We start from the raw sequence: 63,789 nt of genomic DNA on the forward strand, positions 1-63,789 counted from the left end.
GATATCGTTTAGCGTATTTTCGTTTAGCGTAATATCGTTTTGCGTGCGTCTGCGTATTTCGTTTCGTTTTGCGTGCGTATAACGTGCGTTCGTATAGCGTGTAACGTGCGTTCGTATAGCGTGTAACGTGCGTTTTGCGTGTAAACTGACACGTTCACCCTACTGTATTTATATTGACGAACAATTTACTTTCTGATTGATTAAAAATATAATTGAATAATTAGGTCTATCACTTATTGGTTATGATTTTATTTTTTATTAGTCACAATTAATTAACAAACTACGTATTCCTTACCTCAATGAAATCAATTAGGGAGTATACCCCTTATGCTCTGTCTCCGCTTTGAAGAGTATTCAAATATGCTAAAATTACTGTCAATTGCATTGGAACTAAAGACATACGTTCAAACATCTGAACTGGCAATTTTTCTTTCTTTTTTTCTTCTTCTTCTTCTTTTAAACATTATATATGTGTCTCTCAGATCCCTTATTGAAAGAAAAAAGTGTTTGATTTTTAATAATATAATTATATATGGTACCAGATAATTAAACCGACTCTGCAGTTTTCCTGTAATTTTGTTGTGATTAATGCATCTGAGTGATCACACATACAAATTCGGCAAATGTTTATGTTAATTGCTGTTTAAATACTATTCTTGTATTTTATATTCTTTATCTTTTCTTAAATTGTTCAAGATTCATAGAACCGCATTCAAAAATAAAATCGTGTTATGTTATCATTCACGGCAAGTTACACACTTTGGCATATGGCGTAAACACTCTTCTTTGAAAACTAAAAATATCGCAAGAAAAACAAATATAACAATTTTAATAGACAAAATTCAAATGGAGATGGGATAATGTCGAAACATCTGATAATGTTAATAAAAGTTCTTTTGAAAGATCAATGTCAAAAAGGGACATGCAATACACGATATCATATACAATGTGAAATATGCTGTTTTGTTCTATGTTGTGATATATGATTGATGGATTGTTAGAAAAATTTAATACATTCTTACACAGATTGCAAAACAAAATCAGAATTTTAATTTCCCCTCCAAATATGTTTCCGGCAAAATATTTATAAGAACATCTTTGTACTTTCCTGAAAACAGAACTGAACGTTTTTGTTCTACAAAGAATTACTGTATAATTTCAGTTTGGAATTTACCTGCAAAGGTTTAACAAAATATATCACCATTAAGTTTAAGTATGCTTTGCTAAAGCTGTAAAATCAATTTGTCCAGTGAATCTCCACAAACAACTGAAATCGAATGCACAGAAAATGTTTAAAGTGGAAATTTTGCTCCATGCTTTTCAAACTACATTTGTAATTGAAAAGTGTCCAGAAATGTCGAATCTAAGACTATTTAATGGTTAAAGGTGAGGAGCAGTCGTTGTTTTACGATTTACACAAGCCATAAACTAAGCATAAAGAAAGCGCTGATTGTTTTAAGGAACCAAAATTTAGCGAGAAAGTCTTAAATTGACAAAAAAACGACAACAACAACAACAAATAACCAAAAAAATCCCAGAAATTGAAACAATGAATTATAAATTAAATCTAACTTTGTTGGAAACTGTTAAAATCTTTTCTTATTAAATATTTTCTTTTGGAGATAAAAAATAAGGTACAGTAACAATTTATCTCAAGAAGAAATGAAAATGGCACGACCAGTACAAAGTTATCTTACCCAGTTTATGAGGTGATAGAACTCTTCCATATATATTGGAAGGTTAATGTTCGTCGCAGATGAGAATGTAAACGATAATCAAAGCACACTATAAAAATTGTGAATAAAACACATAAATAACATTAAACTGCTCCTATTAACTCCACATTCTCTTAAACTTGTCTGCTTCATTATGTTAACTAAATAACATGATCGATTACGACATAAAATGTTGTCATTATAAATAATTGAACCCACGAAGGTTGCGGCTAAATCTGCATAAGATATATTATTTGGACTTGTTATGCCTTTGGTTAGTTGTTCAATATTATAGTAATGTTTCTCCTAATTGAAAACTGCCTTTGACTGTCTTTAAAAGTATGAAAATAAAATCATATTATTAATGCAATGTGTCAAGAAAGTATGTTTTGATATATGTTTTATATATACCTGAACGAAATGTGTACTACATGTATATTAAATTTATAAGAGTAAAATTCTTATTTTATTTTAAGAGAAATCCGTATTGCCAACATGACAACCTTTAACTTATGAAACACACCTTAGATAAAATGAGAATCCCCAAGTGTACTGACGTTAAAGCCAAATGGCAAATATTGCATGACTGGTTTGTCGGACTATATTATTAAAGATTATTTATGTGAAACAACATTGTCTAAATTCAATTAGCCAATTTTGTTATTTTACTGATATTCTTGTTATTGGTGTTTTCTTTTTATTTGGAATGCAAAATATAGTGGGTTTTTTCCCCGTTCAAAGATCAATGTATTTATACATTTAAAGGTAAAAAATGAAAAACAAACAACGTCATATATATGTGTGCACGTTGAATTTATTAAAAAAGATCAAAACATCTACAAATACACGTGAACGGTTTTATTATCAAAACTCATAAACAGTCCTTTACTGAATACTGAAATGTATTTTACAATCTGCGTCATAAAGTTATAGAATTATAGACTTGCTAATTTTTTATTATTAAAGACTAAAAAATGGTTGTTTATATATTATCATTTAAACATATGCGCAATTAAAAAAATTCATACAGTTTATTACCACCTCCAACAAAAATAAAGAGCCGACTTTGCCAAATTTAATTGAATGCAATTTTCGAAAATGATTAGATGGTTATTAGATGGTTTGACGATTTTAACATTTAAAGTGTTTATACTGTTACAGATCAATGCTTGACAAGTTTTGATAAGTTTACATTGTAAAATTCACAATATAATGTTAAAACATATGTCGTAAATTAAAAGATGATAAGAACCCAGATCAAAGATTCACATGTTTAGTTGAATATGTCATAAGCGTATTTCGTCTAAAATGATATTTTCTTTGGTTGAGTTTTACGTCACACCGAACAAGGATATATATGATAAACAAGGACTATTGATTGAAATGGTGATCGATAATGTTGCCATTAAACGTTTTTAGTAAGAATCAATATCTTTTACATTATTCCGGAAAGGTAAGCATCATTGAGGTATTAATGATGTCTAGAAAAAACGGATATAGATAGATGATCAAAAGAGTTGCATCGTGTTGTGAGAAGACACACTGTTTATTCATTATTTGTAACTGTTATTCATGCAAACAAATATCTGGCTGCATCATCAATATATGACTGACCGTCTGCTTTATAACACGATAAATTATCTCATTTTAGACAAAATAGTTCGTAGAGGTTAAAAGCACTTCATTCCGGATTTTTAACATGACTGGAAATATTGTCCAAGCCTTGTGTACCGATTGATAAAAGTCTGGTGGACCAATAACTTATGTTCAGATCATTTACTGACCCCATGTTTTAAAAATAATGACTTTGATTGTAAAACATGACCCCCAAATGAAAAGTTTTGCAACCTTTTCACTCGTATCCCGCACAAAAAATCGGTTTCCGATTTATTTCTGAGTATATTTCTATGTAATCCTTTGCAGGGTTTTCCATTTTAAGGTCTTGACTTGATAGTTGTTACGTTTACAAACTGTATTGTTTAGGCCTCTAGACCTCATTGGAGTCCCACTAATTTATGATCAATAACCTGGCTGTGTTCTCAATATGTATTTCTCCTAAACGATGGAATGTACTAATTGTGATAGTTAGCCGTAGGCAAAACTAAAAATCTGACCTTCAAGCTTTGTATAGCTTTACAAAATAGTAAAACACATTTTATATACTTTATTTCGTTAAATGTTTATATAACTTGATCTTATGTCATACACATATTAAATATATGTTTAAGTCTTGTAAGACACCATATACATTGAGTTTCATTTAAATCATACCAGAATAAAGGCAAATACATGTACAGAATTTTAAGGTTTAAAACTTTACTACTAAAGTCACCTATTCTTCTTACTTGTTACACTTAATTTTCATTTTTATTTTTCATATATATTCAGAAATGAGAGCGAAGAAACTTTGAAGGTTACATTTATCAATTATAAGTTACTCAATAATTTGTAATAACAATCGTGATATTTTCTCTTCAATTTTGATAAAGATAGATACAAATATTCCTTATGTCAGACATGCTCTAAGACCTAAATAAATCACCAAAACCTTTTACCAATTAACATAAAACGGCTTCATTGTACTTTTCTATCTGTAGCCTCAGTTATAACAAAAACGTTTCTTAAATATATATATTATCAACGTCTTATTCTATTGAAAATATCGTAGGATCTTCTATTTGGAACAACTAACATAACTGTAATCGTTACGATTGATCTAAAGCCAAACAATATGTGAGCTAATTCAAGTTGTTAACTTATCTCAATTAAATTGAAATGGAAGTAGGTTAATGGCTATAATGATGTGAAACAACTCTTAATGTGATGTGAAACAACTCTTATTGTTCGTTCTATAGTTCGTATTAAATTAGTTGTAGGATGTATTAAAACAATTTTAAATTAATTAATTCACTTCATGCTAACGGCCAGGGTTGAGATTAAATGCTGATCGGAAGAATATATCACAAATATGTGGAAATATCGTCAAAATACGTCGAAAAATATGCTTGATTGCGATTGATTGCGAGAAAAACTTGACAATCGGCGCATATCATATAAAAATGTTATAAAGTTCATGAAATTTACAGAATTATCTTTCAACAGTTACAATGAGAGAGAGTGTGAATGTCTTTTTGCGGCAAAAAAATCAGTAAAGCATCACCAAATACAACTGAAAAGCACAAAATAAATTCTTATAGATTTCTGCTATTGTAACGTAAGATCAAATTTATTTCAATATTGTACAGCAGCTTTAATATTTTTCCTCCTTGCTCCGTAACTGGTGAACCGGTTATATCCATTGTTCACTTTGTGTATTATATTTCGATCTTAGATGCACATGAAAGAAAAATTACTATTGTTTTCGATCCTGTAGCCGGCTTTTCATGTCTCTGCAAGCGACCGACGTTCAGCCAAACATGATTTACGAATCAAAGGTGAGAGATCATTGCACATTTGACTCAATGTCCGAGATCAATTTTCACGGAGAAATATCGCAAAGCCGTAGAAACGAATACACCTGGCTTACTTCTCAAATGTTTTCTTTTTTACACACATTTGCACATTTAGTGTAAAAGTATGAAACATCTTTGAAACATATATCTAACATATTTTCTGATGTGAGAAACGACATTATTGGCAAAAGCTCGGACAATTAAAAAAATATCTGTTTGGTATCGTTAAAAGAATAACTTCTGAAATTAGTTTTCTTTTTTTAATATCCTTCTCAATAGGTGTTCTTGTATGGAAGTCACCCTACCAGTGCTAATATTATCTCGTTTCGTGATAAATACAAAACGTGTTTCACCTTAATAGATGTTGATGTTTGTCGGTCTGATTGGTAAATAAAGAAATTTGCCTACATGATAAAGAATTAAGGAAATCGTAAGGACATAAAAAAATCATATTATGGTGTTATATATAATATATATCATATTTCAAAGTAAACAAAAACAACAACTATCTAATCAGCATCGCAGTATATTTAAAACACATTAATCAATACATTTTTTAATATATTTTGTAGAATTCCATTTTAATATTTCTACAATTTTGTTATTTATATTCTAATAATCACATATATATTACATTATATTCTAAAAACGAAAAATTGCATTATGCAAAATCTAATTTAGTTTGACATTTTAAAAACAGATATCAATTGTTTTTTAGTATTTTGTCATTTTCAAACTTGACAAGCGATTCAAATAATATGCATGTTTACTTACATTTTCTAGATGACAGGACGTTTCCTGCAAATCAGTTTATATCATGCTGTAAAAGACTAATTAATATAATTTATCCGCGATATCTGTTCTTTGTATTCATTTTCCACTGAATTGTTTTAGATTAAACATCTTGAATGTCATATCAATCAAAGGAACACACACGTCGTATGGTGTTTAAATCAAATTGTTGAAACAGGCAAAAACGAGGTTTTATCTTTTAAAGATTAACACAAAAAGACGTAGAGACTGAAATAATTCCTGACATCATGCAATACAAAATGTTAATATAGAGAGAGTCTCAGTGGTTTTATGTTTGGTTTTATTTTCTCTCTTAGGTTTTTAAATATAATTTCGGTTCCAAAATAATTTTTTTTATATTTGAATGGCGAAAAAAAAAATTGTTAACAGCAAAAAATGCTCTCTGTCACTTTTAAAGGAAAATGGGAAAAAAAACCCTTTCAAAAGATTATAGAATGAAAAAAAAAAAAAGATGACTAATTATTTTCCCGAATTTAAAAAATTCATTTTTTAAATTTTTTTTGAAAACCCCTTTTTTTTAAGAGAAAAAGAAAAAAGACAAATAGTAATTCTTTTAAAAATGGGCCCAAGGGTTAATAGAACACCGGGGTTTAAAAAATAAAAAATATCAATTTTAAAATTTTTTTTAAAATTTCTGACAAGGGTGTTCAAAAAATTGGGAATGTACGAAAAACCCCAAAAAATTTACCCTTAATTTTGGGATTAAAATTGGGATCTTAAAAAAGGGAAAAGGGTTTTTTAAAAAAATTTTAATGTAAAAATCAAAAAAATTTAAACTGGTTTTTAAAAACATTTAAAAAAGTTTTAAAAGGTTCGGTTAGAAAGGCTCTCGTGGGCAATCTTGTGTATCGCGTCCATAAATTAAGTAAAGTTTTATTTACATGATTCTATCTCTGATAATGGTTCTGGTATTGTTTGTAAACAATTGTTTGGTAAAGTATCACATTTTAAAACTGCAAAAATACTTCATTCATGCTTAGATCATGTTTCTTATTTCTTCAAATGTAATTTTAAATTTTAGTAATATAACTATAAATTTTAATCGAATATGAATGTAATCAAATCTACAAAAACAAGTGATTTTCTTAACTTTTTGACGTTTTGTCTTCTCCAGAAAAAAGAGAAATTAATTATGTTTAATTCCCTTGTTATTATTCTGACAAAATATGAAAGTAAACTTAGGATTATGTATGAATTTTACAGGAAACGTGATGTTTCAATTGAATTTTAAAGATGAGAAACCTTTCATTACTGCCCAAATCAACTTTTTGCTCATGCTTTATTGTGCTAGATAAAAAAGAACGATGCAAATATTCCTTTAAATGTAATATAATAAGATCGTAAGGGGAATTGTTGAAAAAAAAATTAAATGCTATTAATTCATTTGATCCCAAAACCAAATTCCCCGGGAAAAAAGGGGAAAAAAACTTTTTGGGGAAAACATATCAGTGGATTTTTAAATTTTAAATAACCCACTTTATTTTAAAAAACAAATGGGGTTTTCAATTTTTAACCCAAAACTTTGATTTTAAAAAAATTGCAAAAAGTACTGGGAAAGTTTTGATCACCAAAAAAAACCCAAAAAAACCGCAAAAATTTTCAAGTGCGCGGTTACCGGGAACCCCTAATTTAAAAAATCTTTAAACCCCTTCCCAAAATTTCCCAATTTAAACATATGTTAAATTAAAAAAATTATCAAAAACCCATTTTCCTTTAGGGATCCAAAAAGACGAAACAATTTTTTTCCGTAATAATGCGCTAAGTCTTAATTTTTTCTCCGATCAAAAATTTTTTTTCCCGTTACCTTTTTTTTGTTGTAATCAAAATTTTTTTCCCTTTTCCCCTTTATTTTAAAATGTCCTAATAATGTTTTGTTTTGCATTACAAATCAGACATTTTGAAATTCTAAATTTAAACACTTTTTACATTTTAAATGACGTTATAACAAATTTGCAATGTTCCTAAATATAGTTATTGCATACTTAATTACAAGTAGATTTTAAAACTTTAATTCTACTCACAAGAGTACATACCAGCTAATTTCAATTTATTATTTATTTTAGAATGTATTTTGTGTCTGATTATATAACCATGGACTAAACATCACGTGCATTCAGTAGTTAATATAACACTCTCGGTGTCCTGAAAACACTTATTTTATATTTATAGTAAATATTAAGGCTATAAAACCCAGGCGATTATTTTGCGATATAAACATAATATGTCAGAACGCTTAACCCAGCGGTTGGTAAATAAGATAATGGAAATAAATCAAGCACGAAAACGAAAGTAATAGAAGAATTTGGAAACTTTAGAAACAAAATAAGACGACACGCATCTGGTCTGCAAAAGTTGCATTGGTAAATACATTTACAACCGGCAGACTAAAAGAAAAACAAATATCATAATAGTCTCCAAACTAAATATTTCTTTTTAAATATGTATCAATACATAAGACTTTATAATTCACATTAACAATTAAGTCAAAATGTGTTAAAAATTCACATTTATTTACATGTACGCACAAATAACCATTAACGTCATCATAATAATAACACATGCTTCCCGTGACTTCCATGTATGTTTGAATCGGATTATAAGCGAACAAGGTCAATGAAGACCACTTTTTTTAATTATATCTTTATTTTGCAGCGACAATTAAGGATTTTATTGAGATAATTAAAAAAAAATGAACAGTTCAATTCATGAAATCATGAACGAATTACTATAAAAAGAGAGCTGAACTAGATTATGAATGCACGATGTTTTTTCTAAGTTGTTGATATTTTATACCATATCAAATAGCTTTACTACATACACTTACAAAAGAATATAATCAAAATCACAGCACGTTGATGCATTTTATTTGTGTTTTTATTTTTCCCCTTTTTGCGAATTTGTATTCAAAATCTTATATTATAGTAGTTTTCTTCTAAGTGTGATTAGCCAATTTGAATATGTTAATATGGTCAAGCTAGATGATCATTTTAGTGTGTATATATATATAATTTATAATAATGGCAAAACTTACACAGCTTACTCTTTATCTGTATAGCTGAACATTGAATATTTGAAAACCAAGATCAACAAGAAAGGCTGGCATTCAATGAACATTCACCATAAGACACGACTAAGAAACCAAGTACTATCGACAAGAAGCCTAGAAGGACTCCAAACAAAAACAGGACATTGCACAAGGCAAGTTTCAAAATCAAGGGACTAAAGAATAAAATAACCAAGACATATAAGCATGGACATAAATTCTGTAATATCTCGATGTTGTAGTCTGATAAGACAGTGTAAAGAACTGTGGAAGCCACACTAAATTTGCAAATACTGCTGATGAACAGACACAGCAAAACCTAAATTGTAATAAATTATAGTTTTCCTTATTTAGGTTTCCGTTTTATCTGTTTCCATTTCAACTTAAAATAAACAAAATTTGAATTGAAAGCACAAACAAAACATTCAAAGAAAATATTTACTGCTTTTTCTGGCACATAAAAGAGACTTTTACATTTATTTATTATAAGGAAATACCAGGAGAATACGTGTTTTACCACTTACAATAAACAACATGACACGGAAAAGAAATTGTTTCGGCAATCTGTTCTAAACTTTTCTTTCTGTAATTAGAAATTATGTCAAGCACTTAGTTTTACACAAAGTAAAATTTTATTCAGTTCACGGTAAAAACAAATCATTTAAAATTCTGTTTGAATAATATTGTTTACCTAATTGGAATGAAAACAAAAAACGCCATTGCACTAAACAGTGCAGTACTTGTTATAATCTAATCCAAAAGTGACTGTGACCATTCTTGAAACATCACCTGTGCCTTTTTTCTTGTATTTCTCTCATATGGACAACTTAATAACTACATGCAACTTAACTGTTCTTTCCAGTGAAAACGTTTAAGATTTTGAAAACTGAACTTAGGAGTCAAAGTTTTATTGAGCTGAATTGCTTGTCTTTTCAGGGAAAAGTTGGTCCATACGTAATCCCAATGTTGTAATATTTCACAGATACTTCGGGATCATAGATTCAAATACTTTGAAGGTTGAATACCGCTTATCCCGGTACTAATGGGGAAGCGGCGTAAAAGATATTGCTCATTTAATTATCACAATCACACTTCTGCAATGTAAACTGGTTGCATTTTATTTATTTTTCTCTCTTATTAGGAATTTGTCGTTATGTTATGCTTTCCTGTGATAAAATTCTCCATATAGCCCCTAAATATTTACTGTTTTTATAAAAGCATTATAAGAAGAAAGTTTTTTGGGCTTTTTGTTTGTATTTTTTGGCAATAGTTGAAATAACTTCGCCTATGATTATGATCACTTTTGGACAATTTACATAAAATTGGTCTCAATATAATCACTTTTGCATAATAAAACTGGTCTAATAATCATATATTTGTATCAGTTATGTGGTTCATGATGTTATTAATCGCTATACGACGGAATATGTTCCTTAGAATAAAAGTGAAATTTTTCATGATCATATATTCAAAATAAATGCATTTTTATGTTGCTTGTCTAAATGTGATCGACCAGTGTGAATGTGTTCTAAACATTTAAATTTCCGTTATGTCTGTGGCATTTCGATTTGTAGATGTATTTAAGTAAACATCGTGCTTTACACGATTTTCATGGAAGAAACTGGAGAAATATTTAGGAGCATATTTTTAATGCCTTTCTTAGTGCAAATGGGTATACCAAACAAATAATTGATTTTGATGTTAATGAGGAGCATAAAGTCTCTGTTTCGTCTGTTTTCTTTTCCTAAATGATTAACGAATGACCGCGTTTTGTAATTTGTTGCATTATTTCAGGAATCACAATAACTCATACATTTGACCTATTAAAGTACATTAATAAGATATTATTTTATTATTTAAGAAAGTAAACCAGATATGTCGCAAAGCACGACGACACAAAATACTTCTGTAAGCAGCCTCGTTTTGTTTGACACTATTCAGTGGCGGCATGGTTATGCTTCCTAAAATAATTCCCTAGTATAAATTTTTCTGGCTATGAAACGTACATAAACTACTTTTTAAATATACGCACATGTGTTCTTGACTTTCATTTTTGTACTATACTGTTAAAAGATGCGTATGATATCCAATGGCGTAGAAATTGTATTCCAAGCAATGAAAAGAATGAACAGAGCCACATACAATTCTATTTTGCAATTTTGTTAAAGACAAAAATAAGCTTACACAAGCTTACTGCTACATTATTGCTAATACTAAATATTGTGTTCTGAATTTACATGTGTACGTGAGTTATTTCTAGATTATCTGTCTGTGTATTATGATAAGATGAATAGTAGCTTATTTTGATCACCATCATTAGATATATTATGTGTTTTGTAAAGTCTACTATTAATCATTGTGTTGATACATCTTGTATATGAGCATTAGAGATTTTCGTTATTTTATCCACTTTTATACACTTAAAACAGTAGAAGTAGAAAGAAGAGCAAAAATGGCTTTTCTTAACTCATATAATCTTACTATTTCCGTTAATTGACCTATTTTAAACAATTGATATATAATTATATGTTTTATACACTAAAAAGAAGACGAAAGGACGTTTTATATACTTACACAATTGTTTGCTTTTCTTGTCCATTCTTTAAACAGATAGTACGCTCATCGTTGTATAAAATAGGTTTATTGTAAAGCATATATTGAAATTTCGGACATAGTTTTCTTAAAGTGCTTAATCTGAGACTGCATAAGCTATGTTAAATAAGGTGCATACAATATTGCTGATTAGGTAGATTTTGTCTCTTTCCATTATTCTCTTTTGTTTTCATTCGAAGACATTTCTTCTGAGATCTTCTCTGTGTGTAATCAAAACGTGTTAATTTTACATTTGAAAAGAGACTATGAAAATTGATAATATTTTCAATTTTGAAATTTAAGCATAAAATTTCTTTCTTGCTTCTATTTCAATCTCTGACTTTCATTAAAATGTCTATTATATCCATTATCTTCATCAATGCTTAATTCAGTTACAGCTGTGCTATATACATGTAGCAATTTAATTACGCTTATATATAATTACTTTAAAAAGAACAATAAAAATGCATAGTTTACTATTTAAAACATTCTATTTTACATCTGTAGTTATAATATCATTTTATTATTATACAATTTATAAACGTCTGACATTTTAACTTTAACTTTTGATTTGACGTAAATGAACGAAATGATTGTATAAATACCAGTGAAATAATAACAATTTAGTCAGAACTGAAATTAAGAATTTAGATATTAAAAATGTTGTAAGATTTAATATCTTTGATATATTAACTTATTTTCTTTCAATAATTGTACCACCTTCAGTGTTATGTTATATTTTCAAACTTTTCAAAGTTGTGCTTTACGTAATTGATCTTCGTTAACAACGTATTTCTTGTGCTTATAACAGATTGCTTGTTGTATCTAAATATATATTTTGGTAAATAGCACGATGTATCAATATAAAACATAGAACATAAATGAAGGAAAATAAAAGGAAACTTCAAAAGTAAAATAGATATGAACAAACATGAAAAATGTAGTTCTTGAACATGGATATTTCCAAAGAACAATAGAAACTTAAACTTATTTAAATATCTACATTCTACTTAATTTCATGTCAAGAACCATATTAAACTTTGATGTCTCAAAGATTTTAATTTAAAAATACCCTACAAAATCAGTGTAAATAAATTAAATCCTTTGTACGTTTCTGAAACAACATTTGAAAATATTACAAAAAGCTTTAAAATAACTAATTGACTTTCGTATTAGCATTGCTGGAAAAAATACAATTGGTAAACACGTTCAAACTTATCGAAACTTTGAGAAGTATGATAGGTAGTTGTGCTCAAATTGTTGTGTCACACAACAAAAAATGAAATTCTCTTGGTCCACGTTGTTGAAACACGCTAATATGCAAATTCATAAAAACGTGTTTAGCTTACAATTGCAACTGATAACCAGATTTAAAAGATTTGAAATATCTGCAAATTAATTGTTTTTATATTAGCTAATGACCAATCATCAGCATTGTAAAAATTAACAATTTGTCCCGGAATATGCTGTCATTCAATTGATTGAAAACAAACAGTATATAAAGAATTTACAAAATTAAAGTTGCAGGACCATTGCTCGTCATATTAATTCTAGATTATTTAAAGGAAGTCATGGACCGCCTCCGTGGTCGAGGGGTTAGAGTCGATGACTTCTAATCCAGTTACCTCTCTAACGTGGGTTCGATCCCCTGGAGATGTTTTGGTAGTTTAGCTCGGAGGAAGGAAGTCTAGTACTGGTTTAACTCTCCAGGAACGATAGTTAGGAAAGTACCCACCTATATGAGGGAAAAGGCGTAAAATGAAACAAACAAACAAACAAAGGAAGTCATGAAAAAACAATACATTTGTCGGAAATTAAAAACAAGATTGAAAAAGTTTTATAATATCTGTTCTAATTGGGAAAGGAAAGCTCATTTGATATTTTTATACATTTTTTACTTAACCTTGAACATCTTAGAAACATTTATCAAACAGTGTTCTGTCTCATAATGAGTTTCATGTGTCACAATTATTAGGGACACTTTGCTCAAAGCAAGATTGATCATTACTGATGAAATATCTAAAGAAATATATATTTTCATTCAATACATTTCGTACATGCTACTGTTGTTGTTTTTGGGTCATTTCAAATTGAACACTGTACTAGGTTGAGAGCCTACTTATATATTGTTGTCTCAGAAATGTCGCACGTACGTTTGTTGTGAGCATCTTGTCAACAATATGGTAAAACTTTCAATCACGCTTCTTATGCCTTATTAATGATGTATCTATATTAGGATGTTATTATGTCAAACACGTCATCTTGTCGAATATAGAAAACATTTTGCTAAATGTGTCCTGAAAAAAAGCATAATCTCGCTCTTAGAATTGTAATAAATGAAGATATACAAAACAAATATCTTATTGTATTTTCACATTTTGCCTTCCTATGAGTAAAAACATAAAAACCATTAATTAAACAATTGCAATGAGTTTATTTAAAGTGAACGCCACCTTTCCTTGTTGATCTTGTTTATTATATTTTTTGCCCATCGAAGGGTAAATAAAAGTGAACAGTTAAAAGTTAAAATACTTTGTTTTTTCTGTCATAATTTCTTTTAATTTGATAATCAAATTACTTTGTATTAAAGATAAATAATGTCTGTGGCCCAAGGGATTATTTTATAAGTACAGTATCCATCAGAATTTAACGTTCAGTTTATAAAATGAGTGGGCAGTCATCTTATATATTAAGCAAATTTGTATATTCATCATTAAATTGTCCAATATCAACTGTTTGTCAAATGAATCACATTTTTAACAGCCAATCTTTTGAAATATAAAGTCAATTCATCTCTAAATTACAATAAAAAATAAATTCTTTAAAGAGTTGACGAAAACTAATACGCCGGAATATAAATGTACAAATGTTATAAAAGATTGCAAACAACTTAACATTAAACATTTTCGCAGTAAGTTTTGAAAATGGAACCATTATAAGTGAATACTTTGTGATTAGGGCAATAATTAAGTATTTGTAGTTTGTCATGGCAAATGGAAACTTAGAATGTATTTTTATAAAACAAAAATATGAAAGATATAAGAATGAAACACATTTTTATTTAACTTTAAAAACTAATTAATGATATAAAAGTTTAAGATAATAGTTTTCATCTTTTCAAAGCGCGTTAAAATATTAATTGAATTTGTCAAAACACTGGCATGCCAAAAAGAATCCGGCAGCGATTTAGAGTGAAAATGTATAGTTCGTCATGCTTTCTTTACTTTGTTGTAGAATTGTAGCTGATAGGGAAAAAGGAAATAACACTTTTGTTTGATGCGTTTGATGCTTAAGTCATGTATACTTATGGCCAACAATCAATTTTCACACGGCTCTGTTAGTTCAATAATTTTATGTTCCTTTGACGTACCAAAATCACGAATACTGGTAAGTATTTTATTAAGCAGACACATGTTAACAAAACTTATACTGACACCTGATTTCGAATTAGTGACAAAACTAAAGTAAGAGCAGGTGGTGTTATTTTCTTGTAAAGAATGTATTAATAAAGACAAATAGAAAGGGCTTCCTAAATATAGAATTATTTAACTAGTGAGACTAGACATTCATTCGCAAATATTGCCTGAAGTCGTGTTTAAAGCCTTAACCCAAATGCTTTACATATGAGAAAATATTTTGAAAACGTATATGTTTGTTTGAGCTTTAAAAAATGAATCACAGTATCACCGCCAAGAAGTAACAAAAAATATAAATTGTTTGCTTGCTTCTCATAATTATATATTGTTCGACTAATATTTTTGAAAAAGCCGTTAGTCCATAAAGAAAGCCCAATACGTCAAAATTAAAAATGTTGCAGACTCGGTTTGATTGATCCTGCCAACAGACGGAACTGTCAAATATAAACTACCGGCCACGCCCCCTAACACCGGCTTGAGCAGAATTCAACATTTAAACGTGAAAATGTAAAATAAATTTTGAATTTAAAACACTCGATTATGTGTGTTCATACGGCGGTTATCATGAAACCTTTATTGTGACACAGTAGTTTCATTCCCTGAAAAGCGACGTATAGTCCCCAAGTAATAAAATGCGTGTGCCCTGAACAAGAAAACAATGGGCGTAACTAAACAAAATGGAATATTGAAACGCGTTTCAGTTATGAAGCAAGTATATCACAAAAAGACGTCAAAAGACACATTTAAAAAAGGCAACATATCCTGTGTGGTTATACAGTATTCAAGAAGGAATATTGGAACCACTCGACTAGAAAATGCCAAATAGTTAAAACTTAAAATAACACGAACACGACAATAATATGGTGCTGAACGCTCTTTAAATAAGTGTCGGAAATATAACATCTCTGATTGAATGTCGGGGACGACTTTTTGCAGCCTCAACACGACATAAACAATGCTGTTGTGGGATAAAATAGAGAAAATAAGAATAACCTCGCTTTTTTTACTTTCAAAAAGGATATGCTATCAATTACAACTTTCACAATCTGTCTTTCGTAAATCTATGACATTTTAACAAACAATAATAAAAAAGACAACAAAAACTTTAAGAGCACTTGAATTGTATGTAATGAAATGCTATGCACATAACAAATTCTATAAAGAAGCATAAATATTCTCTTATTTGTGCTCCACATATTGTTTTGGTAGTAAACATAGCTAGATGTTTCATTTGTATGAAATACACAAATATTGACGATGCAGCCATACGTGCATTATGCATTATACATTATACGTTGGCAAGGTAGTTTATTTAGCCATACTTTAAGTATGGAAATTCACAAATATTGACGATGCAGCCGTACATGCCATATACATTGCTATGATAGTTTATTTAGCCAGACCTTTAGTTTATAGAAAATACAAAAATAATGACGATGTAGCCATACGTGCATTATACATTGTTATGGTAGTTTATTATGCTAAACTTTTGTTTGTAGAAAATACACAAATATTGACGATGTAGCCATACGTGTATTACATGTTGTTATAAAAGTATATTTAGCCAGACTTGTGTATGAAGATGAAGCACACTGGTGACGCAGCCATAAGTGTGTTTGCAGTAATATTATTGGCAAATACTTTTCTTGCATATCAGACTGGCGTTTCCGTTAGTTTTACCCATGCCGGAAATTTCATCTGGCATGGGGGGTTCCAGATGAATCGCGTGCTGTACAATGGCACGATAAAGATGACGTCATTTTACCGTTATGAATGATTTTGTAATTCATACGCTGTTGAATGAAAGTAGTTACGGTTGTAATGATATAAATTTTCATTGAAAATAAAGATAAAGAATTTAAAATATAATGGAATATGGTAGAATATGCAAGAAAAAATATCTGACATATGTTTGCGGTTCGGATCGTAATATCCGTCCCTCGGTCACCCGCCCATGGGCGGTAACTCGGCAAGCCTCGTTACCGCCCAATGGGCGGGTCACCTCGGGACGGATATTCCGATCCGAACAGCAAAATATGACAGATATTATTATTAATATACATATCATTTGGCACTACTTTTGCTATATCTAAATGTATAATTTGTTGTTTTTAAATTAACGAATTAGTGTACTTAATACCATCTAGATTCCGTTTTACTGATACTAATCTAACTGCGGCTAATTAAAGGGACTATTGACATCACACCTAAGATCGATACTTTCCATATAGTAATTTTACCGATAAAAGCTTCAACAAACATTCCTAAGCCATAGCTTTTTGCCTTTTTATTGTTTTTACTCAGTTCGATAGGAGAGGTTTTATCTTAAGTTAATTGTTTTTTTTTCAAATATTATATTTGTAAAATATTATAAACAAGGAAAGGCGGCGTTCAATGAACGCAACCCTAGGAGGACAACACACACAAACAGGACACGGCGCAATGCAGAATACGGAAAGGATCATCACGTTAACGATACTTAGAAAAAGAAATAATGGTAATCGATGAGGAAATTAAAGTGACATTATGTCCATCCTAGGGTATTAAGTGAGTAAACGGGTGAAGATCAAAATAAGTTGTCATTTTACCATTATTCCTTTTAATTTAATAAAATAAGTAAGCTGAGATCCAAACGAAATTTCCGTAAATATCCATTAGAATTTACCTATAACGCTTATTTTATAAAATGAGTGGGGCAGTCTTTTTAGATTTTAGGCAGATTTATAATTTTGTTCTAAACAGTTTTCAATATCGACTGTTGGTCAAACACCATTTGACAGTCAATCTTTTGAAATATAAAGTCAATTCAGCAAGATATGAGCATAATGTCACTTTAAAGAAAAAAATAATAATTAGTTAATATGCCAACACAGTAAAAGGACACTGGGAAAGGGGACTAGAGATTTAGCAAGGAAAGGGGGTGTAAAATTAAAACAATAACACTAGGGGCAAAGGGAAGATACTTACCGTAGACGAGAAAAGATTTAGGGACACAAACAAAAGTGTACCCAGAACAGTATGAAACAATACAAATATACATTCCTCAAAGGCTACGACAATAAAAACGATTATGCAGTTTTCTTTTCAACAACAAATTAAAAACAAGCATTGTGGTTGTCACTCATGATTTTTATGTTTTCAATTAAATCTATGTTCTTTAGAAAAATAGTAGTTTTCAAGAATTAAATTAAATGTCTTCATAATTTTGTTTTGTTGTTGTTTTTGTTGTTATTGTTTTTTATTTTGTGTAACACGATCTTTCCTGTTGCAAGAAACTAATTTCTCGGCAAAAACTCGGACAATTAATAAAAGTATGTAACTGTCTTGTATCGCTAAAAATATTACTTTTGAAATCGGTTTACCATTTCTTATTTCCTTCTCTATAGGTGTTCTTGCAAGGAAGTCACGCTACCAGTGCTAATATTATCTGATTTCGTGATTAAAACAAATCGTGTTTCACAATTTTTCGATGTTGACATTTGAAACATAAAGAATCTTTCTGCATGATTGATTAACAATTTAAGAAATGGCTATGACATAAAACAAATACATGTAAATGGCACTTCTCACCTTTCAAAAAGGCAACTATCTAATTAAAATAACGTCAAAAAAAAAAAAACAAATAATTACCACTTACATACTAAAGGAATAAATTTGTTATGTTTGGTCAGTGAGGAATGCTGGTAGCGCCTTGCAGTATATGAATATACAAAACACATTAATCAATACATTTTGTAAAATATTTTATGTCTATTACATTTGAATATTTCTACAATTGAGATTGTGTATGTTTTAATAACGACATATATATTACATTCTATTCTTATTCCCAAAGAATGCATTAAGTAAAATTTAATTTAGTTTGCCTTTTTTTAAAGATATTTATATATTATGGGTATTTTTTTCTCATACTAAAAATTACAAAACGATTCAAATTGTACGCATGTTTACTTTCATTTTTTATGATAACAGTAAATCAGTTTATGTCATGTTGTAGAAGAATAATAAATATAATTTATCCGCGATATTTATTCTTGGCATTCATTTTCCATTGAATTGTTTTCGATGAAAAAACTAGCATCTCATGTCAATCAAAGAAACACACACGTCGTGAAATCAATCTATGGTGTTTAAATCAAATTGTTAACACATGCAAAAAACAAGGTTTTATCTTTTAAAGATTAACACAAAAAGACGTAGAGACTGAAATATTTCCTGACAGCATGCAATAGAAAATGTTAATATGGAGACATTCTCAGTGGTTTTATGTTGGGTTTTATTTTCTCTCAAAGGTTTTCAAATTTAATTTCGGTTCCAAAATATGTTTTTTTTATATTTGAATGGCGAAAACAAAATATGTTAACAGCAATAAATGCGTCTCTGGCACTTTTAAGAGAAAATGAGAAAGAAAACTTGAAACGATTATAGAATGACAAATACAAAAGATGACTAATTATTGTCTGAATTTAAAATATCATTTTTAATTTATTTTAAGAAACCGTTATTTAAGAGAAATGAAAAATGACAAGAGTAATTCTTGAAATGTCACATTGTTAAGTAGAACAAGCCAATACATAAAAGAATATTAATTAATTTTGCAAATTCTGACAGCTGTATCAAATTATTGTCATGTACGTTACATTGTTATGCATAATAAAATGAAAGTGTTATATTATTTTATGTAAATATCAAAACATTATCTGGGTGTAATACATTTAAACAGTTTTAGTCGATTAAAAAAGGCTCTCGTGGGCAATCTTGTGTATCACGTCCATAAATTAAGTAAAGTTTTATTTACATGATTCTATCTCTGATAATGGTTCTGGTATTTTTTGTAAACAATTGTTTGGTAAAGTATCACATTTTACAACTGCAAAAATGCTTCATTCATGCATAGATCATGTTTCTTATTTCTTCAAATGTAATTTTAAAATTTAGTAATATTACTATAAATTTTAATCGAATATGAATGTAATCAAATCTACAAAAACAAGCGCTTTTCGTTTTGTCTTCTCCAGAAGAAAAAAGAAATTAATTATGTTTAATTCTCTTTTTTATTATTCTGATAAAATATGAAAGTAAACTTAGGATTATGTATGAATTTTACAGGAAACGTGATGTTTCAGTTGAATTTAAAAGATGAGAAACCTTTCATTACTTTTTGCTCATGCTTTATTGTGCTAGATAAAAAAAGAATGATGCAAATATTACTTTAAATGTAATATAATAAGATCGTAAGGGGAATTGTTTAAAAAAAATTAAATGCTATTAATTCATTTGATCAAAATCATCCAGATAGGGATAACACTTTGTATCATATCAGTGGCTTTCAATTTAACTAACACACTTTGATTTTAAAATAGTGCAATATAATGTACGTCCTTGATCACCAAAGAAGCATACAAAAAAAACACCAACATTTACAGTGACGGGGTTACGTTAACCCTATATAAAACAATCTTAAACTGATCAATGCCATTTAACATATGGTATTAAAATATTATCATTAAAGATTGCTTTAGTATCAAGAAGAACGATGAATATATCCTGAATAATGACAGCTAAGTCATTATCTTCTCCGATCAAATTTGTTTCTGTTTCTATTTCTGTTGTAATCACTTTCTTTCACTTTATCAACTGTCTAATAATGTTTTGTTTTGCATTACAAATCAGACATTTTGAAATTCTAAATTTAAACACTTTTTACATTTTAAATGACGTTATAACAAATTTGCAATGTTCCTAAATCCTAAATATAGTTATTGCATACTTAATTACAAGTAGATTTTAATTTATAAAATAATAGAAAGTACATATGTAATATGTTTTGAAGAATTTAGGAAGACAATAAAATTGATAGGTTAGACGACACGCATCTGGTCTGCAAAAGTTGCATTGGTAAATACATTTGCAGCCGGAAGACTAAAAGAAAAACAAATGTCAAAATAGTTTCCAAACTAAATATTTCTTTTTAGATATTTATCAATACATAAGACTTAATAATTCACATTAATATCTAAGTCAAAATGTGTTTAAAATTCACATTTATTTACATGTACGCACAAATAACCATAAACGTCATCATAATAATAACACATGCTTCCAGTGACTCCCATGTACGTCTGAATCGGATTATAAGCGAAGAACACTTTCTTTAATTATATCTTTATTTTGCAGCGACAATTCAGGATTTTATTGAGATAATTTAAAACATGAACAGTTCAATTCATAAAATCATGAACGAATTACTATAAAAAGAACTCTGAACTAGATTATTAATGCACGATGTTTTTCTAAGTTGTTGATATTTTATACCATATCAAATAGTTCTACTACATACACTTACAAAAGAATATAATCAAAATCACAGCACGTTGATGCAGTTTTTTTGTGTTTTTATTGTTCCCCTGTTTGCGAATTTGTATTCAAAATCTTATATTATAGTGGTTTTGTTCTGCGTGTGATTAGCCAATTTCAATATATTAATATGGTCAAGCTAGATGATCATTTTAGTGTGTATATATATAATTTATAATAATGGCAAAACTTACACACCGTACTCTTTATCTGTATAGCTGAACATTAAATATTTAAAAACCAAGATCCACAAGAAAGGCTGGCATGCAATGAACTAATCACCATAAGACACGACCAAGAAACCAAGTACTATCGACAAGAAGCCTAGTAAGACTCAAACAAAAAAAACAACAGGACATTGCACAAGGCAAGTTTCAAAATCAAGGGACTAAAGAATAAAACAATCATATCATAAGACATATAAGCATTGAAATAAATTCTGTAATACCTCGATGTTGTAGTCTGATAAGACAGTGTAAAGAACTGTGGAAGCCACACTAAATTTTCAAATACTGCTAATGAACAGACACAGCAAAACCTAAATTGTAATAAATTATAGTTTCCCTCATTAAGGTTTCCGTTTTATCTGTTTCCATTTCAACTTAAAATCAACACAATTTGAATTGAAAGCACAAACAAAACATTCGAAGAAAACATTTACTGCTTTTTCTGGCACATAAAAGAGACTTTTACATTTATTTATTATAAGGAAATACCAGGAGAGTACGTGTTTTACCACTTACAATAAACAACATGACACGGAAAAGAAATTGTTTCGGCAATCTGTTCTAAACTTTTCTTTCTGTAATTAGAAATTATGTCAGCACTTAGTTTTACACAAAGTAAAATTTTATTCAGTTCACGGTAAAAAAACAAATTATTTAAAATTCTGTTTGAATAATCTTGTTTACCTAATTGTAATGAAAACAAAAAACGCCATTGCACTAAACAATGCGGTACTTGTTATAATCTAATCCAAAAGTGACTGTGACCATTCTTGAAACATCACCTGTGCCTTTTTTCTTATGGACAACTGAATAACTACATGTAACTTAACTGTTCTTTTCCAGTGAAAACGTTTAAGATTTTGAAAACTGAACATAGGAGTCAAAGTTTTATGGAGCTGAATTGCTTGTCTTTTCAGGGAAAAGTTGGTCCATACGTAATCCCAATGTTGTAATATTTCACAGATACTTCGGGATCATAGATTCAAATACTTTGAAGGTTGAATACCGCTTATCCCGGTACTAATGGGGAAGCGGCGTAAAAGATATTGCTCATTTAATTATCACAATCACACTTCTGCAATGTAAACTGGTTGCATTTTATTTATTTTTCTCTCTTATTAGGAATGCTTCGTTATGTTATGCTTTCCCGTGATAAAATTCTCCATATAGCCCCTAAACATTTACTGTTTTTATAAAAGCATTATGAGAAGAAAGTTTTTTTGGCTTTTTGTTTGTATTTTTTACAATAGTTGAAATAACTTCGCCTTTGATTATGATCACTTTTGGAAAATTTACATAAAATCGGTCTCAATATAATCACTTTTGCATAATAAAGCTGGTCTAATAATCATATATTTGTATCAGTTATGTCGTTCATGATGTTATTAATCGCTATACGACGGAAGATGTTTTCATTAAAGATTCCTTAGAATACAAGTATTTACTTATTTGTCAGAGAGAAAAAAAGTAAAATTTATAATGATCATATTTCAAAATGAAGGCATTTTTATGTTGCTTGTCTAAATGTGAACGATAATTGGGAAGGTGTTCTAAACATTTTAATTTCCGTTATGTCTGTGGCATTTCGATTTGTAGATGTATTTAAGTAAATATCGTGCGTTACACGATTTTCATGGAAGAAACTGAAGAAATATTCAGGAGCATATTTTTAATGTCTTGCTTGGCGCACACGGGTAATAATGACAAAACAAATAATTGATTTTGATGATAATGAGGCGCATAAAGGCTCTGTTCCGTCTGTTTTCTTTACCTAAACGATTAACGAATGACACATTTTTTTGTAATTTGCTGCATTACTTCAGGAATCAGAATAACTCATACATTTGACCTATTAAAGTACATTAATAAGATATTATTTTATTATTTAAGAAAGTAAACCAGATATGTCGCAAAGCACGACGACACAAAATACTTCTGTAAGCAGCCTCGTTTTGTTTGACACTATTCAATGGCAGCATGGTTATGCTTCCTAAAATAATTCCCTAGTATAAATTTTTCTGGCTATGAAACGTACATAAACTACTTTTTAAATATACACACATGTGTTCTTGACTTTCATTTTTGTACCATACTATGAAAAGATGCTAATGATATCCAATGACGTAGAAATTGTTTTCTAAGCACGAAAAAGAATGAACAGAGCCACATACAATTCAATTTCGCAATTTTGTTAAAGACAATAATAAGCTTACACTAGCTTACTGCTACATTATTGCTAAACACTGAGTATTGTGTTCTGAATTTACATTTGTACGTGTAACTCCATCCATTTTAAAAAGGGATTATCCACAGATTCCCAATTAAAAATGCCATTTTCAGCTATTTTAGTGGATATTTTAAGATGTATTTTAAGGGAAAAACAACAAAAAGTACATCTGAAAATATATTTTACACAAAATTTATTTCATTTTGTTATAAAAATACAGCATATTATCACAAATAAATCATGATTTGTTCCGCCAGCAGAACATTTAGCAGTTCTTTCTGCGAGATAGCAAGAATCCAAAAATGCTAAAATGTTCTGCCGGCGGAACATTAAATAAAACATAAATTATATTAAGTTATTTTACAAAATAGTTCAGTCTTAAATTGTTCCGCCAGCGGAACATAAGTATGAAAACATGTATCAAAACATACTAGGTTATAAGCATAAGTGATTCTGTTCTGCCGGCGGAACATTTATTAATTACAACATACCACAATTCTGAACAACCTTTGCAAGATTTTGTAACAAATGCATTTCTTAAAGTAAAAATCAAATAAAAGAACTCATTGGAATTGTTCCGCCAGCAGAACAGATATATGATTCCAGTCCATATCAATGCAAAAATAAGATAGAACCATAAAAATTCCTGTTCCGCCTCCGGAACATTTACTTATAACAACATATCAAAATTCTTAACAACCTTTAAAGGTTTAATCAAAAATATAACTTTTACTCAGAAAGAATATCATTTAATAAAATTTATTTGAAATTGTTCTGCCGGCGGAACAAAAGTATGATAACATCAATTTAAACATCTATAGGATATAACCGTAGGTGATTCTGTTCTGCCGGCGGAACATTTATTTACTACAAGATACAATTTTTAACACCTTTGCAAAATTTTGTCAAAAATATATTTCTTAAATTAAAATCAAATAATGTAATCATTTGAAATTGTTCCGCCAGCAGAAAAGAAATATGATTCACTCTAACGCAAAGGAAAAATTTATAAATTCATAAAAAATCCTGTTCCGCCGGCAGAACATTTACTTATTACAATATATTAAAATTCTTAACAACCTTTTTAGGTTTAATCAAAAATATAATTCAGAAAGAATATCATTTAATAAAAATTGATTCGAAATTGTTCTGCTGGCGGAACATAAGTTTGATAACATCAATTTAAACATAGGATATAACCATAAGTGATTCTGTTCTGCCGGCGGAACATATATTTATAACAAGAAAAATCTTAATAACCTTTTTAGGTTTAATCAAAAATATAATTCAGAAAGAATATCATTTAATAAAATTGATTTGAAATTGTTCTGCCGGCGGAACATAAGTTTGATAACATCAATTTATACATAGGATATAACCATAAGTGATTCTGTTCTGCCGGCGGAACATTTATTTATAACAAGAAAAATCTTAATAACCTTTTTAGGTTTAATCAAAAATATAATTCAGAAAGAATATAATTTAATAAAATTGATTTGAAATTGTTCTGCTGGCGGAACATAAGTTTGATAACATCAATTTATACATAGGATAAATTCATAAGTGATTCTGTTCTGCCGGCGGAACATTTATTTATAACAAGAAAAATCTTAATAACCTTTTTAGGTTTAATCAAAAATATAATTCAGAAAGAATATCATTAATAATATTGATTTGAAATTGTTCTGCCGGCGGAACATAAGTTTGATAACATCAATTTAAACATAGGAAATAACCATAAGTGATTCTGTTCTGCCGGCGGAACATTTATTTATAACAAGAAAAATCTTAATAACCTTTTTAGGTTTAATCAAAAATATAATTCAGAAAGAATATCATTTAATAAAATTGATTTGAAATTGTTCTGCCGGCGGAACATAAGTTTGATAACATCAATTTAAACATAGGATATAACCATAAGTGATTCTGTTCTGTCGGCGGAACATTTATTTATAACAAGAAAATTCTTAACAACCTTTTTAGGTTTAATTAAAAATATAATTCAGAAAGAATATCATTTAACAAGAGCTGTCGGTAGGACAGCACGCTCGACTATTCTAAGTGCTTGATAGTAAAAGAGCCTTGATAATGTTAAATTTTTTAAGTTCACAAAAGGGCTAATTTTTTTTTATAAATTCATGTTATAGGCCTTAGAGAGAGTCTAATTATACAGAATTGGCTTGACTATTCGGAAGGTAATGTCACGAGGGTGTTTTATTGAGTACAATAATACTAATTACCTATGAATACATAAATTTGACAGAAAAGGTACAAAGGCTTGTTATTAAGATGTTTTATCAAGTAAATAACTGCTTTATTATTATGAATGCATAAAATTGTCCCAAAAAAGGCACAAACCCTTCAGTAGTTATTGAGATAACAGCTTACAAGCAAAACTTTACCATGAATTTCTAAGTTGAAAAAGGGGAGAAAAATCAGCCTAAATGCAAGATAGAATATATGGATCTTTGTCAGTGACCTACAATTATGACCCTTAATGCATATGTGAAGTTTTAAATAAATATCTTTAATAGTTATTGAGATATGTAAAACTTGCATGTAAACATTAACCAAGAGACTAAGTAGAAAAGGGGATATGAATCAGCCTTAATGCAAGATAGAGTTATGGAACTTGGTCAGTGACATACAATTATGACCCTCACAAATATGACCCTAAGTGCATGTGTAAAGTTTCAAGTAAATATATTTTGAAGACCTTTAACCTTAACCAAAATTTCTAAGTTTCAAAAGGGGCAAATAATTCTGCAAATATTGCAGCAGAGTTATGGAATTTTGCAAACTGATGTACATTGTTACTATAAAAAAAGTATTTTAAATTTCAATTGAATATCTCAAGCAATAATTGAGATAATTATTTGACTTTACAAAAAACTTTAACCAAAATTTCTAAGTTAAAAAGGGGCATAATTCTGTCAATATTGTAGGCAGAGTTATCCAACTTGTCAATCTGATGTAGCTTGTTACTATAAATAAGTATTGTAAGTTTCAAATGAATATCTCAAGCAATAATTGAGATATTTGACTTTACAAAAAACTTTAACCAAAATTTCTAAGTTAAAAAGGGGCATAATTCTGTCAATATTGTAGGCAGAGTTATCCAACTTGTCAATCTGATGTAGCTTGCTACTATAAATAAGTATTGTAAGTTTCAATTGAATATCTCAAGTAATAATTGAGATATTTGACTTTACAAAAAACTTTAACCAACGCAGACGCCGACGCGGACGCTGACGCCGACGCGGACGCTGGGGCGACTACAATAGCTCTCATATTCTTCGAATAGTCGAGCTAATAAAATTGATTTGAAATTGTTCTGCTGACGGATCATAAATATGATAACATCAATTTAAACATAGGAGATAATCATAAGTGATTCTGTTCTGCCGGCGGAACATTTATTTATAACAAGAAAAATCTTAATAACGGACTTTGAAAATATTTGTGGTATTACAAAAACTTTAACATAGGAGGTTACGCCGCCACTCGGGTGACTACAATAGCTATACTTATTCTTATCAAATAGTCGAGCTAAAAATGTTTGATTTTTATACATGTAGGTAAGATTAAAACATAGTTCAAACATGAACAGCATTAAATAATTAATTTTGTTGTATTTACACTAATGTCTAAATAAATTGTAACTAGAAAAGTATCCAAAGGACATGGGTGCCCCAACACAAACTAAAGACTCTAGGTCAAATATTTTTAGGCTAACATTAATATCCATTTAATTCTTTTCTAAAATTGAGTCTATGTTGACTGAGTACTAGTAACTCCTGATTATAATGATCCTGTGAGTAACTCCTGATTATAATGATCCTGTGCTTTATCCCATGAAGAACATGAAGAAGGTACTCTTGTGTGCCATCATCGTACTTCACTGAGAAGTTTCCTGCAAAGTAAGTCAGTGAGTAAATATACGATATGTACATAATAATTGCTTCTTTGACAAAGTATATTATAAATATCAAATTCAATATTAACACTCTTAAGAGTAAGTGCAAATCGATGCCTTTGTGCTAAAGGTTTGTTACTCAGTACAGTCAAGACTGTTTAAAGTGATCGACTCTGGGAATCAAGAAAAATGGTCACATAAGACAGTCTCTTAAAACAGTCTTCCCCAACCTGCTGACATTGGTTAATAAATATACTTATAATACTGAACGTTGTAACATTGCTTTTCATTGGACAATTGTGACATATATACAATTTTATATACACGACTGCTGTAAATTTATGACGAAATCTTTTTACTCTTGAAAAAGATGCTTGCTGTATCATAAATTTGTTATAAATATTTCTGACACTGGTTATATGGCCATATATAAACTGTTGTTTGCAATATAACCATTTATATAGGGCCATATAACTTGTCAAAAAAAATCTTTATAACTAATAATATAAATGCATAGGTAAGTACTGACTTATTCCAATGAAACAAGTACATGGTATATAGGTCACTTTTAAAGATAAGAGTGATAATTGATTATACTATTTCTGAAATTGCATTTTAAAAAGATAAAACTAGAAATGTGTCATCACCCCATGGATGCTCACGCATGCAGACAAAATTGTAATGTTGATAATAATATTAATATCTAGTTCCAAATTTGTTTACATAAACCATTAATTTTCATTCTAATAGTTTCAATTTTGTTTGCATACATGATTATTTTTCATTCTAAGTTAAAGGCCCTTAAACTACTCAATGTGAAGATGCAATTTAGTTCAAGGCCTTGAAATTACAAAATTTTCATGTCCAAAGCTTTTACAGTTTAGGAGAAATAACCTGAAAATCAATAAAGGGCAATAACTCAATAACTAAAAAAATAAGAAGTGCAGAGTACCAGTTTTTTTTGCACTTTACTTCTTTACTATAAGATCTATCATCCTATGAAGTTTCAAGTCCATAACTTTTACAGCTTAATTAGGAGAAATGGCCAGGACAAAAATAAAGTATGAAAATTGACAAAGGGCAATTACTAAACAATAGGAAGTGATGAGTACCGGTTTTTGTGCACTGCACTTCTTCTTAATGAGAGCTATCATCCTCAGAAGTTTCAAGTCCATACCTTTTATTATATATGAGAAATGGTCCACAGACACTTGGGGTGTGGAGCTCAAAACGCCTTTAACATCCAAATAAAAAACATATTTGTCAATCCCAGCACATGTACTGATCATATATATCAAAAAAATTTAATATAAGCCGTTTTGAAAAAAATTTATATTTCAACGACTATAATAATAACGACTTATTGATATATATATGATCAGTACATGTGCTGGGATTGACAAATATGCTTTTTATTTGGATTTTAAAGGCGTTTTGAGCTCCACACCCCAAGTGTCTGTGAAATGGTTTAGACAAAAATAAAGAATGAAAATTAACTAAGGGCATTAACTGAAAAATTATAAAGTGGTAAGTACCAGTGCTTTTGCACTGCACTTCTTCTTAATGAGATCTATCATCCTATGAAGTTTCAAGTCAATAGCTTTATTTTTTTATGTTTTATTTATGAGAAATGGCCTGTAAAAAACTTAAGTATTATTGTTAACAAAGGGCAATAACTGAAAATAAAAGAGGTGCAGTGTACTGGTTCTTGTGCACTACAATTTTTCTTAATGAGATTTATCATCCTCTGAAGTTTCAAGTCCATAGCTTTTGTTATATATGAGAAATGGCCCGGACAAAAATTAAGTATTTAACAAATGAAAATTAACAAAGGGCAATAACTCAAAAATAAAGAAGTGATGAGTACTGTTTCAGTGATGAGTACCGTTTCTTATGCACTGCATTTCTCCTTAATGAGATCTATCATCCTGTGAAGTTTCAAGTTAATAGCTTTTATTGTTTAGGAGAAATGGCCCAGACAAAAAAATATGATAATAAACAAAGGGCAATAACTAAAAAAATAAGAAGTGCAGACTTCTGGTTCTAGTGAAATGTACTTCTTCTTAATAATGTCTATCATCCTATGAAGTTTCAAGTCAATAGCTTTTATTGTTTAGGAGAAATGGCCTGTACAAAAATATAGTATTATTGTTAACAAAGTGCACTAACTCAAAATAAAAGAAGTGCAAAGTACTGGTTCTTGTGCACTGCAATTTTTCTTAATAAGATCTATCATCCTACGAAGTTCTAATTTGATTTTGGAATTGGGCTAAAATTCATTCAGTTATTGATTTATCTTTGATTGGTAAGGTAATTCTATTTGTATGCAAAAAAAGATTATTGATAAAGTTTCAGTTACGACCCTTTCACACAAAAATATAGGAAATTTTGAGCAAACACTGATGCCAGGAGTCAAGTATGCTAGGAGTCAAGTATGCTTGATGTCAAAATAGATGAAATTTTCAAACAGTGCAGGTACATGTACATCTTTATTATATAATGATAAGTAATTATACATGTATATTATTATGCTATAGTAATAGATTGGTAAAATTGACACTGAATATGTACAACAACAAGATCTGTCACAGGAGACAGAGAAGCTCGACTAATTAAATACTGGATGCAGTAAGGAAGACAAAACTATGATAGGAAAATCAATTATAATATAAAATTATTTCTTCTTATGACAAGCAGTTATATTTGTTTACATAAATTCCAAGTTCAAGGGGAAATAATTCTTGAAATAGTCACACTAGAGTTATTGACCTTGCCACAACATGTGTGATAAGAAAAACATATTTGAAGTTTGAAGAAGATACCTTAACAAGAGGGCAATGATAGCCCTGAAATCGCCCACCTGTATATAGGCCTCACGGGCCAGGCAAATTTTAACCCAAGGGATTTTATTTGAACAAACTTGGTTACAATAAGACACCCAATAGAAGATGTTTCATGCTAAATATCTAAGCCCTAGCCCTTTGAGTTTATTAAAAGAAGAAATTTTAAATTTTTAATATACCCATATAGGGAAAAACAATGACCCCCCCCCCCCATCGGGGCAGGGATAATTTTGTACCACACGGCTTTTATTTGAACAAAATTGGTATAGACACTCACTAGAAGATATTTCATGCTTAGTATCTAAACTCTAGCTCTTTGGGGTTTTTATAAGATTTTTTACACATATTAGGAAAATCAATGACCCGTAACCCCAGAGCCCTTATTTCAACAAACTTGGTAGACACCCATTACAATATTACAATATCTTAGCTCTAGCTCCTTGGGTTTATTAAAGAAGTTTTTACTATACACATGTAGGGAAAAACAATGAACCCCTGGGGCAGGCAAAATTTTGACCCCTGAGGGCTTTTATTTGAACAAACTTGGTAGACACTCACTAGAAGATGGTTCATTCTTAATACCCTAGCTCTACCTCTTCATTTTTTTTAAAAGAAGATTTTTTAAGCTTTTGCTATACATATATAAGGAAAATTAATGACCCCCAGGGCGGGCCAATTTAAATCCAAGGCCTCTTATTTGAACTAACTTGGTAGACACCCATTAGAAGATGTTTCATGCTAAACATATAAGGTTTAGCTCTTTCGGTTTTTTTTATAGAAGATTTTTTAAGTTTTAACTATACACATATAGGGAAAATCAATGACCCCCTGGGGTGGGGCCAAATTTGATCCCAGGGCTTTTATTTGAACACACTTGGTAGACACGCACTAGAAGATGAATCGTGCCAAATATCTAAGGTCTACCTCTTTGGGTTTTTCAGAAGAAGAAATCTAAATCTTTTGATTGCCATTGCAACCAGAGTTCTGCATGGAATTTAGTTCTTATTAATTTTTAAAGGTGACCACCAAAGGAACATTCCTGTGAAGTTTGGGCGAAATTGGCTCAGTGATTTATGAGATGTCGTGACAGGTGAGCTAAAAAGGCAAGAAGTTATGATATTTCTTAAAAGAAATTCTAAGTTCAAAGGGAGATAAATCTGAAAATATTGCTTAAAGAGTTATAACCTTGTCACATAAGATTTGGTTGATGATAAGGAATATGTTTTTGAAGTTTGAGGTAGATATCTATAAAACTAAAGAAGTTATGGTAAAAAATAACATTTTTCAAGAAAAAAAACTAAGTTAATGGGGAGATGATTCTTGCAATATTGGTGCTAGAGTTATGAACCTTGTCACATAAGCTGTGGTTGAGGATAAGGAACATGCATTTGAAGTATGAAGTTGATCACTTATGAAACTAGAACTATCACTAAATGTGATTAATACCCCCACAAGACTACTTCGGAAAAGAGGATGTTACTAGTAACAGAATACCTTATAAAAGAATTGAAATATAGAGTTATGGTTGTGGGCAATTAAAGGTAGTTGTGGTACTTGTATGTTGCATTTCCTTTCAATGTGGTTGGCCATTGATGAAGTTTTATTGAATTACTCTGTAATAAGTCCAGAAAGACAAGGAAAAGAAACAAAGGGCAATAACTCTATAAATACTGAAGATGGAGTTATAGTTCTTATGCACTGCACTTCCTCTTATTGTGCTTGACCATTGTATGAAGTTGTTTTGAATTCCAACCAGTACATTTTAAGTTATGCTCCGGACAAGGAAAAGTATCAAAGGGCAGTAACTCTGTATTTTGTCAAAATGGAGTTATGGTTCTTGTGCAATGCACTTCATTTTAATGTCCTTGACAACTGTATGAAGTTGTATTGAATTACAAACAATAGTTTTCAAGTTATGCTCTGGACAAGGAAATGTAACAAAGGGCAATAACTCTGTAATTAGTCAAGATGGAGTTATGGTTCTTGTGCACTGCACTTCCTTTCAATGTGCTTGACCATTGTATGAAGTTATATTGAATTCAAACTTTTTAAGTCTTCAAGTTATAGTCCGGACAAAAGAAAGCAATGGAAAAATAACAAAGGGCAATAACTCTGTAGTTACTTTAGATAGAGTTATGGTTCTTGTGCACTGCAATTCCCCTTATTGTGCTTGACAATTGTATGAAGTTGTTTCGAGTTTCAACCAGTAGTTTTCAAGTTATGCTCCTGACAAGGAAAAGAAACAAAGGGCAATAACTCTGTAATTAGTCAAAATGGAGTTATGGTTCTTGTGCATGGCACTTCCCCTTATTGTGCTTGGCCATTGTATGAAGTTGTTTTGAATTCCAACCAGTAGTTATCAAGTTATGCTCTGGACAAGGAAATGTAACAAAGGGCAGTAACTCTGTAATTAGTCAAAATAGAGTTATGGTTCTTATGCACTGCACTTCCTCTCAATGTGTTTGACCATTGTATGAAGTTATATTGAATTCCAACAATTAGTCTTCAAGTTAAAGTCCGGACAAAAGAAAGCAATGGAAAAATAACAAAGGGCAATAACTCTGTAATTACCTTAGATAGAGTTATGGTTCTTGTGCACTGCACTTCCCCTGATTGTGCTTGACAATTGTATGAAGTTGTTTCGAGTTTCAACCAGTAGTTTTCAAGTTATGCTCCGGACAAGGAAAAGTAACAAAGGGCAATAACTCTGTAATTAGTCAAGATGGAGTTATGGTTCTTGTGCACTGCACTTCCTCTCAATGTGCTTGACCATTGTATGAAGTTATATTGAATTCCAACCATTAGTCTTCAAGTTATGCTCCGGACAAGGAAAATGCAACGGACCGACCGACCGACCAACCGACCGACCACCGGGTGACTCCTATATACCCCCCCAAACTTCGTTTTTGGGGGTATAATAAAGAAGTAACAGTCAAAAATATTTTACTGATAAGGAACATATATTTGAAGTTTGAAGTTGATACCTTAAGAAATGAAAAAGTTGTAGTAAAACATAATATTTTTTTAAGTTCAAGGGGAGATAAATCTGAAAATATTGGTGCTAGAGTTATGAACCTTGTCACATGACATGTGGTTGATGATAAGGAACATATATTTGAAGTTTGAAGTTGATACCTGAAGAAACTAGAAATATGTCCATAGGACACGGGTGCCCGCACACTCCACCGATTTGTCAATCTTATGTCTCTAGGTCAAATTTTTTTTTGGCTACATGTGCCCAAGTTGAAAACTAAAAATCTTTTATTAAGTAAAGGGCAAATACTACAAATACTGAATAAATCCACAAAAAAACACCAAGGTACACATGCTGACCAACATTCTTGTAAACTTTCAGGCCTACAGGTCAAATAAATTTTGATTTACGTGCAACACAAATTGAATAGTGTAAATTGTTACTAAGTCAAGGGCAATAACAATAAAATTACTAAAAATATCCACACAAAAATACCCAGATGCACAACTACACATGCTGATCAACATTCTTGTAAGGTTTCATGACTCTAGGTCAAATACTTTTTAGCAATGTGCGACACAAGTTGAAAATTGGATATTTTTACTAAGTCAAGGGCAATAACTCTAAAAATACTAAATATATCCACACAAAAATACCCAGGTGAACAACTACACATGCTAATAAACATTCCAGTAAGGTTTCATGCCTCTAGGTAAAATATTATTTGAGTTACTTGCGACACAAGTAACTGTTGAAACTTGCACATTTTTACTAAGTCAAGGGCAATAACTCTGAAGATACTGAATAATATATTCACATGAAAATACCCAGGTGCACAACTTCACATGCTGATCAACATTCCTGTAAGGTTTCATGACTCTAGATCAATTACTTTTTGAGTTACGTGTGACACAAAAAGAGAATGGACAGATGGATGGACGTTCTAACAGGAGAGTAATAATGTGGCTACTTTATTGTTCTCTCTATTGTTCTTTTTAGCCACACAAAAGAAAATAGCCACATAAAAGCATTACGGAAATGAATGACATCAAAGAGAAAGAACAGTTACCTATTGTCCCTCTAGCCACATAATTACTGTCCTGTGAGTGCGGATAGACGGACAAGGGTAAATCTAAATGCCCCCACCCACCTATGGTGGGGGCACAATAAAAAGTTAGTCCAAAATATTTTACTGCACCAAAACTTTAATCTGAAATCTTGACACAGACGCCGGGGTGAGTAGGACACCTCTCCATATACTTCATATAGTCGAGCAAAAAAGGAATTCTAAAATGCAGGGAGTTACACTTTATGTCACAGGTTTACTCAAAAATAGCAAAATATACCTTGAAAGTTCTCAGCATCACTTCATCTCCACTTCACATGCTTCTAGGTACTGCAAACAAAAAGAATATATTTTAAAGTTATTCAACTTAACCGACTCACAGACAGCTATGCCTTTTTTGTGCATTATCTCCCGACGTATAGATACGCCTTTCTTGTACCTTACCAACTTAATACCTAGAGTGGTTTCAGATATACTGAATAAATTAGTTTAGATGTTTATTTAATCAAATTCTGTCAGAGACCAAGCTCCACTTTTCACAAGTTCTAGATAGTTAGAAGCAACACAGGAGTTCTAAGCAGGCCTAATTCTAGAAACTAACCTTTCCTTGATAGTCAAGAAATATTTAATGTTTGTCAGATTAACTTTTGATAGTTTTTGAGAAAAAAAAGACAAATATTCTGTCACCATTTTAGGGAACAAAAATGGCTTTCATGTTTTATTGCCCCTTATTATAAATTAAACAACTGTCAATGTCATCTACAGATCATATCTAAATCATTGAACATGTATGTTTGGTAACATGTGTTGTTTTGTCCAAATGCAAACAAATTAAAATTTAAAGTTTTAAAGAAATGTTAAAACAGAAATTTTAGAAAAAAGTAAAAAAAAAGCCAAAGTATGCCAATTGTTCAAAATCTAGGAAATCTGATATTTGACAAAAACTGAAATTCAATAATATATCTGAAACTGCACACTGACAGGGTCCAAATCTCTTAGCTGTAGTCATCAAAGGACAAGAAGATAGATGACTAGGTCAAAATATAGGACAGCTGATAACAAAGTTCAATTTTACATATTAAACTGTGCACATGGTCCAAATTTCATAGCTGTACATTAAAGGACAAGAAAGTAGGCAACTATGTAAAAAAAAGGATGGCTGATATTTTACATCTAAAACTGTGCTTGTGGTCCAAATTTCATAGCTGTACATCAAAGGCCAAGAAATTGATCTATGCCAGCTGATATTGAAGTTCAATTTTACATCTTAAACTGTGCACTTATGATTGAAGGTCAAGGTAAGTCTGGTATACTTGAAGGTCTTGTCCCAAGGGTTGTTGTGGCCAGGTATTAAGACATTTAATTAATGCACCAAGAACTTAAAAATTTATGATCAAGTAAATTTGCGAACGACAATGGCAACCCGACATGACTGTTACTATACCTCTACTTACCTTTTTTTTTTTTTTTAAAGTAGAGCTAAAAATGAAGATTAAAAGGAAAAGTATAATTAATTTTTAATGGACTGTTCTAATTTCAAAACAATAATGTACATGTATTCCAATAATTCAGAAAGGTTCCATTATTGTTTACCAAAATAAAATTTAAAGACTTGGATAAAAAAAACTTACTTATTGATTTCCAGTTCTCTATGAAATCACTTCTGGATATCTTGTCTTTATAAGCCCAGCTAGTAAAGTCAAGTTCAAGACAAATATTGTAGCTTCACCTGCAAAAATATAAAATTATTCATTCACGAAAAAAAAAAACATGACCATAATTTAAGTACTGTGCTGCTATGAGAATGTGAGAATGACGTTGCATTTTTTTGTGTACACAAATGTTTACAATCTTTGTCTGAATAGGTATAACAGGTTCTGTAGAAGAAAATATAGCATGATAAACAAGAACTGTCGGAGGACAGTATTGGCTCGACTATTCAAAAAGTTGTCACAAGGGTGTTTTATTAAGTATAATAATGCTAATTACCTATGAATACATAAAATTGACATTGAAAATGGGGAGAAAAATCAGCCTAAATGCAAGATAGAATTATGGATCTTGGTCAGTGACCTACAATTATGATTCTAAATGCATATATGTGAAGTTTTAAATAAATATCTTTAATAGTTATTGAGATATGTAAAACTTGCATGTAAACATTAACCAAGAGACTAAGTAGAAGGGAAGATGAATCAGCCTAAATGCGAGTAGAGTTATGGAACTTGGTCAGTGACATACAATTATGACTCTCCAATTATGACCCTAAGCACATGTGTAAAGTTTCAAGTAAATATCTTTGAAGACCTTTAACCTTTAACCAAAATTTCTAAGTTTCAAAGGGGCAAATAATTCTGTAAATATTGCAGGCAGAGTTATGCAATTTTGCAAACTGATGTACATGGTTAATATAAAAAGGATTGTAAATTTCAAATGAATATCTCAAGCAATAATTGAGATATTTGACTTTACAAAAAAAACTTTAGCCAAAATTTCTAAGTTATAAAGGGGTATAATTCTGAAAATATTATAGACAGAGTTCCATATCTAACTTCGTCAATCTGATGTACATTGTTACTATAAATAAGTATTGTAAATTTCAAATGAAAATATCTCAAGCAATAATTGAGTAAAATTTGACTTTGACAAAAAACTTTGAAAAATAACCAAAATCGTTTCTTATAGGGAGGAAAAAGGGTCAGAATTGCCTGTAAATATTGTATTGGTCGACAGAGTAATATTTCCAACTTGTCAATCTGTTATGAACTTGTCAATCTGATGTTTACTATAAATAAGTATTGTAAGTTTCAAATGAATATCTCAAGCAATATTGAGATATTGACTTTACAAAAACTTTCAAATTTCTTAAAAGGGTCAGAATTCAATAGAACTTGTCAATCTGATACATTGTTACTAAATAAGATGTAGTTTCAATGATATCTCAAGCAAAAAGATATTTGAACTTTAACTTTAACCAAAACTTCTAAGTTAAAAAAGGGGCATAATTTTGTCAATATTGTAGGCAGAGTTATCCAACTTGTCAATCTGATGTACATTGTTACTATAAATAAGTATTGTAAGTTTCAACTGAATATCTAAAGCAATAATTGAGATATTTGAATTTACAAAAAACTTTAACCAACATAGACGCTGACGCCGGGGCGACTACAATAGCTCTCATATTCTTCGAATAGTCAAGCTAAAAATAGAATTTTAAATGTCTTAATGGCAAATTTTGTAAAATCATTAGGATGCAATTAAACCAACATCTCACAAGTTGTCTAACTTAGAATTGGAAAATAAAAGTAATTTGTAATAGTATCTAATAATTTAAATATACCAGAAAATTATTTTTATCCTGTGTGAGTATGCAGTGAGTCAAAGTACTTGTGCAGTGCACAAGTATTTTGTGCCAGGTGAAACAATTTGTGTACATTTATTCATTCCGTTTAGTATTCAGTATAATTTTTAGGTTGTACCAACTTTCCAGATATTACTTTGAAAATAAAGTGAAATGAGAAGTTTATAGAAATTAACACAACACAAATCATTAAAGGAACTCCACTGAGGTTTATAAGCGTAAACATGAAATTTTAATTTTTTCACAGTCATATACATGAGCACTTAAAACATCAATATTTATAAAATATAACCAAAATTTTTAAAGAAATACATTAAAAATCATATGTTTGTGACATTCTCAGTCCGATTTATGTGTAAAGCGTTTAAACGCTTTTCAATTTTGGGTCATTTTTCACTATTATAATAATTATTCTGGAAAAATGGAGCAAGCTAAGAATCTGAAATTTTTGCACATGTAAGTAATTAGTATAGATCTGCATCAAATGGAGTAATAATCTCAAAAAAATATTTCCAGTTCCGTCATGTCAAAAAAAACCTCAGTGGAGTCCCTTTAATAGTCTTTTGAAATTAACACAACACTAAAATTTCTTTAGGTGAAGAAAAAAATAACATGTTTATTTACAGAAACTATTTTTCGCGAGAAAAAAAAAAAAAAAAAAAGAGTACAATTCGGACCAGTCTTGCATTGATATTTAACTAGAACATTAACTGGCAACCTTACCTAGTATGTTACGCTGACAGGTGATTAATTTGTCAATATTTTAATTTATATCGCAAGCCTGCATGCATTAAGATGGAAAATCACAATTTGAATTTGACTGTTTTAACTGTTATAAGTTATAACTTTACTTATGACACTCATATCACTTAGGGCAGTGAGAGGTTGTGGTTGAGGATAGTAAGATTTTATCACCTGACACAGACTTACATGCCAGCTCTCACACCAAAATATGCTTTTCGTACTTTCGCACACCATGTTTGTTAAAGTTTACAGCGGACGGTATTGTAAGTTTATATTAGAGCTAGCTAGGGTGTGAGCATCAATGCTTGTAGATATAGCGAAAAAACCTTGTCGAGAGCAACAATATAGAGGAGATGTTAAACATACTAGCATGTTGTGCGGGTTTCGCAAAGTGAAGTATTATATCTATTACACATGCTAATTTGTATCAAGGACTCTACAACAGGTGCTGATGTACAGTACTATTAAGCTGCGCTAGCGGTTTGCCAACTATTTTCCTTTTAAGGTACCAATACTTGTATGTATTTTTTATACAGTAGTGACCACATTTTGAGAATAAATTAACTCTTGTCTGCAAGATTAAAGTAAGATTTATTCTTTGAATTCAAAACAAACAACACAAATACCTAATACAACTTTGTGACAGTCAATTTTGTAAAATACAACTTTATGGCAGTCAATATTAGTACTAGTCAACGGGATCACTTATTTAACTACAGTGGATAATATCTTCATTATGTAAGTTTATAATATTATGTTATTACACACTATAATTTTTGTAAAGTAATATCAACCATGTTAAATAGGTTTTGAAAATTAGATAAATTTTATTAATTTCATTTGTAAATGTGCACAAATATGGGAAGAACCGATTCAGGGTGTTAACTATGAAACTTGCTGATTAAAAAGTGGAAGATGTCAATTAATTAATCAATCAATTAATTACTTATTCACTAGCCATGTTTTTCTGTATGTCTTTTTTAATAAGGCAAACAAAAAAGACTTAAATAGGATCGTCTGGAATCAGGAAACTTCTATTTGACCGCGTGTAAAAAGTTATGCCATTCAGCGATGGTAGAACATTAAAATAATCGATTTTTAAAAAGGACTATCGATTGTTGCCGATTTTGGGGTGGTCCGATTAGTTATCGATTTTCAGAGACAATCGGGACAACACTATGTGTGTACCAGAAAAATTTGAAAATTTACAATTTTTATTTGGTGTCTAATTTGGTATGCACATGACTGTGTTACTGGGATCATTATATACATGTGTAACATTATTGTTGCAAATCTCATAGCTTTGGAAAAAACTTATTGAATGTAATTTATAACTCTTGAATAAGCAATTCCGTACAGACTGCAGAATAGTCAGAATGAATGAAAAAATGTGGTAGTTATTATAACAGCGTGGGCATTTAATTATTAAAGAAATAGTGTTCCACCAGAATACCTTAGCAAGTACAGGACATTATTATTGTTATGCCTTAAAATTACATTTAAAGTGATATTATGCTAATCCTTATAAATGTTAATGTTGAGTGCTGTAACGTGAAAAAAGTCATAATAACTTTACATTTTGTCCCAATGTTTTCAATTGATCATTTTGATATTATCATAATCATTAATGAGGTTGACACTAAATATGTTAGTATTCATCCGTAGCTGTTCTACAGAAATTAGAAACATTCCACGGTCGCTATTGCTCCCGTCAAACTCGAAGTTTCTAATTTCTGTAGAACAGCACGGATGTCACATAAAAGTTGGGCAGTCTTTTTTTATGTTAAGCAATTTTAATTTCACCCTAATCATTTTGTTTGTCATTATAAATTATTGGTCAATCCAATGTTTCATTAATTGATCATTTAGAGATTGAACATTGAATATCAGCTCAACTTCGACATTAAAAAATGAGCATACTGTCACAGGTCTAAATGTGTTTCCTAGAAAAGTTGGGAGTTTATGTCATTGAATAAAATGAGTGATTTTAGAGTATAATCAATCAATAGTATCTTGACCAGTTGCCCTTATTCTGGAACTGATTATAAAGTTTTCCTGACTGACCACCCACTGTTATAAAATCATATCACAACAAAATCCTTTAAATACAATGCAGCTTTGTTAACTCAAGCAGGGATTTTTTTGGCTTATTTTATAGCCGTTATTGGGTCACATTCCCAATTGAAAATAGTATATTATTTTCCAAATCCACATAAAAAATTCCCAATTGAAAGTTACAAAAATTAAAGTATTGAATCTTTGCAAATAAGGGCTTCGATCTTCACTGTAATAGTGCTTAAATAATTGAAGATGCCACCATAGACAGAAATTGTTTGCATCCATTTATTTTAATCACCTTTAAAATTTCAGTCATGCTTTTTTTCACCATGTGTCGTGTTCCTAAAATCCTGGAAAAAATCCCTGTAACTTTGGTCTCTTTTGTGTGCATTCCATTAATGATCAATAAATTCACTCCTGCTGCATGCACAGTCTAAATAATCCGTATGATTATAATCATTAAAGTATAGATCTCTACTTTTTAATACAAATTAGTGTTTGAAATCATTTTCTTTAAAGATTAATTTTCATTATATTTCATCTTTGCCAAATTCCTTAAAGTTTTTATTTAAAGCTAAACCTTTTCTATATAAAACTATTTTATTTTCACACTGATTTGAGGCTAAAATAGGCATGAACGAAGCCAAAAAATGAGAATTTTATAGAAAGATAGACTTTTCAGTAGTTTCAGACTTTTCAGTAATTGCAATTAAATGTTAATTTCCCGTGATATTATGTAATGAAGAGACAGTTACATACCAGCCACTTACCTTCAAACACTGAAGATCTTTTTCAGGGCGGACACAGACCTGTAGGGCCAGCTAGCGCCGAATTTCCTCATCGTTATTGTACAAAGTATCCGAATCAATATCTTCTTTCAAACGCCACATCATCTTCACGTTTTTAATTTTAAAATTTTTTAAAATAAAATATGACCTATACATACTGTTATTGTGTGCGTATCACATCCGAGGCGAGTGTGATCAGTACATTAGCAGACGATGACCTAGATTACTGGACGATTCAATGTTTACGTTTTTATTGGGGTGTCAGCTCTACAACTTTTAAATCATTGTACAGTTTGATTACAATTTTAGGAATATCTAGTGTATTTTTTATGAATGAGTACATTTGAATTTTTTATTTTAGTACTTAAATGTTCAATTATGATATAAATGGCGGGAATTTACTGATGAGTTTGCCGTGTATGGTGACTACCCCTAAATTATCGTGTCGATTCGTCCGTCGCCGCATAAACGCTTTGAACTTTTAGCGGGTGCCAAGTAATTAGTGCCTGTATGAGATGAAAGCGGTTTGGAGACCCAATCATACAGCAGTTAATTTTCAACAAATTTTCAAAATATCTGCTTGTTTTATATACTAGTAGACATTTAGTGAAGTTTATTCTCGTGCATGATGTCCTTTATGCAGTAGATCTATGTGGCGGGCAGTTTGTTGGTAAGTGTTTCTTTTTGCTTTTAACTCTAGTTGTTATTGTACATGTGATTTGACCTTTAATTTGAATTTGAAACTGAAGGTCAAATTTTGTGAATTTCTCAGCAATAAAATGGCAGTCTATGCCTGCTGCACATGAGTAAATAAATGGGCCAAAATATATTAGCAATCTAAGTCAAATAATCAAGTTAAACAAGACGATAATTTGCTTTTTAATGTACCTTAGGGAAGGTGCCTGTAACATTATTTTTTTAAAGAAAGGATAACTTTGGATACTTTTATTTCAAAATATTACATTGATCTTTGGGGTAGGGATTGATGTTTCAAAGTTATTGCTTAAAGTCTGCATTTATCTTAAAGTTTATTATAAGGAAATTATTATTTCTCTTTAAAAAAAAAAAAAAAAAAAAAATTATGTATTCTGATTAATGTTACAAAAAAAACAATTTTGGAAAATTCATCTTAGATATAAAAATATTTGCTTTCTAATTTTCAGTATTTTCCCTTGCAAAAATGAAATTTTCAAACATGTTAGTCTAAACGAAGAGAAAAAAAACAAGGATAGGTACATCAAATCATTATACTTAAATCAAATATGCAAACACATTTCTTGTAAAACAGTAAAATTTATAGGGCTTTCTTATAAATGTATGTTTCTTGTCATATAATACAGAACTGAACTGTATCAGGGGGACGAATGTTAGACGAATTGGGGGGGGGGGGGGAACGGATGTTACACTAGACGTTCAAAGTTCATAGTTTATGCTTGCCTGTTTTTTTTTGTTTTAAAAATATCAAAATTTCTAAGAGTAAATAAATATGCTTTGTACAGTACTATAAATGTAAAATAATTGTACAAAGAATAAGAAAAATGTATAAATACAAATGTATACCCGACATTAAAGCTGCGGTATCACTTACACCAGGCAGTGCCAAGGACCACCCCAGTAAGTTACTGGGATGATCCGGGGTAAAATTATTGTTGTGGTCACACTTACCCCGGCAGCACTACGGTAATTTCCAACTAACCACCCAAGATGGGTTCAGACAGAGCCTAGGTGACACTACGGTTTATGCCGGTGCTTTCCCTGATAATGCTGGGAGAGCCCCAGTTGACCTAGGCACTGAGCCCGGGTCAATCCAGACAGAGCCCATGACAACCCCGGTAGAACCCCGGTGGATTGAAAGCACGTGAAAATGATTACGTTGATATATAATTTTCATTTAATATAATCTCTATTGTTCCAGAATAGTAATTCATGATGATTTTCGAATAGTCCTAAATATGCAAGATTGGACAGAAGGGAAATGGGGAAGGGTTTTAATACAAACAAGTGCTATAATCATCGCAATTTGTTGTGTTTCTTTTGAATTGAACCGGGCTAAAATTGCCGGGGCTCTGCTTGGATCAATCATAGATCTATCGTTATCCTCTGCCGGCCCCGGCTCTGCAGGCATTCACCAGGGCTCTACCGGACCACCCCAGTGATATTAAATTTTTTTTTTCCATCCGGACTCGAATGCCTGATGTACCCAGATAATTCCGGACGTTGCTGGCAGAGTTACGGATGTACTCTGGTTGTTCCAAATTGTACCCCGGTCGTTCCTGGATCAGCCCGGACGTCTTCCGGGCACTGCCAGGATGTAAGTGAGACTGCAGCCGAAGGAGTTTCTTACTTTTTGTGTTTCACAATGAAAAGTTGAATTGGCTTAGTTTTCTTCCCGTTATTTTACATTTGAATGAACATTGAAATGTTTAGTTTTCTTCCAGTTATCTTACATTTGAAGGAACTTAGAAATGTTTGGAATAAAATAAGAACAAAATTGCTAAAAGAATGGTTGTTCCTAGATAATGCATTTACACTGTGTTAAAGATAGAATGTCATACCAGCGGTACCTTTCTATACATGAAATCATTTTCAAAATACTATAGTTATAGGATAAGATTTATCTTTGCAAATGATATGATACAGTGTGAAGTAAATGAGAATTTTTTTTAGATTGAAACATATGCAAGCTTGAATTTCTCATTACTTAATGCACATTAATTATTAACAATTAAAAATTTACATGAAAAATTCAAGATTTTTAATTATTGAAATTAATTTCTATTGATTTGATGAAGTTTTAAATTTATTTATGTGGAATGTCAGCAACATAATCCAAAGATTCATTATGATTCAGTGTCATAAGCTCATTATTTCTAACTTTAAATAGTTCTCTGTGTAAATATTTCAGTGAAAATGAACTGCTTAACTGTGAATTCATTTGTCATTCAATAAAACTTATAGATTCAAAAACATTTACAGACAAATTGTCACAATTATTCCAACTTTTTCAGTACAGGAATCCTAACCATATCCTTTTCATCCACTTTATTAATAATGTTTAAATGGGTCAAATGGTAAGAATTTTGAAAAGAACAACAACTTGTTTCAGGGTGTTGAATTAAATTTTTTGCTTCTTTTTTTAAATTGACTACATCTTTAGCCAATAAAATTTAAGTTCAATAAATCCTGTGACTTAATTGATCTACAGGCGTTCTGTAACACTGATATGGTAGTCCTTCCCAATTTTTTAATGAAGTATATATGTATAACACCCTTTATTGGCACCTCTACTGTTCTGTAATATATTACACTTCCCAATATACAGCTCCCAATAAACAGCTCATTAACTTCCAATAAAGTGCCAGCCCCATCTGTGTGTATATAGTTTAACCTTTTCCCTTATATAAGCGTGATTCGACGGCTTCCCCCCCCCCTTTTTGATGCCTCAAACAGTGAAAAAATGCCCTATTTAGGCCCCAAACACTGTTTTTCGTTTGAGAAATGTTGTTCAAAAAAGTGACCACTTTTTCGGCGCCGCCCCCCATCCAAATATTACATCAGGGGGTTGGCAGAAGGGGGATGTGCCCCCTTCTGTTTGGGGGGTTTGAAGGGGGGCGGAGTCCCCCTCATCTCCAAGAAAATTTTAGACATGTGACAGGCTAAAAATGGCCTCAGGTCGATCTTAGGGTAGCTAGTAACCGACGCTGAACAGCCTTTTACTCTATCTCAATTCATTGAGAAGTTGCAGCACTTTGAAATGAGTTTTGATGGAAAAAAACAATGCAAAATAGTGATTTTTGGCAATTTTGAGACGTCCCCCCGTTGCCATGGTAACAGGAAATTTACCATTGAGCATGCTGTTACAGAGGCTATGGTGTAGTCAACATTTGTGCCAAGTTTCATTAGTATTGAAGCATTTTTCATACTTTCATAGCAGTTTGAACTTGTTACAGGAGGCTTTTCAGTGAAAATGGCCATTTTTCGCAATATGCTCATGGGGTAAAAGGTTAATTAAAAAAATAAAAAATGTCAAAAAACAACAATTTTTCACCAAATTTCGGTGTTAGGGCATGTGTTAACATGGAAAATCTAGTTTTTGTGTAATTCCAAGATTTTTCATCATTTTTTGTTAACCTTTTCCCTTATATAAGCGTGTTTCGACGGCTTTTTGCCCCCCCCCCTTTTTGAGGCCTCAAACAGTGAAAAAATGCCCTATTTAGGCCCCAAACACTGTTTTTCGTTTGAGAAATGTTGTTCAAAAAAGTGACCACTTTTTCGGCGCCGTCCCCCATCCAAATATTACATCAGGGGGTTGCCAGAAGGGGGATGTGCCCCCTTCTGTTTGGGGGGTTTGAAGGGGGGCGGAGTCCCCCTCATCTCCAAGAAAATTTTGGACATGTGACAGGCTAAAAATGGCCTCAGGTCGAACCTAGGGTAGCTAGTAACCGACGCTGAAAAGCCTTTTACTCTATCTCAATTCATTGAGAAGTTGCAGCACTTTGAAATGAGTTTTGATGGAAAAAAACAATGCAAAATAGTGATTTTTGGCAATTTTGAGACGTCCCCCCGTTGCCATGGTAACAGGAAATTTACCATTGAGCATGCTGTTACAGAGGCTATGGTGTAGTCAACATTTGTACCAAGTTTCATTAGTATTGAAGCATTTTTCATACTTTCATAGCAGTTTGAACTCGTTACAGGAGGCTTTTCAGTGAAAATGGCCATTTTTCGCAATATGCTCATGGGGTAAAAGGTTAATGGATCAATATCCCATTGTTTTATGAGGGGCTTGGATAGATGATTAGTTTACCTAGTATCTTTTAACAATTGACTAATTTTAATTAAAAAGATACTTTCAAGTTCTCTAACCTATGAAACTCTTTTATAATTATCCTGTTTTGGATTTTGTATTTGTTTCTTCTAGTTCTTATATTTTTATCAGTATTTAATGTTATGAAACATTCCTTAACAGTTGCAAATTGAGAAAATAAGAACCCCTAAAGAAAGTCAAAAACAGCAAAATTGAAAATGTTGCAGGCTCGGTTTGTCTTTGTGCCTGTTCATGGATGGTACTGGAAAGTGCAAGATAACGTCCATGCCCCGGCTTAAGCAGAATTCAGCATTTAAACATAAGCATACTTCTTCTCTTTCATGCATCATAAGAACAAGATGAGTGTAGGACAAAAGCCCCCCCCCCGGACGAAAGCCCCCCGTCTAAAAATGACAAGGTGGACAAAAGCCCCCCCCATGAAATTTTCACATAGGACAAAAGCCCCCCCCCCATCAAAAATACAGGTAGGACAAAAGCCCCCCCCCCCCATCTTTTTTCACTGCACAGGTGCTCAAATTCATCAAATTTCACACAAACTTTTAAATAAAAATGAAAAGAATTTGTTTTAATGTTTATTTATAATGTATATATTGAAGTGATAGCAAAGTTCATGATAAAAAATTAAATAATGTATGCATGCGATACCGAATTCATAGCTTTTCATATACACAACAAGTGTCAGAAGAGTAGTAATGTTTAATCATTTTTGTAAAGGGATCAAATTAATATCCTAAGCACTATGTCACCTATATGTGATGTCCAAACACATAAAAAAACACAACTTTAATACACTATATGTAAATTTGATTGACTATGGGGGGGGGGGGCTTTTGTCCTACCTTTACTTTTTTATGGGGGGGCTTTTGTCCTATGTGAAAATTTCATGGGGGGGGGGCTGTTGTCCACCTTGTCATTTTTAGATGGGGGGGCTTTCGTCCGGGGGGGGGGGCTTTTGTCCGTATCCCGAACAAGATAAGTTTAGTATTATTGTAAAAAGAATCATTGGTTATTTCTGTAACATCCGTCACCTTTTGTACCCTTATTTTGAAAACACAGAATAACGAAAGATTATATTTGTTCAAAATTCCTATAAGCATAAATATTATCCTAATAAACTTAAAGGTCCTCTTGATGTTAAAAACTAACATATTAATTTTATTTCAAAATAAATAATTTTGTTTTCATATTAGAAAAATACAGTTTTTTTTTCAAAATTAAGGAATTGGTGTTAATTCATAAGTTATATTTTTTTATATAAATACATGATTTTAATCCTTTATTTCTCTTATTTCTTCATTTTTCATTGTAACTTTGGTATCTTCAGGGCTTTTTTCCTTCTATAACAGGGGCTATTATAAGGCCCCCCTTCACAATTCAAAATTGCACCTTCCGGTAAAATTAAATTGATTTATGCCAATTATTGCAATAACACAGAAATAGTTTTAATCAAGTTTAATGATTTTTGCGCATGTTCACCGGGTTAAAGTACCGACTTGAAGCAGATTTTACACAGTCAACTGTTTCCAGTTTCAAAATGTTGCCAAATGCCAGGAAATATGTCATTTTTTTTTCACAATTTTATGACATATCTCGCTTTTTTTCACAAAATGAACAGGCCCAGGCCCCTCCACAATTTTGACAAAAAATGCTCTGGTCTTAGCTTTAAATTCTCTTTCCAGTTACAGTTTATGTGAGATTTAGTGAGCATCTTAAATAGTTTGATGGAATAATTGTTACAAGGACTTGTGTTTCCTACAACTTTTACATTATTGTATTTTTTCCTCATAAAGTAAAACATATTAATTTTTAATAGCAATTATTGTAATATTTTCATAGTAAGACTATCAACAAGCACCAGAAACATTATATTTTGGGTAATGCTATCATAAAAAAAACTTTTGGGCAAATTTGCTTTATTTTAAGTTCTTGTAAATACACAAAAATGTAATTGCAAATTCAATATATTTTTTGAAAAGATAAAAGCCCACATTACATGTACTTTTGAAAAATAAGAAAGTACTGTGAGGCAGGCACATATCTTTTTTATTAATTCATGGATTTGATTTATACTCGGGCAAAAGAACTCTCATAACAAAACCGACATGTTGACTATTTAAGATTTAACCTTGATCTTTATATGACCATGAATGTCAAGGTTAAAATATTGACCTTATCTTAGATTGTCATCACTCTTATTTATTCAAGGATTTGATTTATACCGGGGAAAAAAATCTTATGACAAAACACATATTTTCCATGATTTTTATTTGACCTTGACCATCATAATTTGTCCTTGACTGTCAAGGTTAAGTTATTGAAATTTGCTTTAATTTTCATATTTTTTTTGTACAGATTTTGTTCATACATGTACTTGGACAAAACGAGCATTTTGAATTATTTAAAAATGACCTAGTCCTTTGAAATTTGCCTTAATTGTAATAACTCTCGATGAATCTAATGTTAAATATGATATTTGTCAGAATTATATTTTGTTTAACACAGTTACGTTTTCTAGGAGTATTATGTATGTACTAAATTTTTTTTTCCAGCGTGTTTATAATGCTGCAAAATTAAATATAAGAAGAGATGATAGACACACTGACCATAGTGTTTGCAGTGTTGGTCCATCTCAGCCGTGGTGGAGTATTCGTCGCAGAAGCTGTGGATAAAATATGGCCGTTTGCTGTTGTCAGTAAGTATAGGACTGAATTTTGTTCTATGTTTTAGTGTTCTCCTGGAAACACTTAGTGCGACTGGAGCCCACATGTGTACTCTTTCAACTTATAACACGCACACGGTGCAATACATTGCCGTTTATGCAAACACTTCTGTACAGTTTGACGTGGGGACGCCACTTTTGCCTAATTTTGGTTATAACATGTACAAATGTGTGCAAAAACGACCCCATAATACAACGGCATCACATCGTATGAATGATACTTTCACAAAATAACCATATATTTTGGAAATTTACGGAAACTATTTTTGCCTGTTTATAAAAGAAATGGCAAAAATGATTTCAACGCAGACGGCGGTGGATTCAAATAAAACGCAGTGTGGTGGGCCCGATACCATTTATTTATATTTTGAGGGTTTAACTTGACGTATCGCACTTTTCAATTGAGTACAACCCTTTTCTTACTTTGACATCTGAGAAACATGTTTATTTGATGTTATAAACAATATCAATTATTATGCTCCCTGAAAAATTTCGGGGGAGCATATAGTCGGCGCCTTGTCCGTCTGTCCGTCCGTCCGTCCGTCCGCACTCACAGGAGAGTAATTATGTGGCTAGAGGGACAATAGGTAACTGTTCTTTCTCTTTGATGTCATTCATTCCGTAATGCTTTTATGTGGCTATTTTCTTTTGTGTGGCTAAAAAGAACAATAGAGAGAACAATAGAGTAGCCACATTATTACTCTCCTGTTAGAATGGACATCCGTTCGTCTGTCCGTCCGTCCGTTGTCTTGTCCGGAGCATAACTTGAAAACCTTTGGAGATAATTTGTTGAAACTTCATACAGTGGTAGAGGGCATTGAGGGGGAGTGCAGTGTCAAAGAATCATAACTCTATATTGCCCGGTTTTTGAATTATCTCCCCTTATAGAAAAATCTTGTCCGGGGCATAACTCTAAAACTATAAGAGATATCAACTTGAAACTTTGTAGGTGAATAGATCTCAATGGGTAGATGTGCATTGCATAAGAACAATAACTCTTTTTGTCCTAATTTTGGAGTTATTGCCCTTTGTAAATTTTAACTCTTTGAACTTTGTCCGGAACATAACTCTAAAACTATAAGAGATATCAAGATGAAACATTGTAGGTAGATAGATCTTATTGAGTAGAGGTGCAGTGCAAAAGAACCATAACTCTGATAAGCCTCATTTTTGAATTATCTCCCCTTTTAGAAAAATCTTGTCCAGGAGATAGCTGTAAAACTATAAGAGATATCAACATGAAACTTTGTAGGTAGATATATCTCAATGGGTAGATGTGCAGTGCACAAGAATTATAACTCTGCCTTGTCTAATTCTAGAATTATTGCCCTTTGTTTATTTTTACTTTTTGAAGTTGTCCGGGACATAACTTGGAAATCATATGAGATATCATCAAGAAACTTTGTAGGTTGATAGATCACATTGTTTAGTTTAGTGCAGTGCATAGAACAGTAACTCTGTTATGCCTAATTTTGGAATTATTGCACTTTCCTTGTCCAGAGCATAACTTGAAGACTAATGGTTGGAATTCAATACAACTTTATACAATGGTCAAGAACATTCAGAGGAAGTGCAGTGCACAAACATCATAACTCCATCTTCACTATTTACAGAGTTATTGCCCTTTGTTACTTTTCCTTGTCGAGAGCATAACTTGAAAACTATTGGTTGGAATTCAAAACAACTTCATACAATGGTCAAGCACAATAAGGGGAAGTGCAGTGCACAAAACCATAACTTCATCTTTACTAATTTCAGAGTTATTGCCCTTTGTTACTTTTTCTTGTCCGGAGTATAACTTGAAAACTACTGGTTGGAATTCAAAACAACTTCATACAATGGTCAAGCACAATAAGGGGAAGCGCAGTGCACAAAAACCATAACTCCATCTTCACTAATAACAGAGTTATTGCCCTTTGTTACTTTTCCTTGTCCGTGGCATAACTTGAAAACTACAAGCTGGAATTCAAAACAACTTCATACAATGGTCAAGCACAATAAGGGGAAGTGCAGTGCACAAAAACCATAACTCTACCTAAAGTTATTACAGTTATTGCCCTTTGTTACTTTTCCATTGCTTTCTTTTGTCCGGACCGTAACTTGAAGACTTATGGTTGGAATTCAATATAACTTCATACAATTGTCAAGCACATTGAGAGGAAGTGTAGTGCATAAGAACCTTAACTCCATCTTCACTAATTACAGAATTATTGCCCTTTGTTACTTTTCCTTGTCCGATGGACCCACAGCTATGCAAAAGCTATGGCCAGTGTGATAGATAACCTAATTCATATCATTTGTGTTTTTTTTTTTCAGATCTACCTTTCATTTTTACCAGTCGGGCATAAGCATGAAGATAAGATACCTCCTTAAACAAAAAACTTCACTGTACGGATTGTGAGACAAGGCCAGATCTTTAAAAGTTATTGAAGGATGCACAAATGATAGATGCAATGGCCAACTAAAAAGAATGGATGAACAAAATTTATCATTTGAGGCTTCTCTACCGGACATTTTGCTTGGGTTAGGGCTTTGGGCCTTATATTTAGCGTATGTAGCGAAGACCTACAAAAATAATAGTAATACAAAAACAAATCTGCAACAGAATCACACAAATGTTGTTAAAACTATTTGATAGAGAAAATAGTTCTTTTTAAGAAAATGTGTACATTTTATACAAAGAAAGAACTAATGGAAGGACTAAAAAATGAACATGCCACATGCATATCTCCCAGGTGTTTTGCTTGGGTTAGGGCTTAAATTAATCTTACATTGCTGTAAAAAAGACAAACTATTGCAATAACAAATCTGGACTCAGACAAATAGTGTTTAAATGATTGGCTGGAGAAAATGGTGCTTTTTACAAAAAATTATACATTATAAACATGTACAGAGCTCAACAAGTAAACCTGACTTAGCACTACAAATTTGTAAAAAGTTATTTGAATATTGTTTTCACAAAGGCAGACTTGGGAAAAAGTAAGCGACACCTGCCCTGGTTTAAAGCGGATTCTCTTTTTGGCAGATTTTAGATTGTTGATATTTCAAGAATAGAAAAACGGAAACAAACAGTGAGTTATTTATTATCTGGAAATGAAGATGCAGTGGTATTTTGGAGAAAAAAATATCAAATGAATTATATGTTGTTAATTAAAGAGAGAAAAAACTGCTTGATAAGATCTTGCAAGGTTGTTCAGAATTTGTTATACTTCATGTGCAACAAGTTAAATTTCTGCCAGCAGAACAGAATCATTTATGATTATACATGTATATTTTTAACAAGTAAATCAAGAGAAGGAGAGAACACATGTCAAACATCTGGATGGTTTGTAACTGGTACGTTTATTCAAGGATTTACCGGTTTCGGTCTTTCAAGACCTTCATGAGGATAATTTCAATAATAAATTATTATACTGAAGTACTAAAAAAGAGGAAACAGAATGTGCCATATGTTACTATAACTAGACATATAAAAGAGTTTTCTTGGCAAAATGCCAAGTTATTGTCCATATAAAATGTTTCAAATGTTGGTTAACCACAGATCATATCTATCATCAATGACCAATTTTACAGCATGGTTAAAGTGTTCATATTCACCTAAAATGATTGTGTCGCAAAAATGTAGTTGAGACTAAGCTTCGCAGTCTTAAAAAGGGACTCCACTGAGGTTTAAAAGCCTAAAAACATAACATTTGAATTTCTTACATAATTGAGCTGGGACACTTTAAACAGAAATATATGCAAAGATAGTTAAGAAATATACTTTGAAATAAATAGAAAATCGTATTATTAGGCTTTCCTTAGCCCGAATTGAATGAAAAGGGTTTAAAACGCTTTTCATTTTGGTCATTTTTTACAATTTGAATACATTTGTTTTGTTATTATTCTGGAAAAACTAAGTGCGCGAATGATCGGAAATTTTGCACAAAGATTAGTGGTCTAAACCTACATCAAATGGTACATTTTACTGGAAAAATTATTTCCAGTCCAATCATGTCAAAAAACCTCAGTGGAGTGACCCTTTAAGTTGATTGTAGTTACTTAGGAGAAAATTAGTTGGATTCTGTATTAATTTAACAAACTAAATTTCTTTTTTTTGTGAGTAAATATATAGATGTTAGTTGTTAGTTGAGACTTCCTTCTGAAGTTGTTTCCTTTATGTAATATTGTAACAAATTTTATCTTAAAATCTAGTATGGTATTTTAGCTGCTGGTTCTTGCAGAAAAGAATCACTTATGGTTATATCCTATGTTTAAATTGTTGTTATCAAACTTATGTTCTGCCAGCAGAACAATTTCAAATTGATTTAATTAAATGATATTCTTTCTGAATTATATTTTTGATTAAACCTAAAAAGGTTAAGAATTTTCTTGTAATAATAAATGTTCCGCCGGCAGAACAGAATCACTTATGGTTATATCCTATGTTAAAATTGTTGTTATCAAACTTATGTTCCGCCGGCAGAACAATTTCAAATCAATTTTATTAAATGATATTCTTTCTGAGTTATATTTTTTATTAAACCTAAAAAGGTTGTTAAGATTATTTTAAATTTGTGATAAATAAATGTTCCGCCGGCAATACAGAATCACTTATGGTTATAAGATATCCTATGTTTAAATTGATGTTATCAAATGTATGTTCCGCCGGCAGAACAATTTCAAATCAATTTTATTAAATGATATTCTTTCTGAGTTATATTTTTGATTAAACCTTAAAAGGTTGTTAAGATTATTTTTGTAATAAATATTAGTTCCGCCGGCAGAACAGAATCACTTATGGTTATATCCTATGGTAAAATTGATGTTATTATCATACTAATGTTCCGCCGGCAGAACAATTTCAAATCAATTTTATTAAATGATATTCTTTCTGAGTTATATTTTTGATTAAACCTAAAAGGTTGTTAAGATTTTTCTTGTAATAAATAAATGTTCCGCCGGCAGAACAGAATCACTTATGGTTATATCCTATGTTAAAATTGATGTTATCATACTAATGTTCCGCCGGCAGAACAATTTCAAATCAATTTTATTATATGATATTCTTTCTGAGTTATATTTTTGATTAAACCTAAAAAGGTTGTTAAGATTATTTTAAATTTGTGATAAATAAATGTTCCGCCGGCAATACAGAATCACTTATGGTTATAAGATATCCTATGTTTAAATTGATGTTATCAAATGTATGTTCCGCCGGCAGAACAATTTCAAATCAATTTTATTAAATGATATTCTTTCTGAGTTATATTTTTGATTAAACCTTAAAAGGTTGTTAAGATTATTTTTGTAATAAATATTAGTTCCGCCGGCAGAACAGAATCACCTTTGGTTATATCCTATGTTAAAATTGATGTTATCATTCTAATGTTCCGCCGGCAGAACAATTTCAAATCAATTTCATTAAATGATATTCTTTCTGAGTTATATTTTTGATTAAACCTAAAAGGTTGTTAAGATTTTTCTTGTAATAAATAAATGTTCCGCCGGCAGAACAGAATCACTTATGGTTATATCCTATGTTAAAATTGATGTTATTATCATACTAATGTTCCGCCGGCAGAACAATTTCAAATCAATTTTATTAAATGATATTCTTTCTGAGTTATATTTTTGATTAAACCTAAAAGGTTGTTAAGATTTTTCTTGTAATAAATAAATGTTCCGCCGGCAGAACAGAATCACTTATGGTTATATCCTATGTTAAAATTGATGTTATCATACTAATGTTCCGCCGGCAGAACAATTTCAAATCAATTTTATTAAATGATATTCTTTCTGAGTTATATTTTTGATTAAACCTAAAAGGTTGTTAAGATTTTTCTTGTAATAAATAAATGTTCCGCCGGCAGAACAGAATCACTTATGGTTATATCCTATGTTTAAATTGATGTTATCATACTTTTGTTCCGCCGGCAGAACAATTTCAAATCAATTTTATTAAATGATATTCTTTCTGAATTATAATTTTGATTAAACCTAAAAAGGTTGTTAAGAATTTTGATATGTTGTTATAAGTAAATGTTCCGGCGGCGGAACAGGATTTTTTATGGTTCTATCTTAGTTTTGCATTCATATGGACTGGAATCATATTTCTGTTCTGCTGGCGGAACAATTCCAATGAGTTCTTTTATTTGATTTTTACTTTAAGAAATGCATTTGTTACAAAATCTTGCAAAGGTTGTTTAGAATTGTGGTATGTTGTAATTAATAAATGTTCCGCCGGCAGAACAGAATCACTAATGTGTATAACCTAGTACTTTTTAATACATGTTTTCATACTTATGTTCCGCTGGCGGAACATTTTGAGACTGAACTATTTTGTAAAATAGCTTAATTTATTTTTTATTTAATGTTCCGCCGGCAGAACATTTTAGCATTTTTGGATTCCTGCTATCACACAGAAAGAACTGTTAAATGTTCTGCTGGCGGAACAAATCATGATTTATTTGTGATAATATGCTGTATTTTTATAACAAAATGAAATAAATTTTGTGTAAAATATATTTTCAGATGTACTTTTTGTTGTTTTTCCCTTAAAATACATCTTAAAATATCCACTAAAATAGCTGAAAATGGCATTTTTAATTGGGAATCTGTGGATAATCCCTTTTTAAAATGGATGGAGTTGTGTGAGTTATTTCTAGATAATCTGTCTGTGTATTATGATAAGATGAATAGTAGCTTATTTTGATCACCATCATTAGATATATTATGTGTTTTGTAAAGTCTACTATTAATCATTGTGTTGATACATCTTGTATATGAGCATTAGAGATATTTTCGTTATTTTATCCACTTGTATACACTTAAAACAGTAGATATAGACAGAAGAGAGGAACAAGGGGTTTTCTTAACTCATATAATCTTACTATTTCCGGTAATTTCCGTTAATTAAACCATTTTTATACAATTGATATATAATTATATGTATTACATACTAAAAGTAGAAGAAGAAAATACATTTTATATACTTACACAATTTTTTGCTACACTTGTTCATGTTTTAAACAAATACTACGCTCATCGTTGTATAAAATAGGTTTATTGTAAAACATATATTGAAATCTCGAACATAGTTTAACTAAAATGCTTAATCTGAGACTGCATAAGCTATGTTAAATAAGGTGCATATAATATTGCTGATTAGGTAGATTTTGTCTCTTTCCATTTTTCTCTTTTGTTTTAATTCGAAAAATGTATTTTAAAATATAACATATCTTCTCTGTGTGTAATCAAAACGTGTTAACTTTACATTTGAAAAGAGACTATGAAAATTGTTAATATTTTCAATTTTGAAATTTAAGCAAAAATTTTCTTTCTTGCTTCTATTTCAATATGTGACTTTTATTAAAATGGATATTATATCCATTATCTTCATCAATGCTTAATTCAGTTACAGCTGTGCTATATGCAGTAATTTAATTACACCTATATATAATTACTTTAAAAAGAACAATAAAAATGCCTTGTTTACTAATTGAAACTTTCTATTTTAAAGTCTTTATGATTTACTTATAACATACAATATCATTTTATTATACAATTTATAAACGTCTGACATTTTAACTTTAACTTTTGATTTGACGTTAATGAACGAAATGATCGGATAATTGCCAGTAAAATAATAACAATTTAGTCAGAATGGAAATTAAGAATTTAGATATCCAAAATGTTGTAAGATTTGATATCTTTGATTTATTAACTTATTTTCTTTTAATAATTGTACCACCTTCATGTTATATATTTTCAAACTAATCTAAGTCGTGCTTTACGTAATTAATATTTTTTTACAACGTATTTCTTGTGCTTAAAACATATTGTTTGTTATATCTTAATATACATTTTGGTAAATATCACGTTGTTTCAATATATAACATAGACCATAAATGAAGGAAAATAAAAGGAAACTTCACAAGTAAAAAAAGATATGAACAAACATGAATAATGTAGTTCTTGCACATGTATATTTCCAAAGAACAATAGAAACTGATACTTATTAAAATATCTAAATTCTACTTAATTTCATGACAAGAACCATATAAATCTTTCATGTCTCAAAGCTCTAAATTTAATAATTATACCGGACAAAATCCGTCTAAATATTATTAAGTCCTTTGTACGTTTCTGACACAACATTTGAAGATATATAAAAAGCTTTGATATAACCACTGGAATTTAAAGATTTTAACAACTACTCTTGTGAGTTTCGCATTATATTACCATTGTTGGAAAAACTACTATTGATAATCACATCCAAACTAATCTAGACCTTGTATATTCATTAAAACGTGTTTAGCTTACAAATGCAACTGATGACCTAATTTAATACTTTTGAAATATCTGCAAATCAATTGGGTTTTTTTATATTAGTTAACGACCAAACATTTGCGGTGTTCAAATTAACAATTTCGGTCTTGGGTATGCTGTCTTTCAATCGTTTGCCAAAATGCAATATAAATATAATACAGCACAATTGCTCGTCATTTTAATTCTAGATTGTTTAAAGAAAGTCCTAGAAAAGAATACATTTATCTTCGGAAATTACTTACGGAAATTAAAAAAAAGGTTTGAAACACTTTTTTTATAATATCTGTTCTAATTGGGATAGGAAAACTCATTTGATATTTTTTACATTTTTTTTCTTAACCTTGAACTCCTGAGAAACATTTATCAGATACTGTTTTGTTTCATAATGAGCTTCATGTGTCACAATTATTAGAGACACTTTTCTCAAAGCAACATTCATCATTACTGATGAAATATCTAAATAAATCTCTTTTTTATTCAATACATTTCGCACATGTTACTGTTGTTGTTTTTGGGTCATTTACAATTGAACACTGTACAAGGGTGAGAGCCTACTTATATATTTTTGTCTCAGAAATGTCGCACGTGCGTTTGTTGTGAGCATCTTGTCAACAATTTGGTGAAACTTTCAATCACGCTTCTTATGCCTTATTAAAAATGTATCTATATTAGGATACAAGCATCTTGTCGAATATAGAAAACATTTTGCTTAATGTGTCCTGAAACGACGCTGAAAAAAGCATAATCTCGCTCAAAGAATTGTAATAAATGAAGATATACAAAACAAATATCTTATTGTATTTTCACATTTGGCCTTCTTATGAGTACAAAACATGAAAACCATTAATTAAACAATTGCAATGAGTTTATTTAAAGTGAACGCCGACTTTCCTGGTTGATCTTGATCATCATATTGTTTGCGCATCGAAAGGTAAATATTGAGTGAAAAGTTGAAAGTTAAAATAAGTTGTTTTTTTCTGTCATAACTGCTTTCAATTTAATAATTTTAATTACTTTGCATTAAGTGTAAATATCTCCCGTGGCCAAAGGGATTTCTTTATAAGTATCCATTAGAATTTAACGTTAAGTTTATAAAATGAGTGGGCAGTCATCTTATATTTATTCATCATTAAATTGTCCAATATCAAGTGTTTGTCAAACACCATTTTAACAGTCAATCTTTTGTTATATAGGGTAAATTCATATTGACTTTAGGGCACACGGTTTTTATTACTTGGGGACCATACGCCGCTTTTCATGGAATGGCACGAAAGTGTCACATTGAAGGTTCCATGATAACCGCCGTATGAACACATCTGCGGATGTTTCTAAATTCAAAATTTTACTAGTTCATGTTTAAATGTTGAATTCTGCTTAAGCCGGTGCTAGGGGGCGTGGACGGTAACTTGTACTTTCCAGTACCGTCCATGAACAGGCTCAATCAAACCGAGCCTGCAACATTTTCAATTTTATCGTGTTGGGCTTTCTTTAGGGATTCTGTATTTATCTATTTTATTGTCACATCCGTGTTATTTGTGCCGTGTGGCGGCTGTAAAAAGTCTCCCTATGTACATTTAATCAATGATGTTATATTTTCGATCCCTGAAGACCGTTCAGCACGACATTATTTTTGTGCTTAAGGTATTTTTAGTTTCAACTTTTCGGCATTTTCTAGTTGGGTGGTTCCAATATTTCTACTTGAATAATGTTGAATCACCCTTAGGATATGTTGCCTGCTTTTTAAATTTGTGTTCTGACGTCTTGTCCGTGATATGCAGGGATCATAACCTCTGATCCCCTTTCAAAATACCATTTTAATTAGTTCCGCCCATTGTTTACTGTGACACAGTAGTGTCATTCCATGAAAGGCGGCGTATAGTCACCAAGTAATAAAATGCGTGTGCCTTAAACGAGAAAACAATGGGCGGAACTAATCAAAATGGAATATTGAAAGGGGTTTCAGTTATGAAGCCTGTATATCTCAGAAAAGACGTCAAAAGCCACATTTAAAAAGAAGGCAACATATCCTATAAGTGAATTTTCAGTATTCAAGGAGGAATATTGGAACCACTCGAAAAGAAAATGCTAAATAGTTAAAACTTAAAATACAACAAACACAATAATAACGTCGTGCTGAACAATCTTTAAGTGTCGGTTATATAACATCTCTGATTGAATGTCGGGGCGACGTCACAAACAACGCTGTTGTGGCGATAAAAAAAGAGAAAATAAGATTAACCTCGCTTGTTTTAACTTTCAAAGATGGTTATGCTATCAATTACAACTTCCATAATCGTTCTCTCATAAATCTATGCCATTTTAACAAACAATTATGAAAACAAAATACAAAAAAGAACTTTAAGAGCAGTTGAATGGTATTTAATGAAACACTATGCCAATTAAAAACTCTATACAGAAGCAAATCTATTCTTTTATTTGTGCGTCACATATTGTTATGGTACTAAACTTAGCTAGATTTTTCATACGTGCATAATACATTATACATTGTCATTGTAGTTTATTCAGCCATACGTTTGTAGGAAATTCACAAATATTGACGATGCAGCCGTACATGCATTATACATTGTTATGACAGTTTATTTAGCCAGACTTTTACTTTATAGAAAATACAAAAATAACATGACGATGTAGCCATACGTGCATTATACATTGTTATATTTAGCCAGACTTTAAGTTAATAGAAAATGCACAAATAATGACGATGTAGCCATATGTGCATAACATGTTGTTATAAAAGTATATTTAGCCAGACTTGTGTATGAAGAAATAACACAGATGACGCAGCCATAGGCCATTGTTTGCAGTAATAATAATGGCAAATACTTTTAATATACATATCATTTGACACTATATTTGCTATATCTAAATGTATAATTTGCTTTTTTTTTAAATAAGAAATTGGTGTACTTAATATCATTAAGATTCCGTTTTACTGATACTAATCTAACTGCGGCTAGTTAAAGGGACTATTGACATCACACCTAAGATCGATACTTTCCATTTAGTAATTTTATCGATAAAAACTTCAACAAACATTCCTAAGCCATAGCTTTTTGCTTTTTATTGTTTTTACTCAGTTCGATAGGAAAGGTTTTATCTTTAGTTTATTGTTTGAGTTTTGAAATATTATATTTTCATGTTCTTTTAAGTAAACTATGATAAAGAAGGAAAGGCGGCGTTCAATAAACGCAGCCATAGGAGGACCCAAACTAAAGCAGGACAGGGCGCACAGGATCATCACCTAAACGATACTAGAGATTCAGGAGGAGGGTGACAAAATTAAAACAATAGAACTAGGGGTAAAAGGGAAGTCTACTTAACGTAGACGAGAAAAGAGGGACACAAACAATAGTGTAACCAGAACAGTATGAAACAATACAGATATACATTCCTCAAAGGCTACGACAATAAAAACGATTATGCAGGGTTTTTTCAACAACTAATTAAAACAAGCATTGTGATTGTCACACATGAATTTTATGTTTTCAATTAAATTTTTATTTTCTTTAGAAAAATAGTATTATTCAAGAATTAAATTAAATGTCTTCATAATTTTGTTGTTATTTTTGTTGTTATTGTTTTTTATTTTGTGTTACACGATCTTTCCTGTTGCGAGAAACTAATGTATCGTCAAAAACTCGGACAATCAATAAAAGTATCTGTGTGGTATCGCTAAAATGATTACTTTTGAAATTGGCTTTCTATTTCTAATTTCTTCTCTTTACATGTTCTTACAAGGAAGTCACGCTACCAGTGCTAATATTATCTGATTTCGTGATTAAAACAAATCGTGTTTCACAATACTTGATGTTGACATTTGAAAAAAAAGAATCTTCCTGCATGATTGATTAACAATTTAAGAAATCGCTATGACATAAAACAAGTACATGTTAAATGGCACTTCTCACCTTTCAAAAAGGCAACTATCTAATTAAGAATAACGTCAAAAAACGAATAATTATCACTTACATACTAAAGGAATAAATGTGTTATGTTTGGTCAGTGAGTGTTGCTGGTAGCGCCTTGCAGTATATGAATAAACACAAAACATTAATCAATACATTTTGTAAAATATTTTGTGTCTATTACATTTGAATATTTCTACAATTTATATTTTTTATATTTTATTAACGACATACATGTATATACATGTATTACATTCTATTCTTATTCCCAAAGAATGCATTAAGTAAAATTTAATTTAGTTTGACTTTTATTAAAGATATTCATTTATTATGGGTATTTTTTTCTCATACTAAAAATTACAAAACGATTCAAATTGTATGTTTACTTTCATTTTTTATGATAACAGTAAATCAGTTTATGTCATGTTGTAGAAGAATAATTAATATAATTTATCCGCGATATTTATTCTTGGCATTCATTTTCCATTGAATTGCTGTCGATGAAAAAACTAGCATCTCATGTCAATCAAAGGAACATACACGTCGTGAAATCAATCTATGGTGTTTAAATCAAATTGTTAACACGTACAAAAAACAAGGTTTTATCTTTGAAAGGTTATCACAAAAAGAGACATCATGCAATACAAAATGTTCATATGGAGACATTCTCAGTGGATTTATGTTGGGTTTTATTTTCTCTCTAAGGTTTTCAAATTTAATTTCGGTTCCAATTTGTTTTTATTTGAATGGCGAAAACAAAATTTATTAACAGAAATAAACGCGTCTCTGGCACTTTTAAGAGAAAATGAGAAAAAAAAGCGTGAAACGATTTTTTAACAGAGTGACAAATACGAAAAACGATGAATTTCTGTCTGTATTTATGATGTTTTTCGGACGAAGTCCGTCTGATATAGGTTTGAATTCCTGTACAACTAACAGGGAAGGCCTAAATATTAGAAGAATTTTCATTGGTCATTTTAAAATTACAAATTGACATCGGTGTATCACATTAGTAATTCTAAAATAAAATGTAAAGGAGAGTTCTAACCATCCTAAAACAACTTTTAGTTATAGATCTAAAATAAAACTTTAAGGATAGCTCTATGATAAAATGTAAGGGATAGTTCTGTCATTTTAAAAGAAAATAAAGGATAGCTCAAAAATAAAATATACATGAAGAGGATAGTTCTTTAACTTTCAGGTTATTTTATAATGATACAAAGTCAAACGGAAAACAAGTAAAAATAACACCTTAAAACGAAGCTGTTCTCCTTTCAAAAAGCACCAATGTGAATATGCTTTAATTCAATTGCAACCTTTACAAAATGAGTATTTTCTAATATCTAGAAAAAAATGATTTTAATGTCATTGTTTCTTTTTTCTTTTTTTTTTATTGCAAACTTAAAATTAACACATTTTGCATGTTAAACAGTTATACTTCGGCCGAGCATCTTTTTAAAAGATACTTCTTGTTTAGCTTAACTTAAGACACCATTACTTAATAGAAATGTAAGACGACAAGAGTAAAACTTACTTGACATGTCACATTGTAAAGTACAACAAGCCTAAGCATAAATGGATAATTATGTTTGTAAATTGTGACAGCTGAACTGTACCAAGAATTACTTTGTAACGTATATTAAGACGTTAGTTTCTTTTTTTATCAGTTTTACGTAAATATCAATACACTATCTTGGTTACTGAAAAGGTTCTTGTGAACAGGCGTGTATATCACATCACGTCCATCAATTTAGGTAAGTCGAGAATATTTATTTTATTTAAATGATTCTATGTCTGAGAATAGTTCTGGTATTATTTTTAAACATTTGCTTGATAAAGTATCACATTTTAAAACTGCAAAAAGAGACTTTATACACGCATATAACACGTTTCGTATTTCTTCAAATGTAACTTTAGAACTTATTAATATAACTATAAATGTTGATCAAATATGAATATAATCAAATCTATAAAAAAACAACGCTATTCTATAGCTTTTGACGTTATGTTTTCTTCAGAAAAAAAGGCATTTATTATCTTTACTTTTATCTTTTTTATAATTTTGATAATTACTGCAAAATTCAACTTTAAGCTATAGTTAATTAGATTAAAAAGAATGATGTTAATATACCGTAAAAGGTGCAATGATCATATGATATAATAAGATCGTAAGAGGAATTGTTTACATATATTTTAAATGTTATTAATTTACTTGATCAAAATTATCCAGATAAGAATAACACTTCTAACCCTATCAGTGGCTTCCAATTTATTTAACACACTTTGATTTTAAAATTGTGCAATATATTTTACGTCCTTGATCACCAAAGAAGCCAAAAAAACAATTTACAGTGACGGGATTACGTTAACCTTATCTTAAAACAATCTTAAACTTAGCAGTGCCATTTAGCATT

The 63,789-nt window shown here is 30.7% G+C and overlaps 2 long non-coding RNA genes across 2 annotated transcripts; one reads left to right on the plus strand and one right to left on the minus strand.

Annotated features, from left to right (window-relative positions):
• Window positions 1–27,181: 27,181 nt before the first annotated feature.
• On the minus strand, window positions 27,182–36,441 carry LOC132720374 (uncharacterized). Its single transcript, XR_009624334.1, has 3 exons — window positions 36,273–36,441; window positions 34,922–34,971; window positions 27,182–27,755 (listed from the first exon to the last, which is right to left on the minus strand). It is a non-coding gene; the product is annotated as an uncharacterized LOC132720374 (long non-coding RNA).
• Window positions 36,442–41,914: 5,473 nt separating this feature from the next.
• LOC132720375 (uncharacterized) lies at window positions 41,915–55,645 on the plus strand. Its single transcript, XR_009624335.1, has 3 exons — window positions 41,915–42,262; window positions 48,970–49,112; window positions 51,456–55,645. It is a non-coding gene; the product is annotated as an uncharacterized LOC132720375 (long non-coding RNA).
• The last annotated feature ends 8,144 nt before the right edge of the window (window positions 55,646–63,789 follow it).

Source organism: Ruditapes philippinarum, unplaced genomic scaffold, assembly GCF_026571515.1.
Source record: "Ruditapes philippinarum isolate M1 unplaced genomic scaffold, ASM2657151v2 ctg11965_1_1_1_1, whole genome shotgun sequence".
Classification (NCBI taxonomy): domain Eukaryota; kingdom Metazoa; phylum Mollusca; class Bivalvia; order Venerida; family Veneridae; genus Ruditapes; species Ruditapes philippinarum.